At 36.8% G+C, this 72089-nt stretch overlaps 1 protein-coding gene across 1 annotated transcript; it reads right to left on the bottom strand.

Moving 5' to 3' along the window:
• Positions 1–4629: 4629 nt before the first annotated feature.
• MIS18BP1 (MIS18 binding protein 1) lies at positions 4630–57517 on the bottom strand (the record flags this gene model as incomplete). The annotated part of the gene is made up of 14 exons (XM_079700503.1): positions 4630–4733; positions 4918–4972; positions 9932–10019; positions 14778–14926; positions 16550–16707; positions 22494–22666; positions 32014–32878; positions 36372–36529; positions 38061–38148; positions 43642–43772; positions 45457–45530; positions 51828–52303; positions 52946–53056; positions 56977–57517. The coding sequence occupies 14 exons, from the start codon at positions 57515–57517 to the stop codon at positions 4630–4632; spliced, it is 3171 nt and encodes a 1056-aa protein (XP_079556629.1).
• Positions 57518–72089: the final 14572 nt, after the last annotated feature.

Consider the following 72089-nt stretch of genomic DNA (forward strand, 5'->3'; position numbering starts at 1 on the left):
ATACTTAACCCTTCGGCCATGCTACCATTATGAATTTTAGAGATAAGTAATATGGTCTTGGCCTTTAGGAATGAATTATCTAGGAATATAAACTCTCCCCTGCCTACTCACCTTTTTCTGTAGATTCCAATTTAAGACACTCATAAAGACAGTTCTTATTTTCTATTTGAGAATCACTTGAAATTTTTAGCGGTTGGGTTTCTCATTAGCATAATGTGGCACTGGTTTGCTTAATGATGTAGATCTTGGGATTTTAATAATAGATAGTATTAATGGTCCTACTTAATGTAACTTACTAAGGTTTGCATTTTCCTAAATGTAAAATATTTAGGAGACACATCCAGGATGTTTAGGAGAACAAAGAGCTATGACAGCCTGCTGACTACCCTAACTGGTGCTGGAATCCGAATTCTTTTCAGTTCCTGCCAAGAAGAAACTGCAGATTTGCTAAAGGAATTGTCTTTAGTGGAACAAAGAAAGAATGTTGGTATTCATGTTTCGACAGTAGTGAACAGTAATAAATGCGAGGCACTTCCATTTTATCTAAGTATTCCCAATATAAGTTATATAGCTGCACTGAATATGTGTCACCAGTTTTCATCTGTGAAAAAGATGACAAATAGGTATGTGTTTTAATATTTATTTGGTTGCGCAGGGTCTTAGTTATGGCAGGCGGGCTCCTTAGTTGCAGCACGTGGGCTCCTTAATTGTGGCATGCGAACCCTAGTTGTGGCATGTATGTGGGATCTAGTTCCCTGACCAGGGATCGAACCTGGGCCCCCTGCATTGGGAGCACGGAGTCCTATTCACTGCACCACCAGGAAAGTCCCTGATTTAATATTTTTAAATGGTTACTTTAAAATCATCCTTAAAGGCATTTCATGGGAATTTTAATATTTTTAAAAATAAAGAGGTATAGTGCCTGTTAGATTCTTTTATTCAGTAAAGACTTTGCTTGTCAACATGTTATCAGTCACTGCATTAAGCTGAGGACATTAATGGAAGGAAAAAAAAAAAACAAAACGTAGGCACTGTCTTTGAGTAGCTTAGAGCCCTGCGGGGAGGGAGACAGACAGCACTTAATTTGATCTTGCAGTCTCACATTTCTGGGCTGGTTAGTTCTGTAACTAGAAAAGTGTTCAAGTTGAAAATTTTAGTAGGCTCTAATGATTATATTGCTTGAAAATCAAACGCAGCCTTTAGAAAATAGGTTAAACTAAAGGCTCAAATAAGATGTTGAAATTATTGTTATAAATGATTTTAAATATAGGGAATAGGCTTTTGTTTTATTTAAACTAATGCTAAGACATAATCAACTGAATGTAGAAAACTTGGGAAAGAATGATTTTCTTAAAGGATTTTATGTTTGGTATTCTTTAAGCAAGAATATTGAATTTTATAAGTCAGAAGTTTTAGTAGAATGTTTTTGTTTATTTTTCAGCTCACCTCAGGAAATCTCCATGTATGCACAAGTAACTCATCAAAAAGCCGAGGAGATCTATAGATATATTCACTATATATTTGACATGCAAATGTTGCCAAAATGATCTTAACAAAGGTAGTTTTAAGTCTGATGCATGATCAGACTGCTCAGCGTGGGTTATCAAAGAACCCTCACAATACTAAATGCACTTCAATAATCATTGCTGTGGTTTGTGATTATCAGTTTAAAATATATAAATATTTCCATATCTGTTATTTTACACTATGTACATTTTTATTTATATAGAATATATAAATGATTTAAAAAGAAAACATCTGATGTTTAATAATCATTTTGGTTAGATAATGAAACTTTTTTATTTAACAAAAAGCTTATTGAAGGTACTATTAAGTAAAAGCTAGAGTGAAAGATATATTTTAGAATTTTCCCAAAGATTATAGTGCAATCATTGTCATTTGTTAGCATTATAGGTTGATGTGTCTGCTGCCAGCTTAATGGTCATAAACAATTTTTCTCATATATCAACTATATTGAATAGATGTGGGTCGTAGGTGTATTGTGAGATAATGCCCCAGTAACTAGGAAAGTAGAAAATTTAACTGAATCCTAGTAACAGTCTAATCCTAGTAGTATGAACTCTGATCTATACTACTTTTTTTTTTGGTTGAAGTACCATATTCAAAGAAGTGATATCTTGGAATTGGAAAATTTCAGTATAGATGAGCTATGGAATGTGGACTTTCATCGTGACCCATAACATTGTGTCTATTATGATACTAATTGTTGGGCAGTTGAACCAACCTCACAGCAGAGGGTTTCACTTAGACCCGGCATGGACTTCAAAGCTGATCTAATTCAAATTGCTTTTCTCTTTCCTTTCTTATCAGATGATAAACGTGAGGCCCAGAAACAAGTGACTTACTCAAGTTTAGACTGGGAAATCTAGAACAAGAACCCAGGAACTAGATACAGTTTTCTTTCACTAAAAAAGTTGCTCTGATTGTGAACTTAGCTCCTTTGGGATAGTATAAATTCTGAATTCTTCTAAAGCAGTTAATCTCTTATTTCTGCTGTTTAATAATTCCGTCAAAGCCAGAGAGAAAAGTTCTATAAATTATTGGCTCATGTGCAGTTCTCAGTTTGTTCCCTCTCAGGTTCAAATTCATCCTTCAGTATCTCGCTCCTTTATAATGGACTGGACTTTTGGAGCATTTCTCCCTAGTGAGCATGATTTAAGCTTTGTCAAATAGAAGGAGGAAAGGGGCTTCTTCTTCTGGTTCCAGTGTGCTGTTTTTTTGCTGCTACTCACTCCTGTTACATGGTGTCAGTGGTGCAGTGGGTAGGGACATCTGGCGGAGCTCTGTGCCCTGGCTGCACACCAGAAGCATGCAGTCCCTCAACAACCTCACATTGCCCTGGACTGATGACCTCCTTGCAGCACATCTCATGCAGACACCAATGTCCTCAGATTCTGTGTGTTCACCCAACAGACAAAATATTTCATAAATTGATATGGTTTGAGGGACATAACCTAGAGGATTTCATTTATTTATGCTTGCTGTGTAGATACCTCTATCCATATTTAAGCTGCAACAGCCTCTTTCTATACTCTTCACAGGTTGCACTTAACTATCAACCCTATCGTTTATTGATCCATCTTACTGTCTGTCTTGAGCCCTTCAAGGCTTTCTTTTCCACTTTTAAGTCTCCTTTGGAGGTTACCTTAAACCTTACTAGTTTATCTAATGACCCAATGGAAAGAAACGGGAATAACCAGGTACCTGGAAGGTGGGATACAACAGTTTTGATAGGACACATGGAATACGGGGAGTGGGGGTACGTTGTGGTTTGTGTCAAGTATATGCTATTTCAAAAATTATCTTTTTGTTTCGTATTACAGAATTTAACTACCTTCTAATTCTTTTTTTAAAAAATTTTTATTGGAGTATAGTTGATTTACAATGTTGTGAATACCTTCTGATTCTTAAAACACTATCCACTAACATCAAGCAGCATGGTATTACACCAAATCTTGGCAACTTAGAGTTCTACAACAGAATTTTTTAGAGCTACTCTAAAATAACCTTTTCATTTGTTTCATCCTTCATCTATCAAAAATCTGTGGCAGAAACTATCATGGTAGTTTACAGGAGAGTGATCTGTTTGCTTGCATTATTCTTCTTAAATTTTGTGTTTCTACAAATCCTATAGTTCTTTAGCTGCTGATTATTACTGACTAAATTCTTAAGAAACAAGAAAATGTACTTTTTCTAACAGTTCTGGTATTTTTCAAGGAAATGAACTGAACCATTAACAAACAAAATGCATTTTTTCTATGATCCAGTAATTAGAAAAACCAACTAAAACATGAATATTATAAAAGCAAATTTACTTTATTTGAACAACCTACCTGGAGAGAAAGTGGGTAAATATGTACTATAACCAGAGGGAAAAAAATTCTATGTCAAATTTTAAAGCATAATGGCATAATATGCTAAAAGAAGTTTATTTCTAAAGAAGCTGTCTGAAAGGAAAACAGTGTTTACTATGACATGACATAGTAACTTGACTCCTTACAATAGAAGAGCTATAACCTGAATGTTTGTCTAATCCAGTCTTTTAAATATTGAGACCAAATTTACACCATGTCTGCTTAAGAATACAACAAAATCTGTTCTCTTATTCTACCTAATAAAAATACTGAAAAAGCAGTAAATTAAATTTACATAGGTTTCATGGATGTGCCAATCACAAGTTTTAAGAAAAACAATCAGGAGAAAGCTTGTCAAATGGTTTAAACAACATGTACTGATAACTGAAACATTAGATCAACTCTGGCTTTTATACTAAGTGGTGACAACTGGTAACCTAAAGTTTTCATGAACTCAGTAGCTACCAATACAATCTATTTTTTAATTCTCCCCCACCTCTCCCCTTAAGGATAGCAACATTTTCTTGAATGCTTCTAAAAAACATCGGTATGGAACATGATTTTCTTAAAGTAAACAGACTAAGATGCTTATGAGAGACATCTATATATAACACATGAAACCTTTGAAAAAGAGTCTGCAATTTCATATGAAGCTACATTATAAAAAAAAAATACATCCTTCAAATGAAGATACAAATAAACATCCTGGAAATATTGCTTCTTGATAAACATCCTGGAAATATTCTCATTTTTACTATGCAGAATCAGAGTTCGAAAAATAAGAATCTTTCTCTTCTTCCTCTAAAGACTCCATAGCATTAGTGAACAGTTTTCCAATGCCAGAGTTTTCTGCTAATTCTGTAAAGAGAAGTTTAATAAAAAGATTAATATATTTCTAAAAACAATTTCAATGAAATTGAAAATAACAGGAAACCAATTGGTAGATCTGCCCACTTGTGAGCAATTAATTTTAATACTATGTTAATAAAGAGACTACCCTATAATAGAACAGAGCTACAAAAGAAAGATGTAAGTATATTACCTTTGTTAAATGGGGTTTTTCTTCTTGATGGTGGAGTTGAAAAATCACTTTCAATCTACAAGAGAGTTCATATTAGCTAAGTGATGCCTCCTCTGAAGCCTGCTTCATATGTAGACAAAATTCAGCATGCTTTATCCCAATAAAACATTACAAACTAATGCTACAGCGGTTAAAGGATAGCCTCTGAAAGTTGCCAAAATGTACTGAGTACTTATTCCATTACACTAGCAAAATTTGAATTCTCTGTACTTTAAATTCTTGGCTAAAATAGTAATTTATATGGCAAGTTTTAAGTATATAATGCATGCTTATATATACATCAGTACTTTTTAAACTACTGGCCATGGCTATCTTTAAAAAATGAAAATAGAATAGAAAAGAAAATATGACAGAGTATACCCACTGTACTAAGGATAAGTATTATTAAAGAAACTTTTGATATACAAATTCATGTTCATAGATTGCCATGGAAATGTATTTTTTCCTGTGAAATGAGTCAAAACACTATTACAACATCTAGCCCTCAAAAATCATTCAATGAGATAAACCAGTATCATCATGATCAAGAGGAGGAACCAAGATGGGGGAATAGAAGGACATGAAACTCACCTCTCCCCACAAATACATCAAAAATGCATCTACATGGGGAGCAGTTTTCTCAGGATAGCTTACTGAACACTGACAAAAGATATCAGACACCCAGAAGTGCAAGAAATATCTCCATATAACCCAGTAGGATGAAAGAAAAAACAAAGGAATTGGGATGAGACCTGCGGTGCTGGAAGGGAGCTGGAAAAGGGGAAACGTTCCCGCACCCTGGGAAACCCCTTAACTGGTGGGAAGATCAGCTGGGACAGAAAGGGAGCTTCATAGGCTTGGAAGAGAGCACAGCAGCCAGCTGGTGGCAGGCAGAACAGACAGAGACAAGCACAGAGGATCTGTGCTACCTCGCTGCAATCCCCAGCCTGAGATGGTCGCCTGTCGGTGTGGGGAGGGGGAGGGGGGGAAACAGTGGGATGACTGGGTGCTGAAACTTGGGCTTCAGAGGACACACCTGGGGAGAGTTCTGGGGTTGGCTGCACGGAGACAGCCTGAAGGGGCTGGAGAGTAGTTATGGGGCCTCAACCGAGGGTGTATGTGGAAGAAGCCCAGGCCGCCACAGAAGCAAAGCACTGTTGCTAAGGGGTGGGGTGCACGAAGGAAGAGAGGGGCGGGGCCTGCCATAGCAGCCTCTTTCTTGGGCTCTGGGAGCAGGACAATGGGTGCTCCTGTGGCTGGGATGGGACTAGCCTCGCAGCTGTAGGCTTTGTGTGTGACTGCACGCAGAGGCAGGGCTGGGGTCTGGGCTGCTTCCATAGCTCCCATGGTGGGTCCAGGTATGTGACTGCTGCGGTCCTGGTACCTAACTTTAGTGGATCTGCGCTGGCGGCTTTCTGAACAGTGTCTGAGGGACACCAGAGCCGACTACCTGCATTCCCACGGTGGAGGCGGGGCCAAGGGCAGTGCCAGTCACAGTGTACTTTGTGGGCTTGCAGACGTGACACACAGAGCGTACTCCCCAGTGGACAGCTTGAGCAATGGAATACTCAGCGGCTCTTCTCTCAGTGGGAGAGCTCTAGTTTCACCTACTTCACACTGCAGCTCAGAAACGGATCTAGGGGCTTCTACTCCAACAACTGGGGAGCAGATGCTGCCCCCAACAGGGCTGTGACAACCAGAGAGCAAAGAAGAGACCCTGCTCAATATCCAGTGCAGGCTCTAGTCACCACACGAGTCATACCCCCTATGAAAGGGACACCGGCCAGCACACACTGAAGGAAAATGCAGTAGGCATCCCTACTAGAAACAGCCCATGCACCAAAAATATTAGACTTATGCAGGCTACAAATGGATGCTCCCACATAAAAACAGCCCTTCAAGGCCACAGTAAATAATTATTTCTCCTAAGCTCACAGAGTCAGAGAAATAAAAGTAAAATGAAGAAGTAGTGGAACCACTCCCAATTAAAAGATCAAGAGAACTCTCCTGAAAGAACAAACAACAAAACAGACCTCTTCAGTCTAACAGACACTGAGTTCAGAAAGGAAATAATGAAAATACTGAAGGAATTAAGAAGGGCTATTGATAGAAATGAAGATTACTGTAAAAAGAAACTATAAACTATAAAGAGGAACTAAGAAGAACTGGAAAACTTATTTGCCGAGATGAAAGCCGAGCTAAAGGCAATGAATAACAGAATGAATAATGCAGAGGAACAAAGAAGTGATCTGAAAGAATAAGGGAAATCACCCAATTAGAAGAGCAGAGAGCCAAATGAAAAGAAAAATGAAACCAATAGAAGAGACCTATGGGATAATATAAAGCATGCCAATCTACACATAATAGGGATCCCAGAAGGAGAAGAAAGAAAAAAGGGGATTGAAAATGTATCTGAAGAAATTATGGTTGAAAACTCCCCAAACCTAAAGAAGGAAACAGATATCCAGGTACAGGAAGCACAGAGGGTCCCAAACAAGATGAACCCAAACAGACTTACACCAAGACATAATTAAAATGGCAAAAGTTAAAAAGAGGATTCTAAAGGCAGCAAGAGAAAAACAAAGATTTAATTATAAGGAAACCCTCGTAAGGCAATCAGCTGATTTCTCTACATAAACATTGCAGGCCAGAAGGGAATGGCAGGATATAAAGTCCTGAAAGGGAAAAACCTGCAACCTAGGATACTCTACCCAGCAAGATTATCATTTAGAATAGGAGAGATAAAGAATTGCTCAGACAAGCAAACACTAAGAGTACAGCAATACTAAACCTATCCTAAAGGAAATACTGAAAGGTCTTCTCTAAATAGAAAAGAAGCAAGAATCTATAGGAAAGAGAAAATCACAATTGGAAAGTAAATCAATCAAATAAGCCAGGACAGACTAAAAAAAAAAAAATCAAAAAATTTCTGTGAAAGTGATGATAACCACAATGAACAGCAAAAGGATTAACATGAAGATGTAAAAGAAGACATCAAAATAATAAAGATGTGGGGGAGGAGAGTAAGAAAATGTACATTTTTTTTCTATAATGTGTTTGAGCCTATATGACTACCAGTCTAAAGCAAGTAGATATAGGAAGGGGTTAACATACTTGAAAAACAGAGTAACAACAAATCAAAAACATACAATAGATGCACAAAAACCAAAAAGAACACAAGGATAAAGAAAACCATCAAACTGCAAAAGGTAAAACAAAAAGAAAAAGGGACAAAGAAGAAATATAAAATCAATGGGAAAATAAGGTTTAAACGGCAAGAAATTCATATCTATCAATAATTACCTTAAATGTCAATGCACCATATGCTCCAATAAAAAGACACAGAGTGGCAGATAGGATAAAAAAAAAAAAGAACCTACAATATGCTGCCTACAAAGAGACCCACTTTAGGGCAAAGAACACACATAGATTGAAAGCAAGGGAGTGGAAAAAGATATTTCATGGAAACGGGAATGAGAAGAAAGCAGGGGCCGCAATACTCATTATCAGACAAAACAGACTTTAAAACAAAGAAAGATAAAGAAAGACACTATAAAATGATAAAAGGATCAATATAAGAAGAGGATATTACACTTGTCAATATATATGCACCCAATATAGAAGCACCCAGAGACATAAAACAAATACTAACAGATATAAAGAGAGAAACTGATGGGAATACAATAACAGTAGGAGACTTTAACACCTCACTCACATCAATGGACATATCTTCGAGACAGAAAATCAATAAGGCAACAGAGATGCTAAATGATAAAATATCATCATGATCCCCACTTCATAACACATATGAATAAAATGAGATTAGAAAGCTCAAATAGCTTGCCTTGTCATAAAGCTGGTATGGAGTCAGACTTTGAAATCAGAAGTTTTAATACTAAATCCTTTGCTCTTTCTATCCTCACACACTCACTGGCTACAAATGAAACCAAAATTTCATTCTTGTAAGGAATGGACTGGAAAAAGAAAATCTGAGAAACACTGAGAGGGTATCTGCCCACACCTTCAATTATGGAGTAGAGGTTTCTTTTGAAGAATTTAGTCTCCAGGCTGATTTTAAACCAAGGTTGCCAGAGGTATCTACCATTTCCTGGGGACAAATAAAGCCTACAAAGATTAGGTCTGATTAGGTAATCCTAATGTTAAGTTTAGAGACTCTCTGAGAGGAATTATACTCTAGCAGGTGTGCAGTATAAATATTTCAGTGTGGGTGAGGGAGAAAGATGGCCATAACCTGGTCAGAAGGAATATACCCTCAGGGAATAAGGTAGTCTCCCATTTTACCTCCATCCAGAAATTATCATTCTCTAAGACTGGCTATTTACTTTGAGGAAATTTGAGGTGAATTGGCTTTTCCAGAATACTTATAGTTTTATCTGGATATAAATTATTCAGATTAAAATCAGAAATTAAAAATTTAAAAATCAATTCAAGAGGATTCTCCTAATCTTTTCTCAAAGGGATACAGATCACTGTAAGGCAATTTTGAGTTAAAATTTTTTCTGTAATTAGATTTTGAGTTAAAATTTTTTCTGTTATTGACATACACACCATATAAAATCAAGTAGCTGAATCTGAAAAAATCTGAAACCATTTTGAATCTGCAGAGGATTTAATGAAATTTCTTATTCTATGACAATCACAACTCAATTAGTGTGGATTATTCCCCAATCATTGAATAGATATGCTTTTATTTTGTGTGAAATGCCTCTAACCTATATGTGTTCTTTCCACCCTGCCAGATTCCTCAAATGAAAATTCTCACCTTGCTCAAATGCTTCAGTCTATGAGCTGCCATCCATAATCCTACAGCACTTACGTACTTACCTCACTCATAGCCTCATAATTTACTTGTATTAGGCTGTAAGCAACTTGAAGGCAGGGACTGTTATATAACATAACTACAACAATTTGCCATATATTATAGTTGTTCAATAGTTATGTGTTGAATAAATGAATGGTGAATAAAAATACTTACTGTTTTTTTCTTGATATTGCCCCAGACAGTGCCACCTTTACTTTTATGGGTTTTTTGCATATGAAAAACATATTTATCACAGTCAGCCCTGTTTAAATATAAAATAACAAGTCAACATTAACTACCATACTTTTATCCACAGGTTGAACAGCAACTGACAACATGAATTCAAAATGTTTCAATATTTTAAAAGTACATTTTCTTTTCCATTTTTAAAAAGGCAATCATGTACCAATGATCTAAGACTGTTTTGGAAAATGATGGTTTTACCCATTGTCTTTTGTCCCATTTGTGCTCTTTCCAATCTCTATCTTGCTGCCTGTCTTTTCTAAAACTCACAGAGACTTCTTGTCCCTTGATTCGCTTTTGTTACACCTTTCACTCCTTTCTCTTATTCATGTCTTCCTTCCCTCTCCAGATTGAATCTTAAAAGTTGATCATTTTAAGGATAAGTCTGGTGATGAAAGCCCTCAATTAATTTATGGCTTCCAACTGTGTTTAGTCTTCAGTTCAGCTCATAAGCCTTTTATTTCTACATAGTTACATCTTTCTTATATCCCCCATACCAACTAAGACTTTTCTTTCATTTCTTTTTACCTTATCTCTCTCCCTTCTCATTCTTTGCAAATAAGTTTGACTCATAATTTACAGATGAAAACTGAAGCCACATGTAATGTTGTTCTCAATTTCCCCAACAATTACTTATGACAGTAAATACAGCTGAACACCAATTCTAATACTCTCTTTTGGCTTCAAGATCCTATATGATTGACTATCCTTTCCTTTATGACTATTTGGGAGCAACCTTAAAGGTGTGACGTGTAGAAATGTGTAAATGTGTGACATATTAAGATGTTAATGTGAACCACAAACTCTGCTGCATAGCAAGTGAATAAGCCTAGCCAGTGGTTCAGGATCAGCACCTCATGGGTCTGTTGTCCTGAACAAACCAGAGACTTCGGGATTAATGAAAAAAAACTGTTTTGTTACTTAATATTGTTATGAGAAGGAAACTAACTGCTAGAGTTTGTGAAGTCAAGAGATTGAAGAGGTCTAGGAAACTCATATTTTAAAAATAAAAAAGTTTTAGGAAATATATTCTTGATATAAATGAGCCCATCATATGCTCTATAAGAAAAAAAGCCATTTTCCTTAATTGTAAAAGTGATACATATAAAAAAGTAATGTCACAACCTGTATCAGTGTAATTCTATAATATAGAGATAATGGCTGGTGATATTTTTGGTCAGGAAATTTCCTTTCTCTTATGAATACATGTTATGTAAACTGGGATCATACTGTATGTAGTTTTATTTCTTAGCTTTTAAAAATTATCCACTGAACATTATGTCATTTAAAATTCTTGAAGGCATCATTTTAAATTGTTATATATTATTCTATTATATGGACATCCTAATTTCTTCTTTATTTTTAAAATTTATTTTATTTTTTATTTTTGGCTGCGTTGGGTCTTTGTTGCTGCATGCGGGCTTTCTCTAGTTGTGGTGAGTGGGGGCTACTTTTCATAGGGGTGCGCGGGCTTCTTATTGCAGTGGCTTCTCCTGTTGCGGAGCAGGGGCTCTAGGCACGCCGGCTTCAGTAGTTGCGGCTCGCGGACTCTAGAGCGTGGGCTCAGTAGTTGTGGCACACAGGCTTAGTTGCTCCACGGCACGTGGGATCTTCCCAGATCAGGGCTCAAACCCGTGTCCCCTGCATTGGCAGGCAGATTCTTAACCACTGCGCCACCAGGGAAGTCTGACAAATCCTAATTTCTTGACTTTCCTTATTGTTGGACATTTAGGTCATTTCCAAATTTTCAGTATTGATTTGTGGTGAACATCTTTGTTCATACAAATGTGCATACATACATACAACCTCACATTTCCTCAGAAATAAAATTCAAGGGCCAAAGGGATGACTATTTTAAAGCTAATGATTTGGCCAAAGTGCTTACCAAAAACTGTGTCCAAAATTATATGCTCCCCAGAAATAAACCCACACACCTCTGGGTCAATTAATCTTCAACAAAGGAGGCAAGAATATACAATGGAAAAAAGTCTCTTCAGCTAGTGGTGTTGAGAAAGTTGGACAGCTACATGTAAATCAATGAAGTTAGAACACACCCTCACACCATACACAAAAATAAACTCAATATGGCTTAAACTCTTAAATATAAGACATGACACCATAAAACTCCTAGAAGAGAACATAGGCAAAAACATTCTCTGACATAAATGATACCAATGTTTTCTTAATCAGTCTCCCAAAACAATAGAAATAAAAGCCAAAAATAAATAAATGGGACCTAATCAAACTTACAAGCTTTTGTAGAGCAAAGGGAACCATAAACAAAACAAAAAGACAGCCTACAGACTGGGAGAAAATATTTGCAAATGATGTGACCAACAAGGGCTTTATTTCCAAAATATACAAACAGCTCATACAACTCAACCACAAAAAAACAAACAACCCAATCGAAAAATGGGCAGAAGACCTAAATAGACATTTCTCCACAGAAGACATATAGATGGCCAACAAACACATGAAAAGATGCTCAACATCACTAATTATTAGAGAAATGCAAATCAAAACTGCAATGAGGTATGACCTCACACCAGTCAGAATGGCCATCATCAAAAAATCTACAAACAATAAATGCTGGAGAGGGTTTGGAGAAAAGGGAACCCTCTTGCACTGTTGGTGGGAACGTAAACTGGTGCAGCCACTATGGAGAACAGTATGGAGGTTCCTCAAGAAACTAAAAATAGAGTTGCCATATGATCCAGCAATCCCACTCCTGGGCATATATCCAGTCAAAACTATATTCAAAAAGATAACATGCACCCCTGTGTTCATAGCAGCATTATTCACAATAGCCAAGACATGGAAGTAATCTAAATGTCCATCGACAGATGAATGATAAAGAAGATATGGTACATATACACAATGGAACACTGCTCAGCCATGAAAAAGAATGAAATAATGCCATTTGCAGCAATATGGATGGACCTAGAGACTGTCATACAGAGTGAAGTCAGAAAGAGAAAGACAAATACCATATGATATCACTTATATGTGGAATCTAAAATATGACACAAATGAACCTATCTACCAAACAGAAACAGACTCACAGACATAGAAAGCAGGTTTGTGGTTGCCAAAGGGGAGAGGGGGTGCGGGAGGGATGGATTGGGAGTTTGCGATTATCAGATGCAAACTATTATATATAGAATGGATAAACAACAAAGTCCTACTGTATAGCACTGGGAACTATATTCAATATCCTGTGATAAACTATAATGGAAAAGAATGTGAAAAAGAATATATATATGTATAACTGAATCACTTTGCTGTACAGCAGAAATTAACATTGTAAATCAACTATACTTTAATAAAATAAATTTTAAAAAAATTAAAAATTATATGCTCAATATACTTTCACCTGCACTAAATACTAAAAGTAAAAAATAATTTGTGGATTGCTAGGGAAAAATTATGTTTTTGCTGAGTAAATGCAAATTAAAATTTCACTAAGCTTCATGAGAGTACTAAGTGCTTTTTTTTTTCAGTCATGATCACCTGGCTTCTATCTCTCACACCCCATGGAAATTGCTCTTAACAAGATCAGCACTGGCCTGCTTAATTGCCAAATGAATAGCCTATTTTCAGGCCTCATTTTTACCATTTTCCATTTTTTTCTCTGTGTTATATGACTGTTGGCCACCCATATGTTTTCTTAATTTTATTTATTTATATTTCAAAATAATGCTTATGTTCAAATCATGTGAAATTCAAAAGTCTTCCTCTTATTTGTCCCAAGCTTTCTTAGTTCTTCTCCCTAAGGATCACCAATGTTTTCAGTTGCTTATGTATCCCTTCAGAGATATTTAATCACATAAATGTAATTATGTGATTTTAATCACATAAAAGCAATATATTTAAATCACATAAAAGCAATTGTTTTATATTTAATCACATAAAAGCAATCACAAGTATACACACACACACAGTCCTGACTTATACAAATGGTAACACATAATTAACCACATCTAACTTTTTGCATTTAATATACCTTGGACATTTTACCATAAGTACATAAAGAATTTCTTCATTAATTTCTATGGCTGCATAATGTATCAGAATTTATTTGATTAGCCCCTAATTGATGGACATTTGTTTCCAGTCTTTTGTCATTATAAACAATACTGCAATGAATTAGTGGTACACTCACAATTCTTAAAGTAGGATTGCTAAGTCAAAGAGCATATGCATTTATAATTTTGATAGATATCAACAAATTACTGCCTGCAGAGACTGAACTAATTTATCTTCTCACTAGTAATGCATGAGAATGGCTTTCCTTTTCTTGTTTATTTGTAGGAGTGTTATAACGGGGAAATTAGCCTTTTTCCTGTGATGAGTTCCACAGATTCTTTTCTCAGATTGTCATTTGTCTTTTGATTGTTTATGGTGGTTGGTACCAGGTAAAATGTTTTATTTTCTATATGGTTGACTTTATCATACTTTTTGTTAGTGGCTTCTGGTTCTTCTGAGGTTATAAAAAAATTCTCTAAGGTGTTTTTAAGGTATATTTTATAGTTTAATTCTTTACAGGCAAAACTTTGACCCATTTGGAATCTAATGTAAAGTGTCACTTGTGTACTGACACTATTGAATAACACCCCTCCTTGTGGAAACTGTCCATCCTTGAATTCTAGGAACTATTCTTGCATGATTTTTTTAAAATAATGATGACACCTTTCATTACTGACATCTAGTCTCTTCAACTCATGGAATGTTAAAAGTTGATGCAGAGAATTACAGTATCATATGCACAAATACTTACCTATTTATGGAGGCTAGCATGCCAGGACTGACATGCTGACACTGAGGAGTTTTTGCCAGTGGAAAGATAACCGATGATGGAGTTGTTGGATTTCTGTCCATATTTGGCAGAATATCATCCTCTTCTTGACTGTCCCGGAAACTTGGTAACTAGAAAGCAAATATATATTACTGACAGGCACTCCTAAAAACGGAATTCCTCATTATCACGAATTGTTTTTTTGGGGGGATGATAAGTTGTTTTCTGTCTTATAATTTCACAACTGAGTAACTAATTCAATCAAGCAATTCAATCCTTAATTAAGATTTTACTTACCTTTATATTAAAACCTTAGAAAAAGTGGACTTCTGCCACAGAAAATGAACTAATTCACTGCTATTTCTATTGCTTTTAAAATGTTGCTACTGTTGCATTTAGGCCAAAACATACATAGAACCTGAAATGATGGGGGAATAATATAAAGGGTACAATGCCTAAAGGACCATGGTTTTTGTGCAGAGAACATAGTAAGAGTCTCAGATGGCTCCCTTAAAATACCTCCCTTCATAACCTGTGCAGGCAAAAAGAGAGCCCAGATAATGATGTTATTACTAAATTCTTAAATCACTGTGTAGCCTTTTAAAATTGGAGATGATTTAACAACATTGTGAAATGGGCAGAAGAAAAAAATTACCCTTAAGTGTAGCTCACTAAACAAATCTCAGTTTTTATGCTTAATAGTCCAGTTGTCTATATCCATCCATTTTTGCATTACTTTAATCTTAATATTCTTAACGTTTTATATTTAGAGTCTAGAAAGTCTCAGATTTGCACTTAATATTTGCACTATATTTAACTGTGTTTATGAAGTACCTCCTTACTGGGTATATAGATTGTTTCCAGCTTTTTTGCTGTGAAGATAAATGTACAAGGAGTACCTTTGTGAAGATTTTTGCCTTCTTTTGAATTTCTTAGGATAAACTCCCATGAATAGATATAATCTTTATGGCTCTCATATATTGCCATAATGCTTTCCAAAAGGTAAGATTCAATTATGTATACACTGACATATGACTATATCAACATGCCTACTGCTTTTTATTAGTGAATATTTTAACTTATTTTTTTAAAAGATTCTGTAATTTAGAAGGTATATTTATAATTTACTTTGTTTTCCTTTGATAGCTAGTTAAAATGCCCCTAAGTGTTCATTCAGCCTTTTGAATTTCTTCTTGCCTGCTTTTTTCCTGAGATTGATACTTTTTATTATTCCAGTAACATCTGAATGAGTTTTTCATATTATCCATATTATTGTCTTTATCTGTTGCAAATATTTTATCCCAGTCACTGAAGTTTTTAGTTTTGTGATTTTTCATACTACAAAAATTCTTGTATACATTCAAATCTGTCAATCTCATGCTGTCACTTAATCCCTCCTCCCAATTTACTATGCAGTAGGTAATAATCTTTTCTTATCACCCCCCCCTTTTTAAGTTTGCCTCACTGCATATGAATTTTAAATATATATGTTTGGTCTATCTCTGGGTTTTCTATTTGGTTCTACAACCATTACTTCTGAACCCCACTGAAGGGGAGACTCTAGCCACTGATGAGAATGGCATCAGACTGCTTCTTATACTATACTATACTTTACTATACTATACTTTGGCATATCAGTGAGGGCTATCAATCCTTGGCCTAAATATTAGGGATGAACACTAACCATACATAAAATGAAAGATACAAAAGTCAGTATAAAGAAAACAATGATTTCATACATTTAAGATGCTTACCAGTACTCTATGATGCTGCAAAGGTGTACTGAAAAAATCATCATGGTCATCTTTTGGCAACTGTTCCAGAAAATCCCTCATCTGCTGCTTCCTTTTAAGAGTTCCCACTTTGGCAGTTATCTTAATAGTTTGCTTCTTATCAGAATCACTGATCTTGCCTTAAGAGTCAGAAAAACATTTTGATAAGGATTTAGTCATTTATACTAACTGCTCTATAAAGTGAACAGCCTTTGTAAATTCTGAATTATGTATTCACATTAAATAAACTCAGTCTCTGTTGTTAATATTTCCAAGCCTCTGATATAACAAATGATTCTTTCTACACTGGGATCTGCGCAATGTGATTAGATTACAAGACTACTCAGGAAGAAATTACATTAGGATTAGGTAGTGTGAGGTTGAAAAGGTTCTTTACCTGTGAGAAAGGTTGCCTCTCACACTTCTCACTGACTACCTAACTTATTGATTTTGCTAAAATATAAACCTTATTGAATTAGGACAGGTATACTGAATATTCCCTAAAGCCTGTTATAGGACTTCTCTGGCAGAAACTCTGGCCAGGAGTGTGTACTCCTGGGGACTATAAAAACTAAATTTATTCTGAGTTTTATTATGAATTATTAGGGGGCCCTACCCAAGTGGCCTCAAATAAACTTAGACCCTTAGAACAATAATCCAGTTATTGAAATCTCCGGATCCAACTGCAGATTTCCTAGAACAAACTCAAAGCACAAGGCTGCTAAGGCTACTATTGATGTAAGTAGCTAGGTCAGACTGAAAAATTAAACAGATGATCCTTGGAGTTCTTCCTAGCTTTAAAATTTTAAAAACAACAAAAAATACCTATAATAAAACACATGGATAAATAGAAAATACATCTAATGAGTGATCAGAAATTGATACTGATCAGGAAACTTGCACAAGCCTTTTAGATAGCCTCATCCGCCAGAGGGCAGACAGGAGAAGCAAGAAGAACTACAATTCTGCAGCCTGTGGAACAAAAACTACATTCACAGATAGACAAGATGAAAAGGCAGAGGGTTATATACTAGAAGAAGGAATAAGATAAAACATTAGAAAAACAACTAAATGAAGTGGAGATAGGCAACCTTCCAGAAAAAGAATTCAGAAATATGATAGTGAAGATGATCCAGGACCTCGGAAAAAGAATGGAGGCAAAGATGTAGAAGATGCAAGAAATGTTTAACAAAGATCTAGAAGCATTACAAAACAAACAAACAGAGATGAACAACACAATAACTGAAATGAAAAATACACTACAAGGAATCAATAGCAGAATAACTGAGGCAGAAGAACGGATAAGTGACCTGGCAGACAGAATGGTGGAATTCACTGCTGTGGAACAGAATAAAGAAAAAAGAATGAGGAAAAATGAAGACAGCCTAAAAGACCTCTGGGACAACATTAAATGCAACAACATTTGCACTATAGGGGTCCCAGAAGAAGAAGAGAGAAAGGACCCGAGAAAATACTTGAGATTATAATCAAAAACTTCCCTAACATGGGAAAGGAAATAGCCACCCAAGTCCAGGAAGGGCAGAGAGTCCCATATAGGATAAACCCAAGGAGAAACACGCCAAGACACACAGTAATCAAATTGGCAAAAATTAAAGACAAAGAAGAATTGAATGCAGCCAAGGGAAAAACTACAAATAACATACAAGGGAACTCCCATAAGGTTAACAGCTGATTTCTCAGCAGAAACTCTACAAGCCAGAAGGGAGTGGCATGATATACTTAAAGTGATGAAAGGGAAGAACCTACAACCAAGATTACTCTACCTGGCAAGGATCTCATTCAGATTTGATGGAGAAATCAAAAGCTTCACAGACAAGTAAAAGCTAAGAGAATTCAGCACCACCAGACCAGCTCTACAACAAATGCTAAAGGAACTTCTCTAAGTGGGAAACACAAGAGAAGAAAAGGACCTACAAAAACAAACCCAAAACAATTAAGAAAATGGTAAAAGGAACATACATATCAATAATTACCTTAAACGTGAATGGATTAAATGCTCCAACCAAAAGACACAGGCTTGCTGAATGGATACAAAAACAAGACCCATATATATGCTGTCTACAAGAGACCCACTTCAGACCAAGGGACACATTCAGACTGAAAGTGAGGAGATGGAAAAAGATATTCCATGCAAATGGAAATCAAAAGAAAGCTGGAGTAGCAATACTTATATCAGATAAAACAGACTTTAAAATAAAGAATGTTACAAGAGACAAGGAAGTACACTACATAATGATCAAGGGATCAATCCAAAAAAAAGATATAATAATTATAAATACATACGCACCCAACACAGGAGCACCTCAATACATAAGGCAACAGGTAACAGCTTTCAAAGAGGAAATCAAGAGTAACACAATAATAGTGGGGGACGTTAACATCTCACTTACACCAACGGACAGATCATCCAAACAGAAAATTAATAAGGAAATACAAACTTTAAAACACAATAGACCAGACAGATTTAATTGATATTTATAGGACATTCCATCCAAAAACAGGTTATACTTTCTTCTCAAGTGCGCACGGAACATTCTCCAGGATAGATCACATTTTGGGTTCCAAATCAAGCCTCAGTAAATTTAAGAAAATTGAACTCATATCAAGCATCTTTTCTGACCACAATGCTACGAGATTAGAAATCACTTACAGGGAAAATAATGTAAAAAACACAAACACATATAGGCTAAACAATACGTTACTAAATAACGAAGAGATCACTGAAGAAATCAAAGAGGAAATCAAAAAATACCTAGAGACAAATGATAATGAAAACACGATGATCCAAAACCTATGGGAAGCAGCAAAGCAGTTCTAAGAGGGAAGTTTATAGCTATACAAGCCTATCTGAAGAAACAAGAAAAATCTCAAATAAACAATCTAACCTTACACCTAAAGCAACTAGAGAAAGAAGAACAAACAAAACCCAAAGTTAGCAGAAGGAAAGAAATCATAAAGATCAGAGCAGAAATAAATGAAATAGAAACGAAGAAAACAACAAAGATCAATAAAACTAAAAGCTGGTTCTTTGAGAAGATAAACAAAATTGATAAACCATTAGCCAGACTCGTCAAGAAAAAGGAGAGGACTCACATCAATAAAATTGGAAATGAAAAAGAAGTTACAACAAATTCTTAGAAAGGTATAACCTTCTAAAACTAAACCAGGAAGAAACAGAAAATAGGAACAGACCAATCACAAGTAATGAAATTTGAAACTGTGATTAAAAATCTTCCAACAAACAAAAGTCCAGGACCAGATGGCTTCACAGGTGAATTCTATCAAACATTTAGAGAAGAGCTAACACCCATCCTTCTCAAACTCTTCCAAAAAATTGCAGAGGGAGGAACACCCCCAAACTCATTCTATGAGGCCACCATCACCCTGATACCAAAACCAGACAAAGATAGTACAAAATAAGAAAATTACAGACCAATATCACCGATGAATATAAATGCAAAAGTCCTCAACAAAACACTAGCAAACAGAATCCAACAACACATTAAAAGGATCATACACCATGATGAAGTGGGATTTATCCCAGGGATGTGAGGATTCTTCAATATATGCAAATCAATGTGATATACCATATTAACAAATTGAAGAATAAAAACCATATGATCATCTCAATAGATGCAGAAAAAAAGCTTTTGACAAAATCCAACACCCATTTGTGATAAAAACTCTCCAGAAAGTGGGCATAGAGGGAACCTACCTCAACATAATAAAGGCCATATATGACAAACCCACAGCAAACATCATTCTCAATGGTGAAAAACTGAAAGCATTTCCTCTAAGATCAGGAAAAAGACAAGGATGTCCACTCTCGCCACTATTATTCAACATAGTTTTGGAAGTCCTAGCCACAGCATTCAGAGAACAAAAAGAAATAAAAGGAATACAAATTGGAAAGGAAGTAAAACTGTCACTGTTTGATACTATACATGATACCATACATACATAATCCTAAAGATGCCACCTGAAAACTACTAGAGCTAATCAATGAATTTGGTAAAGTTGCAGGATACAAAATTAATACACAGAAATCCCTTGCATCCCCATACATTAATGATGAAAAATCTGAAAGAGCAATTAAGGTAACACTCCCATTTACCACTGCAACAAAAAGAATAAAATACTGAGGAATGAACCTAGTTAGGGAGAAAAAAGACCTGTATGCAGAAAAGTATAAGACACTGATGAAAGAAATTAAAGATGATACAAACAGATGGAGAGATATACCATGTTTTTGGATTGGAAGAATCAATATTGTGAAAATGGCTATACTACCCAAAGCAATCTACAGATTCAGTGCAATGCCTATCAAATTACCAATGACATTTTTCATAGAACTACAACAAAAAATCTTAAAATTTGTATGGAGGCACAAAAGACCGCCAATAGCCAAAGCAGTCTTGAGGGAAAAAAACGGAGCTGGAGGAATCAGACTCCCTGACTTCAGACTACACTACAAAGCTACAGTAATCAAGACAATATGGTAGGGGTACAAACACAGAAATATAGATCAATGGAACAGGATAGAAAGCACAGAGATAAACCCATGCACCTATGGTCAACTAATCTATGAGAAAGGAGGCAAAGGATATACAATGGAGAAAAGACAGCCTCTTCAATAAGTGGTGCTGGGAAAACTGGACAGCTACATGCAAAAGAATGAAATTAGAACACTCCCTAACACCATACACAAAAATAAACTCAAAATAGATTAGAGACCTAAATGTAAGACTAGACAGTATAAATCTCTTAGAGGAACACATAGGAAGAACACTCTTTGACATAAATCACAGCAAGATCTTTTTTGATCCACCTCCTAGAATAATGGAAATAAAAACAAAAATAAACAAATGGGACCTAATGAAACAAAAGCTTTTGCAAAGTAAAGGAAACTACAAACAAGATGAAAATAGAACCCTAAGAATGGGAAATATATTTGCAAATGAATCAACGGACAAAGGATTAATCACCAAAATATATAAACAGCTCATGCATCTCAATATTAAAGAAACAAACAACCCAATCCAAACATGGGCAGAAGACCTAAATAAACATTTCTCCAAAGACATACAGATGGCCAAGAAGCACATGAAAAGCTGCTCAACATCACTAATTATTAGAGAAATGCAAATCAAAACTACAATGAGTTATACCTCACACCAGTTAGAATGGGCATCATCAGAAAATCTACAAACAAATGCTGGAAAGGGTGTGGAGAAAAGGGAACCCTCTTGCACTGTTGGTGGGAATGTAAATTGACAGAGCCACTATGGAGAACAGTATGGAGGTTCCTTAAAAAACTAAAAATAGAATTACCACATGACCCAGCAATCCCACTACTGGGCATATACCCAGAGGAAACCATAATTCAAAAAGACACATGCACCCCAATGTTCACTGCAGCACTATTTACAATAGCCAGGTCATGGAAGCAACCTAAATGACCCTCGACAGACGAATGATTAAAGAAGATGTGGTACATATATACAATGGAATATTACTCAGCCATAAAAGGGAACAAAATTGGGTCATTTGTAGAGACGTGGATGAATCTAGAGACTGTCAAACAGAGTGAAGTAAGTCAGAAAGAGAAAAACAAATATCACATATTAACACATATATGTGGAACCTAGAAAAATGGTACAGATGAACCAGTTTGCAGGGCAGAAATTGAGACACAGATGTAGAGAACAAACGTATGGACACCAAGGGGGGAAAGCAGTGGCGGGTGGTGGTGGTGGTGTGATGAATTGGGCGATTGGGATTGACATGTATTCACTGATGTGTATAAAATGGATGACAAATAAGAACCTGCTGTATAAAAAAATAAATAAAATAAAATTCAAAAAAAGAAATCGATACTGAGAACTAGGAAAAAACTATTTCCTACAAAGGTTACCTTTGGGGTCGACTGGCTTTTTCTTTGTGACATGTTTCTGAGATCTTTTTCCTCGGGGATCTTCCATGTATTTCCTCTGGCATTCATCAGCAGATCGAGAACCTACAGCCATAGCCACCTCTGACCAGAAACCAGGTTTGTGCTTTGGAAGAGATGCAAAAGCACTATGGAAGACCAAAAAACAGTTAAAGAACAAGAAATTCAACTCAATAAAAAAATAGTCTTCTGAAGGCATACCACTAAATCAAGGAGAATTACTGAGCTGAAGGAATTTTATCAAAATCATTCTAGATAACTATTTAGGAAGAAGACAGTATTGTCTCCACTTAATAACCTACTCTAATGCTTAAAACACAAAGATGTAAGTGTACATATCTAATAGATACCTTCTATTTTGTTGTAGTCTATTAAACCTGAAAAACCATGCCCAATCTTTCAATATTTTTTTCCTAAGTCCAACTAATCAGTGATTAGATCTTTGGGGGGACTCTAGCATGACTAACTTTTGTACACTGCTGCACAAATCTTACTGGTGCTAACTATATTGGAAGACAAGCTCCTAGTTTCTATATATTCCATGTTACAAACTCTTATTAAAAAGTGTTACGCTTGCTTTCATTCTATTATAATTTATAGAACACAATATTTTAGATATAATACTTAAGGGAAATGAAAATTGAAATAGAAAAAAACTAAGTCAATATAAGGTAGTTCCCCAATTTAACAAATGAGTTACATTCTAAAATCTCATTGCAAATGATTACAGTAAGTCCCCTACATATGAATGAATTTCGTTCCGAGATTGCATTTTTAAGTCCAATTTGTTGGTAAGTCCAACAAAGTTAGCCTAGGTATCCAACTAACACAATTGGCTATATAGTACTATACTGTAATACGCTTATATTACTTTTCACACAAATAATACATAAAAAACAAACACAGAAAATAAAGAAAACATTTTTACTCTTACACTAAAGTACCTTGAAAAGTACAGTAGTACCAGCTACATCACCACTGCTTTTACATTTGCTTCCGGACATCCTGGGCTTGAAATAAACATACTGTACTACTGTACTCGATACAGTATTATACAGTAAAGCACACAAAAGCACAACTTGTAAAGGATGCACACACGTGACAGTATACACCAGACATGTGAAGTAACTTATGTGACTGGACATGTGAACACATGTTCGCATCTTTGAAAGTTCACAACTTGAAGGTTCGGATGTAGGGGACTTACTGTATTTAGAACCTGGTATACATATTACTGCCCTCCCCCTCCAAGAGATTTTATATATTGTGGTTAGGCTGATAGTTCTGCCAGAAAAGATCTACAGATGGCCTGACTTCAGACTACACTACACCAATTAACCTATGCAGTGTTATGCTGGTAAATTTTTAACAACTAGTTCTCTAGGGTTAAAAAGCCCCAATTTGTAGTGTTTGTCAATTTCCGTATTGTAAATACTCCTATTGTGGCTGATTTCAAGTTACCAACATGGAGTAAGAAATGTGCAACAGCACACAATTATATAGAATTTCCACTATACAGATATGACAGATGTAAAGAACCTCAAGGGCACAGATAATAAAATATAGTAAAATAATCAGGAAGTGATAAGTTCATAGAGTTTTAGTTTGTTTCTAATAAATTTATTTAACCTTTAGTTTATATAATTTAATTTTTAATAATGATTCTGAAACATTTAATTTGTAAAATTCCTGAAAACTTAAGAATCAACTTTTGTGAACAGATATGATCTAACTACAGAATACCACTCACTCGATGCATAAAAGGAGAACAAATACTTATGGGCATTGAACACTTAAAAAATGTTCTACTCTTGCATAACTAATCATTCCACATGTGTTCTAAAGTGGAGAACTATAGGGAGGGGGCTCAAGCTTCCCTATCTGTGTACATAGCTAACATTCAAGTCTAGGATTGCCTAAAAGGACTATTTTGTCATAATAAAAATACTTAATGCACTTAATAAGAAATTAGTCTGTAATGAACACATCTCCTCTAGTTAATCCCAGATAATTTAAAAAGGCAAATGTAATCATATCACTCCAGTCCTACTTAAAAATCACTTCATCATTTTTAAGCATAAAAACTGAAATATGACCTATGTTCTTCCTTGCCTGTCTATTCTCATCCTCTACAGCTCTTCCCTCACTTTCTGTATGCCAGTCATTTTGGCCTTAAGTATTTTTAAATATGCTCTCTTACTTTCTACTTTTACATACACTGTCTTAATTTAAAACATAATTATCATGAATCTTTGGCTTAAATACTTATTTAATCTTCAAATCTTAGTTCTAGTATCTGCCTAAACTAAGTCAGATTTCCCTGATAAACACTGTCATAAACTTCTTACAGGGATTATTTGCTAAGTATCTGTCTACCCTACTAGGTTATAAGCATGATGGGGGGTACAAAACAGTGGGCTGCAACCAAGAATCACTTAAGGAGCTTATAGCAAAATGCAAGCAAGCAAGTAAAATAAGCAAACAGATTCATAGACTCTATCCCTGAAGATTTCAATACAGTAGGTCTGGGGCGGCAATCCTTTGCATTTTCCAAAAGCTCCTCATGTGATTATTTTGCTTTGAAGTCAGCATTAGAATTGCTTTATGTTGTTTGTAAGAAAGAGGCATTATATCTAACTGAGTGGAAAGTAGGAATAGGTGATAACAAGGAAATGTTACAGGGAGGAGGTGACATGTGAGATAAAATTTGAAGGATGGATAAAAATATTACAGGTGAAAATGAGGCCACAATATTGGCAAAGAAATGAAGACAAGAAAGAACTACATATGGTTAGGGGATGATAAATAGGTCATATTTATAGTACAGTAAATTTCAAAGAAATAGCTGAAGGTCAAAGCTGTAAAAAACTAGAGAAGCATAACCCAAACCCAAACCTGCCATATCTGAATATTTTAATAGTATGCAGTCTAGGCACTTTTTAAACATTTTAAGTAAAATTGTCTTTTTGGGTATGGTTCTATGAATCTTAACAGATATATAACAGAACAGATGGAACAGTTCCATCAGACTGAAAAAAACTCCCAGTGCTACCCCTCTGTGGTCTACCACTATAACCACTGGAAATCCCTGATCCATTTTCTTTCTTTTTAGTTTTGTCTTCTCCAGAACATAACATAAATGGAATCATATAGTATGTAACCTTTTGGGCTGGCACTTTTCACTCAGCATAATACCTCTGAAATTCATTCAAGTGGTTACAAGTATCAATAGTTCTTCCTTTTTATTACTCAGTAGTCCACTCACTATAAGATCATACCACAACTTCACTTATGAAAAAAGTATCATGAAAATCAGGCAGAGAAATGAGCTACGTAAAACCAAACTGTAACATTGTTTATGAACTTCTGGGCTCACACTGCAAATTTTGATATATTTTCTTTGTTGTTCAGTTCAGAATGTTTTCCCTTGAGACTTCCTCTTTGACCCATGGATTATTTATAGGTGTGTTATTTATTTTTCAACCACTTGGAATTTTTTTGTTTTCTTTTACTGACTTGTAGTTTAATTCAATTATGGCCAGAGAACACCCTTTATATAACTTGTTATATTCAATTCGTTAAGATTTGTTTTATGACCTAGTAAATGTTCTTAGTGAATGATCCACCTATCCTTAGAAATAATGTGTTTTTTCCCTGTTGGGCACACTATTCCAAAATGTCAGCTAGCACAGCTGGTTGATGGTGTTGTTCAGTTCTTGTATACCCTAATTATCTGTCTACTACTGCCATCAATTACCAAGAGAAGAACACTGAAGTCTCCAACTATAATTGTGGATTTGACTCTTTTCAGTTCAGTATTTTCCTTTTAGTTCTGTCAGATTTTGATTCATGTATTTTGAGGTTTTGTTCTCAGGTGCATACACATTTAGGATCGTTAAGTCTTCCTGGTGAAATGGCACTTCTATCGTTTTGTAATGTCCTTCTTTATCCTCGATATTTTCTTCATACTAAATCTTTGATTCGTATTAGTATAACCACTCCAGCTATCTATTGAATTTGCAAGAACTCAAGAGAAGTCTACTGTATTTACCCAGAGTTGCCATCTGTCTTCCTATTCCTCCATTCCTGATACTGACTGCCTCTTTCCTCTCTCATCTCATCTCATTCTGCTGTTGAGCCTATCCAATGAGTTTTTAATTTTGATTATCTTATTTTTCAGTTCTAAAATTTCCATTTGATCCTTATTTACATTTTCTATTTCTTGCTGAGACATTATAAATTTCTGTTCAAGCATGTTTGCTTTTAGTTCCTGAAGCATTTTTATATACCTGCTTCAGAATCTTGTCAGATAATTCCAACATCTGTGTCAATCCCAGCATTCGCATCTGTTGATTATTTTTTCCATAAGAGTTGAAATTTTCCTGGTTCTTTGTACGCTAAGTAATTTTGGATTATTTCCTAGGCATTTTGAATGACAAAACTCTGGGTCTTATATATATTTTATAGAGAATATTAATATTTTTGTTTTAGCAGGCAACCAACCTGGCTGTAACCTGAGCTATAAATTCCAGTCAGTCTTCTGTGGTTGCAGTTTCAGTGTCAGTTCCATTTTTAAAGCTTTGCAGTGCTATTAGGATATACTGCATGTTGGACACTGGGTGGCTGGCCTGGAAACTACGTGGTGGTCTACCATTTAGTTCAGTTCTCAGTCTTGGGTATGCTGTTTAGGGTCAGATCCACAAATGGGCAACTCAAGGGTGAGCTTAAAAGTTCATAAACAACTTTATAGGGTTGCTTTCTCTAGGTCCTCCCTCTCTGCAATCTTTGGTTCCCTAGGGTTCCCATTTTTGATTCTCTGGCAGAAACTTGCGGTTTTAGTTACCCAGCTCTGCTGCACACTTTATACAATTGTATCTTTCTCCAGGGCCAAGCAGAGGACAGAAACAGAAAATTGCAAAATGGTTTGCCCCACCCTTTTGAGACCTCTACTCGAACTGGAGAGGAAGGTTCCGCACTTTCAGAGTTTTAGGTATGTGTGGGCCCCAACTGATGCTGTGATGCTTGCTCCTGCTGGATTGTATGGGTACTGTGTTATAAGAGAAAGGAGATAAGAAAAAGAAACAACTGAGAGATTTCCTCTACTGTTTCTGAGTGTTAGTAATCCCCCTTCCTGTTCAAGCCATAACTGAAGGGCTTCTCTTTGAACTCTCTTTGTCTTGCATCAATGCCCCCCCACCTTCCTGGTTTTAGGTGGCTTTGAGTTTAGCTTGGGGGAATATCTAGAGGAAAAACTGGAAATTCACTTCCAGTTTGGTGGTTCTTAAAATTCTAGTCTCCCCCTATCAACTTGTTATTATTTATCTTCCTGAGTCAACAAAAAGCTGTTCCAAGAATTCTGTCCAGGTGTTACAGCTGCATAGAAGAAACAGAGTGGAGTGTGCTTACTCATCTTACTGGGAACTGGCATTTCTGTAGTCTAGGCACTTAAAAATTTCCTTGCATGATCTGAACATACAGCAAAGGTTGACAACCTTTATTAAAGGAAATAATGGGGGATAAGCTGGAAAGGAAAACTGAGGTCAACTATTACTCTCAATGCAAGGCAGAAGAAATCTTTATATAATTTGAATTTGAGCAAGAATGCAAGTGAAGGTTTTTGATGTGTCAGAACCACAACTATATATTAAGACTAATCTGGAGTTGTAGAAAACAGATTACTCAGATGAACAGAATAAAATACAAACACAAGGCTACTTCCACAGTTCAGGCAAAAGGCATTAAAGGTCTGAAAAAAAGAGTATGTTAAGAAAAAGGCTGTACAGGCATATCTCGTTTTATTGCCCTTTGCTTTACTGTGTTTTTTACAAACTGAAGGTTTGTGGCAACCCTGTGTCAAGAAAGACTATTGGTGCCATATTTCCAACAGCGTTTGCTCACTTCATGACTCTGTCACACACTTTTTCATTATTATTATATTTGTTATGTGATCTGTGATGCTACTCTTGTATTGTTTGGGGTGCCATGAACTGCGCGAATATAAGACAGTGAATTTAATTGATAAATGTTGTGTGTGTTCTGACTGCTCCACTCACCCGCCATTCCCATCTCTCTCTCTCCTTGAGCCTCCTTATTCTCCGAGGACGCAAGAGTGTTGAAATTGGGCCAATTAATAAGCCTACAATGGCCTCTAAATGTTCAAGTGAAAGGAAGAGTTGCAAGTCTCTCACTCTAAATCAAAAGCTAGAAATGATGAAACTTAATGAGGAAGGCATGTCAAGAGCTGACACAGGCTGAAAGCTAGGCCTCTTGTGCCAAACAGTCAGCAAAGTTGTGAATGCAAAGGAAAAAGTACTTGAAGGAAATTAAAAGTGCTACTCTAGTGAACACACAAATGATAACAAATAGCCTTATTGCTGATATGGAGAAAGTTTAGCGATCTGGATAGAAGATCAAACCAGTCACAAGATTCTTTTAAGCTAAAGTCTAATCTAGAGCAAGGTCCTAATTTTCTTTAATTCTATGAAGGGTGAGAGAGGTGAGGAAGCTGCAGATGAAAAGTCTGAAGCTTAGCAGAGGTTGGCTCATGAGGTTTAATGAAAGAAGTGTCTCCATAAAAGTACAAAGTGAAGCAGCAAGTGCTAATGTAAAAGCTGCAGCAAGTTATTCAGAAGCTCTAGCTAAGGTCATCAATGAAGGTGGCTACACTACACAACAGATTTTCAATGCAGACAAAACAGTCTTCTATTGAAAGAAGATGCCATCTATGACTTTTATAGCTAAGGAGGAAAAGTCAAATGACAGGCTGACTCTCTTGATACAGGCTCATGTAGCAGGGGACTTGAAGTTGAAGCCAATGCTTATTTACCATTCTGAAAACTCTAGGGTCCTTAGGTAGATTATGCTAAATCTCCTCTACCTGTGCTCTATAAATGGAACAAAGCCTGGAGGTCAGCACATCTATTTACAACAAGGTTTACTGAATCATTTTAAGCCCACTGTGTAGAGCTACTGTTCAGAAAGATTCTTTTCAAAATATTACTGCTCATTTACAGTGTACCTGGTCACCCAAGAGCTCTGATGGAGATGTACAAGATTTATGTTGTTTTCAGCCTGCTAACATAACATCCATTCTGCAGCTTATGAATCAAGTAGTAATTTTGATTTTCAAGTCTTATTATTTAAGAAATATATTTCCTAAGGCTACAGATGCCATAGATAGTGATTCCTCTGATGGATCAAAGTAAATTGAAAACCTTCTGGAAAGGATTCACCATTAAGATGCCATTAAGAATATTCGTGATTCATGGGAAGAGGTCTATTAAAATATCAACATTCACAGGAGTTTGGAAGGAAGTTGATTCCAACCCTCATGAATGACTTGGAGGAGTTAAAGACTTCAGTGGATGAAGTCACTGCAGATGTAGTGGAAATAGTGAGAGAACTAGAATTAGAAGTGGAGTCTAAAGATGTGGCTGAATTGCTACAATCTCATGATAAAACTTGAACTTATGAGGAACTGCTTCTTATGGATGAGCAAAGAAAGTGATTTCATGAGATGAAATCTACTCCTGGTGAAGATGCTGTGAAGACTGTTGAAATGACAAAAAAGGATTTAGAATATTACATAAACTTAGTTGATAAAGCAGCAGCAGGGTTTGAGGACTGACTCCAATTTTGAAAGAAGTTCTACTGTGGGTGAAATGCTATCAAGGCAAGACCCTCCAACAGCAAAAGGATTACAACTTGCTGAGGGCTCAAATGATTAGCATTTTTAAGCAATAAATTATTTTTTAACTAAGGTATATACACTGGTGTTTTTGACATAATGCTATTGCACACTTAAGAGACTACAGTATAGTGTAAACATAATTTTCATATGCGCCAGGAAACCAAAAAAATTAATGTGACTTTCTTTGTTGAGATATTCACCTTCTTCCAGTAGTCCAGAATTGAACCCACAATATTGCCTAAGTATAGCTGGCAGCTTCTTAATTTTTTAAAAAATTAGATTTAAAAAATTAGATTAAAAATCAATAATAATAAAGAGTTTAAACCTAGTTGACTAGAAGAATTACATATTCAGAAACAGGAATGTCAGGCAAAGTGGACAGGCAGGGGAAAATAAGTTTGGTTTTTGATATATTAAGTTAGCTGTAGGTGAGATTTATGTAGAGATGTCCAGCAGGCAAAGGGAAAAACAAACCTAAGTACAAGAATTCAAGACCAGAGGCACAGATTTGGGAGTCCCTGTGCAAAAAGGAAAAGTAGAACTTTGGAATGAAAAGATCACTGAGGAATACACTATTGCTAGAAAGCAAGCAGCCAAAACCAAGAAGTCTGAAGAATAAGAAAACCTTCTCTGCCTGAAAATAAGATAGAGAAGGAAAATTTAGGAAATCGAGAAAGGAAGAGTACAGTGGCACAAAGATGCCTTAGGAAGAGAAGGTAGATTTGAAAATGAATTCCAAATGTTATAAAGTTGGGGGTACACAAGAGAATGGAACACTGAACATGGCGTGTTTCTATGTTATCCTTCCCTCTTTCATCAATCATATCTTCCTTTCTTTCTATTAGATCATTTCCAAGAACATACCATTATACCCTGGCATGAGTCACCTTACAAACAAGAAAGCAACTAAACATACATGTTCCCTTATCTTCACACTGTCTTCTATGACTATGCATTCTTCTGTTCCCTATCATTACCAAATTTCTTGTGTTGTCCATCTAGGTTGTCTTTACTGTCTCATTCACTCTTCACCTCTCAACTATGATCTGGCTTCCAATACTAACTACCACACTACTGAAACTGCTTTTCAAGTCTATGTAGCTAAATCCAATTCTCATCATACCTGATTTATCAAGCAGCACTAATTAAGAAACCTTGGACAAATCACTGAATTTTTGAGACTAATTTCTCTTCTATAAATGAGGGGGAAAAGACTGTATTAAATAATCTACAAATTTGGGTTCAAATTTAAGGTTTTATAATAGTAAATTTACTTATAAAATATTCTTTAAAATGTGACGCTAAGTGAGAGAGCTGCATTTGTCTGTGTTGAAATTGTTTACCCCTGCTTTACTGAGGTATAATTGACAAAAAAAACTATATATTTAAAGTGTACATGTGATCATTTGACATACATATACATTGTGAAATGATTACCACAATCAAATTAATGAACACATCTGTCCCCTCACATAGTTACCCTTTTTTAGGGGGGAGGAGGAGGGGACTGTCTTGAAATATTAAATGGGAATGAAAAGAAAAGAGGGTCACTTTCGCTTTCCTCACATGTAGGCTATATAGATGGCCACAAAGAACCTAGTTAGAAGTTATCTGTACTCTCCCTCTACTCTCTATATCAATTTTAATTTCTCTCCATGTGTTTTTGGAGGACATCTTCCATATTAACAAATAGAAGTCATTAAATCAGCCCGTTATTGGAGTTTTTATGTTGTAAACTGTTTTGTGGCCACTCTAGATATTTCAGAGTCAAATCTGACTACTTACCAATGAAGTTTCTGTAATTCTTTCTTATTCCATTCCTCATCCTGAATTAAGCCAGGTAGACATGCTAAGGAATACCTATTCATCTTGCCAGATCCCATTGTCTCAATAACTGGAAGCTCATTGCTAGTATCAGATTTCTGAAGATTTTCTTTAGCAGAACATCTAGCTTTCTTTTGTTTCATATGAAGTTCATTTTCACTCTCTTCAGTTTCAGATTCAGACATCACTGGGATTGTCCTTGTTTTTCTTGTGCTTTTTCTCAAGTGAACCACTGTTTCTTTGGTATTTCTTGCTCTGGTTTTCTTAACAACCCCAGCTTTCCTTCTAAATTCCTTTCCTTTTTCACTCTCTTCATCAGACAAATCTGATGAGGACTGATGCTTATAGAATGACACAGTTACTTGATTTTCAGTTTTCTTCAATTTTGATAACCTTGTATTTTTCTTAAAGTCAGAGGTGACTGTTTGTTCCTTTTTAGGACTAGGTATTTTTATTTTCTGGTTGACAGTGAGTAAGTCACATTCACTACAATCTTCCTTGTTTTTACTTTTATGACCCACACTATACTCAAATGTACTTTCTAAAGTCTTTGTGGGCTTGCTGATTGGACTTGTAGGTTCACTTAAGTTTGATTTACTTTCTTTTTCATGCTTTTGCACTGCAAAATCTGTTACTGCTTTAATGGTGCCAAGGGACAGATTATAATTCATGCATTTTTGCTCTATAATTTTTTTAGATTTGAGTGGTGTTACTAAAATATAAGGTTTCTTCTGATTAACAGCCATATATTTTCTTTCTTCGTCTGAGAAAAACTGTTCCCTTGATGTTAGAATATCAACGGATACTTTGGATTCTTCAGTTCTCTCTTTAATTTCATAAGACAAAACCAAAGATCAAAATTTCAAATTAGCTACAAACAAGATATAGAAAAAATATTTCCGAAATATACTGTTTCTTTCCCCACAAACTCCATTTTAAACACTACCGCCAAATTAATCTTCCTGAAGCACTGGTCTGTTCAGATCACTGCCCCTTCAATTGTAAACATTTACTAATTTTTATACCAATCTGTCCATGACGTCTCACAGTCTACTTAGCGTACACAGTTCCTCTGCCTGGTCTTCAATATAGTTCTAATCACTCAATGTACCCAAATCTGAATGATATTCTACGTCTGTTAATCCACTGCTTCTCAACTTTCATTAATGTCATTCACTCTACTTGGAAAGTTTCCTTCACTTACCACCTGCTTCAATTCTGTTCTATAACCTGCTTTATTTCTGTTTTCTAACCCACCTATCCACAAACTTTGTCTTGATTCCCTCAACTGAATGAAAGCTCTCCTTCAAATTTCCAGAATACTTTCAAATAATATGTTTGACAATGTGCCCTGAATTATAATTAACATACTTTTCTTATCTTTCAACTGAAAAAAATTCTTAATGGTAAGAATTTTGTCTTCGTTTTTTTTTTTTTTGCTGGAGTTAGTACAGTCTTTCACATATATAGCAGATGCTAAATATTTGTTAAATTTGGAAGTAAGATATTAAGAAGACATAAGGAAAACCACTAGGGTTGCTAAAACCTTACTAGGTATGTAATATATGGAACAGAAGCTATCATAGTTAAGGAGAGTTAGGAAAACATGGAACTCCATCTGCATGGCCCCATAGGCATCCCCAGCGGTGGTCACAGAGATACATTTTTGCTGAATCCCCCAAAACTCCATGAAGCATCATGGGCTAACAACCAAAGCAGAACTTGGGAATCTTTATTATACTGTGTCACTGGTTAAAGAAAGCAAATTAAAATGAGAGAAACTCTCCAATTTGAAACTTAGGAAACCAGAAGCCAAACTAATTTAATTTCTAACTTTAAATTATACAATTATAAATATATACAAATTGTAAATCATCACACCAATCATCATAGTGAAGTACTCCAACAACCTACACATATTATGTGACATTTTACAAGATGAATGACAAAATGAAAGACTGATGGGTAATACTGAATGCTGGGGAAAAAAGAAGCCTCTAAATTATAGTTCATGGAGAAGTGGCACTAGACAAAAGTAATCAAGAAAGTTTCTACATGATTTCTCAATAGAATTATGTATCTTCATATGATGAAGGAAGAGTTTTCTTCTAATTCCTCATATAAACATGATTCAAATGTTCAATTGGAAATGTGAAAATTTTGAACTTTCTAATTTTGAACAAAACCTTTTTATTCTGAATATTTTTATTCGTTTTATTAAATAATTTGAATAAAGATTCAGACCATTCTGGATACTTCAACCTAAGCTGTATGAAGTTAGTAGTGTTAGTATTATTTCCTCTCTACTTCTTTAAACACTTATAAATGTTCCTCACTTTCATTTCTTTTCACCTAGAAGAAATAAGATAGAAAAAAATGCTATTAAGCTGATGGATTTAACTCAATATGAAATTTTAAACTTGCAAATGTGTAGAGAAAAGATTCTTTAAATTCTGGTAGGCAGGATTTCAATGAAATTACTCTGAAAATCCACACTTACACAAAACTAAATTATGGTATTAAGTTCACAGAAGTCTGTACTTGAAGATGCACAACGGATGGTCCTCCTTGCTCTTGAGATTATTACAGTATGGTGAGGAAGGCTGATATTATAATCATTTACAATATACTGTTAAGTATAATAACAGAGATAAATAAAGTACTTTAAGAGCAATACTATAATATATAGATTACAGCACTAAATATACAAAACAAAACTTTAGGTAAATCATTAAAATACACACACACAATTATATCATCTTAAATTATCATTGGTTGGCACCTTTGCATAACCTCAGTTGTTTAATGTTAGATGTGGTTTTTTTAATATTTCAGTGGTTTTCCCATGGAAAGTGTAATGATAATGATAATAATACAAACAATAACAGCATAAAATACCACCATTCAAAATAATGTATGTGAAAGAAGACACTCACTGTCTTAATATTTTCATAAAACAATGATCTAATGAATCACACTGGAAAAATGATACATCCAAAACAGAATACAGTAATATCTTCCCCTAAACTGAGCTTCCCAAGGAGAAGCATCTCATTTTATTCATCTCTAAGTTCCTAACAGCTAACATAGATCAAGGTTCATGAAAGATGCTTTAAAAATGTTTGTTGAACGATTTTCCTATGGACACAGCTGGCATGTAAATTACCAAACTTTAGTCTTTTACATTTGTATTCTCAAATACTTTACCAATAATATTCACAATTTGACTCAAATTCCTGAAAAACAGTACTATAGGTGAAAGGAAGGAGTCGGGGTAGGGAAATGATAAGACCTAAGACTAAAGAAGACTAATAAATAATTCAAAGTTAGATATACTTTTAGGGATCTTTTAAATTTCAGAGTAAAAAAGTATATAACAGGTGCTATAGCCCCAGGACTCCAGAATACTGAAGAGGTCTAGCAATGACAACAAGCAGTATGCCTAATTCACGAGAAATAGGATGACTTTTGATAAAATGAAGGATTGAGAAGGAACTGGAACAACAGTTAAGGAATGAAGTTTTGCTAGCTGTATGCAAGCAGTCATCCACATATTTATTCCTTTCTCTATACTACAAAGGATGAGCATAGTTTCAATGGGGGTGGGGGACAGGGAAATAGGGTATGGTGGGGTGGGGAGTGACATAAAGGTACATTTATATCCAGTATGGTGCTGTTTTTGGCAGAAGCAGTCCTGAACTCCTGAAGTTCTGTAAAACTCTTCATTGTAAGATCAAGGTAGAATTGGCATAAATTTATACAACAGAGTCTAGGAATTTTACTCATTATATTATCTAGAAAGGACTGTAAATACTTTTTCTCAGCTTGGGGTTGAGTGGATGTGAGGCAGATTGTAGTTTTGGTAGAGTTGACACAGAACAGTTCTGCCAGCTACCTTCATAGCAACGGTCATTCAAAAAGACATGCCATTACCTCCATGAAAGCAAACTGGTTTTGTCTATTAACAGGAATAATATTTAGTACAAAAATATAGGTATCTGTAATATAGGTCTGAGGTAAGCTGGCAGCCTAAATACTTTGCATCTAGAAAACTGAAAGAACAATCATTTTTCATTGTTATGTTGATCAGTGTTCTTGGTATTCTGATTAATTAAAAGGTATAATTTAATGAAGTAAGCTGAATGCTGACTACAGGCAGTCTACACTGCAGTTTCTCCTCTTAAGCAGTGAAAAAAACCCAGGAATTTTAGGGCAGTATAAACCAAGAACTCAATACTAGATTCATTGTAAACAATTAAACAGTGTGGAGCTCAGGTAAAAATTTACCACTATACCAGAGAAGAAAAGAGCAAACATACCCAAATGATCACAATCAACGTCATAAGTGGCAGTGGCTCTTAGGAGGACATCTGTTTTTTTTTCCCCTGCATCATTTTTCATTGATTTTTGAATGTCAGGAACAACTCTTTCAGTTTTCTGTTTTCGTCTGGCCTTTCCTTCTTTCTTTTCACAAGACCTAAAAACAAGTATAGTATTTTTCCTCTAATATTGGTTCTCAAAAAACAAAAACGAAACCCATAAATAAATAAATGAAACTCCCTCAGATAAAGCTTTTTTCCCCAGCAGATTACCTTTAATCTTACATTATTTAAGCTTTCATAGCTTCTACCCTTTTCCTCCCACAAACAACTTAAGTATAACATCTTAATGACCTCTTAAGTTCTTCTTATCTATGCTCTTGTATTTCCCACTTAAGCTGATATTGTAAGAAAATTACAGGACAAATTCTGCCAGTTGTCTGTTCTTGTAAAGTTTATTGAAACAGCCACATTCATTCTTTTCAGTACTATCTATGTTGCTTTTCCACTACAAAGGCAGAGTCGAGTAGCTGTGATAGAGGCAGCATACCCATGAAAATACTATCTGCCCCTTTACAGAAAAAAATTGCCAGCCCCTGTTGTACCTTATTACATTGTGACACGATTAGTCAACTTACACAACCTATCCCCTATGAGTTTTTAAGGGCAAGAATTAATCAAATTCAGACTTCCCTCATGGTCCAATGGTTAAGAATCCACCTGCCAAGGCAAGGGACACAGGGTCGATCCCTGGTCTGGGAAGCTCCCACATGCTGTGGAGCAACTAAGTCCATACACCACAAGTACTGAGCCCGCAAGCTGCAACTACTGAGCCTGCGGGCCACAACTACTGAAGCCCGTGCACTCTAGGGCCCGCATGCCACAACTACTGAGCCCACGTGCTGCAACTACTGAAGCCCACGTGCCTAGAGCCCATGCTCCGCAACTAGAGAAGCCACCACGAAGAGAAGCCCGCATACCTCAACAAAGAGCAGCCCCCGCTCCCTGCAACTAGAGGAAGCCCGCGCGCAGCGACGAAGACCCAGAGCAGCCAAAAAAAAAAAAAAAAAAGAGTACAAAGAAAAAAAATAATAAACCAAGCTTTAAAAAAAAAATTAATCAAATTCTTATTTGTTTGCCCAAGGCTGATACAGTGTCTGATAAGCAAATGACACTTAGTAACTACTGAGGGAATGAATGAATTAAAAAAGGACCAGACTTCCCTGGAGGTCCAGTGGTTATGACTCCACGCTCCAATGCAGGGTACATGGGTTCGATCCCTGGTCAGGGAACTAAGATACCACACGCCATGTGGTGTGGCCAAATAAAATAATTAAAAAAAAAAAAAGATCAAGAACTTCAGACTCATGTTTAACAGCTACATGCCTCTTAAAGGGTAAGTGATTGTGGATGACTCCTTGAAATACATCAAAGGTTTTATTTTCCTTTTAGATTTATTCCATATGACTGAAGTTCTAGTAAAGTGTTACTGCCTTCTGAAAGTCTATGATCAAAGACAGCTTCAAAACTGGCATTTCCAAAAATACAAATTAAAACCACTTTACATTGGTTACATGAGTATATACAGTTGTAAAAGCTCATCAAATTTTATTCCTAAAAGATACAGTTTATCAAATGTAAATTATACATCAATAAAGTTGTTTTTTAAAAAGTTAAAAGGTACTTTACCTTAACTGTTCTAAAAAATTATCAATGTACTCTTTCCATTTTTCTGGAAATCCAAACATAAATTTCCTTATGAGATAATTTGGGTAACCTATTTAATGATAAACAAACAAAAATTACCTGAAAGTCTAGATTTTAAAGTGATGTCATTAATTCATTAAATAATTTAAAATTATATACTTATTGCTTACTATGTGCCAGGCACTGTCATAGATACTGAGGATTCAGCAGTTAACAAAACAAACAAAAATCCCTGCCTTCATGAAAACTGGCTTCTAAACAGAAAGTAAACCAATAAGTAAAACATCTCGTTTGTTAGATGGTCATCGATGCTATGGAGAAAATTATGCAGTTAAGGGGAATAGGGATACCAGTGTGTTCATTCTAGAGAAGGAGAAAGGGGGCAGGCAGCTTTTCAAAAAAGGACAGAGACATTCTCACAGAAATAGCATCATTTGAGTAAAGCCCTGAAGGACATGAATGAGCGAGCAATGTGGCAACAAAGTGAAAGGGTATGAAGCGAGAGTGTGCCTGGCTTGTTTGTAGAATGACAAAGAAATCAGTGTAGTTGAAGTGGAGTGAAGAGAGGCTACTCAGATAGGTAACACGAGGTAGTTGGGGGAGATTATAAAGCCTTGAGGTCATTTTATAAACTGAGTGTTTCACTTTGGGTGAGATGGGAAGCTACAGAAAAATTCTGAGTGGAGGAGTCACAGAATTTGACTTACTTTAACAGGACTGAATTAGCTGCTATTTTGAGAACAATCTGTGGAAGTACATAGGGAGAAACAATGACACCAGTTAGGAGGTTACAGCAATGATTCAGACAAAAGATGAGGAAAGTCCAGACCACAGCGGTGCAACAGAGGCCTGGGTTCTGGATATATCATGGAGATAATGCCAATAGGATGTACTGACGTACTAGATGTGAGTGTGAGAGAAACTGAGGATTTAAGGGTGTCTCCTAGGAGTCTGGCTAGCCACTGGAACTATGGAAAGAGGGGAAGACTGTAGCCTATACAGATTTAAGGGAGAAGACCAGGTTTTAGACATATTAACTCTGAGACACCTGTAGACATCCTAGTGGAGATGTCAAATAAGCAGACAGAAAATGAGTTGAGCGGCTCAGGGACTATATTCTTCGTTACAGATAAAATTTGGCATTTGTCAAAATATGAATGAGATTTAAGCCTAAAAGAAATCAGCACAGCACTGAGTATAGAAAGAGCCATAGTCTGTCCCATCATTTAGAGACAAAGAAGAAAGAGGAAAATAAGCAAAGAAACTCAGAAGGAACAGGGAATGAGGTAGCATGAAAATATGGTATTCCAGAAGCCAAGTAAAGAAAGTGTTTCAAGAAGGTAGGTGTGATTAACTGTGTCAAGTGTACACTGGATTTAGCAATGTGGGGGCCATCAGTGACTTAAAGGGCTGTTTTGGTGAAGAACTGAGGATTAATGCGTAATTAAAGAGAATTCAAGAAAAAATGAGAAAGAATTCAAGAGGAATTAGATCTAAGTATAACAAATCGTCTGAGCTGTTTTGCTGTAAATGAGAGCAACAGTGGCTGAAAGAAGTGTGGTTAAAAGAGGCCCCCCTCCCAGTTTTATTGAGAAATAATTGACATACATTACAGTATAAACTTAAGGTGTACAGTATGATGGTTTGATTTACACATATTGTCAAATGATTACCACAATAGGTTTAGTTAACATCTAACATCTCATATAGATACAATAAAAAAAAGCAATTTTAAAATTTATAAATGTTATGAGATGAAGATTTAGCATCTGTGCCTCTCCTTCCTCACCCTCTCCCCACATTTTTTACAATAATTTTAATTATATCAAAGATTGTTTGCATCATTATAACAATGTGAATATTGTTCACTGCAGAACCTATTAGAATACTGTGACTATATGTCCTTTCCCCATGCTGTACATTTCATCACTGTGACTCATTTTGTAACTGAAAGTTTGTATCTTTTAACCTCCCTTACCTATTTCACTCATTCCCTGACCTCCCTCCCTTCTGGCAAGCATCTGTTCTCTTTATCTGTGAGTCTGTTTCTGTTTCAGTTTGTTCATTTATTTTTTAGATTACACATACAAGTGAAATCATATGTTATTTGTCTTTCTCTGATTTATTTCACTTAAAATTTAATACTTTCTAGGTCCAGCCATGTTGTCACAATAGCAAGACTTTATACATTTTTATGGCTGAACAATATTTTGTGTATATATATATATACATATATATATATACACCCCACATCTTTTTTTTTTAATGAATTTATTTATTTATTTTTGGCTGCATTGGGTCTTCACTGCTGCACACAGGCTTTCTCTAGTTGCGGCGAGCGGGGGCTACTCTTTGTTGTGGCAGGTGGGCTTTTCATTTCAGTGGCTTCTCTTGTTGCAGAGCATGGGCTCTAGGCACGTGGGCTTCAGTAGTTGTGGCACGTGGGCTCAGTAGTTGTGGCTCGCAGGCTCTAGAGCGTAGGCTCAATAGCTGTGGTGCACAGGCTCAGTTGCTCCGCAGCATGTGGGATCTTCCTGGACCAGGGCTCGAACCTGTGTCCCCTGCACTGGCAGGCGGATTCTTAGCCACTGCGCCACCAGGGAAGTCCCACCGCATCTTCTTTATCCACTCATCCATCTATGGACACTTAAGCTGTTTCTGTATCTTGGCTATTGTAAATAATGCTGCAATGAACATTGGGGTGCATTTGTCTTTTCAACTAGCACTTTTGTTTTCTTTGGAAAAATACCCAGAACTGGATTGCTGGATCATATGGTAGTCATACTTTTAATTTTTTGAGGAACTCCCATACTGTTTTTCCTAGTGGCTGTAAGGAATTTACTTTCCCACCAACACTGCATAAGGGTTCCCTTTTCTCCACATCCTCACCAACGCATGTTATTTTTTGTCTTTTGGATAATAGCCATTCTAACAGGCATGAGGTGATATCGCATTACGGTTTTGATTAGCATTTCCCTGATGATTAGTGATGTTAAGCATCTTTTCATATCTGTTGGCCATCTGTATGTCTTTTTTGGGAAAATATTTATTCTCTGCCCATTTTTTAATAGGGCTGTTTCTTTTTGTGATATTGAGCTGTATAAGTTCTTTGTATATTTTGGGTATTAATCCCTTATCAGTAAAGTAGTTTGCAAATATCTCCTCCTATTCAGTAGGCTGCCTTATTTTGTTGAGTTTCTTTTGCTGTACAGAAGTTTTTTAGTTTGATGTAGTCCCATTTGTTTATTTTTTGCTTTTGTTGCCCTTGCCTGAGGAGACATCCAGAAAAATACTAAGGCATATGTCAACGAGTGAACTGCCTGTGTTTTCTTCTAGGAGTTTTATGGTTTCAGGTCTTACATTTAAGTCTTTAATCCATTTTGGGTTTATTTTTGTACATGGTATGAGAAAGTAGTCTAGTTTGATTCATTTGCATGTAGCTATCTAGTTTTCCCAACATTTATTGAAGAGGCTGTCATTTCTCCATTGTATTCTTACCTCCTTTGTTATAAATTAATTGACCAAATAAGCATGGGTTCATTTCTGGGGCCTCTAATCTGTTTAGTTCATCTATGTGGCTGTTTTGGTGCCAGTATCATACTGTCTTGATTACTGTAGCTTAGTAGTATAGCTTGAAGTCAGGGAGTGTGGTGCCTCTAGCTTTGTTCTTTATGTATTTAGGTGTTCCTATGTTGGGTCCATATATATTTACAATTGTTATATCTTTTTTTTGGATTGCTCCCTTTACCATTATGTAATGTCCTTTTTTGTGTTGTTACAATCTTTGTTTTGAATTGTTTTGTCTGATATAAGTATCGCTAACTTGGCTTTCTTTTCATTTCCATTTGCATGGAATACCTTTTTCCATCCCCTTACTTTCTATCTGCATGTGTCTTTAGATCTGAAGTGAGTCTCTTGTAGGCAGCATATATATGGGTCTTGTGTTTCTATCCATTCAGCCACTCTATGTCTTTTGATTGGGACCATTTAGTCCATTTGCACTTAAAATGACACTTAAAGTAGTTACTGCCATTTTGTTAATTGTTTTCTGGTTGTGTTAGCAGTTTTTCTGGTTGTGTTTATAGTTTTTTGTTCCCTTCTTTTGATGGCTATCTTTAGTGTTATATTTGGATTCCTTTCTCTTTTTTTGTGTATCTATTACAGATTTTTGGTTTGTGGTTACCATGAGGTTTATATATAGCATGTGTGTATATATATATATATATTACATAGTGTATATATATATATAATATATATATAATTATTTTAAGTTGATGATCTCTTAAATACAAATGCATTCTAACAACCCTGATTTCTTACTCAAAAGAGGGTTTTTTGTTTTTCTTTCTTTTTTTTTTCTTTGTTTTTGCGGTATGCGGGCCTCTCACTCTTGTGGCCTCTCCCGTTGCGGAGCACAGGCTCCGGAAGCGCAGGCTCAGCGGCCATGGCTCACGGGCCCAGCCACTCCGCGGCATGTGGGATCTTCCCGGACCGGGGCACAAACCTGTGTCCCCTGCATCGGCAGGCGGACTCTCAACCACTGTGCCACCAGGGAAGCCCCTTTCTTTTTTTTTTGAGAGGAGAAGAGAGAATTACTGGAGTAATATCCTTGAGTACAAGAGGATAGGAGCTGAAGCATAAATAGGTGGACACAGACAGGAACATGGAAAGTTTGTCCACAATAAAAGCAGGTACAGATACAAGCAGGTGAGCAAATGTGACAGAGAAGTTTTCTTTTTTTTTTTGCGGTATGTGGGCCTCTCACTGTTGTGGCCTCTCCCGTTGCGGAGCACAGGCTCCGGACACGCAGGCTCAATGGCCATGGCTCATGGGCCAAGCCGCTCCGCGGCATGTGGGATCCTCCCAGACCGGGGCACGAACCCGTGTCCCCTGCATCGGCAGGCGGACTCTCAACCACTGCGCCACCAGGGAAGCCCCGAGAAGTTTTCTTTTGATTGTTCCTATTGCTCAAGTCCTCTTCTTGCTCCCCTACCCACCCAGATGACAGAGGGAGGTAGGAGACGTGTGAAAATATGAAACAGTTATCAAGGATGATGGGAGAGTGAATGGATTAGGGAGCTGTGGTAGGATACCAAGGGGCACTAAGTGACCACAACTTGTTGCTGGTAATCATAAATTTAAAGTGGACTACTCAGATGTGTTTTTCTTCAGTCACTTTAGCTGTGTACAAGGCATAGGCAGAAAATTAGACTGCATCAGGACTGGGGTTGTGCCGGGCAGGTTCAACAAAGAGAGGAATTGGGGAACTAAATTATATTCTTATAATTTATTCTTACAATTGCTCACAAACAAGGAACATTTCACTTGAATGTTTTTTAAATCATGGGACTTAAACTGTCAATAAGAGTGATTAAACCAGAGGAAAGGATCAGCATACATAACAGTTTTACATAATGTGGGCAATTTTATTTTTAATTTTTAGTTTTGATATATAATTTTAAAACACCTAGTAAGAAGCAAAAAAATGTATATCACTGTTACATATATGGTTAATTGTTTCACTTAGTAAACTAATTCATCAATTAGTAATGACAGTTTTTACCTGCTTCTTTCATGGAAATCTGGTCTATCATTCCTTTTAATATATAAATGTTGCCTGATAAAGTCCTAAGTTTGTTGTGCTTAATCCGTTCTATAATTGCATTACTGTGCCAATATATGTTAGTGATGTCTCTAGGAGAAAAAATAGCTTAGTTAAAACCAAAACATTCACATTTTACAAAGAGTCACAATGTACATATATAAGCATGTAAATTTATAACATAAAGTAATAAATTTTCCCTCCAGCTACAATACTATTAATCTAATTACAAAACATTTGAGGGCCGAACATTGCAACAGAACTCAACCTCTTGGCTAATGCGATCCTCAGAGTACCAAGCAACTGTATTGTGGCCAAACCATACCCCTAGTATAAAATATATCATTAGCAAGAAAGCAGAGCCTTCTCCATCTGGTGCTAACAACTGATGCTCAGCTTCCAAAGGATGATTTCGCTGTCCCTCTCCACAGGGGCTATACTGTGTTAGCTTTCACTCAGTTATATGGTTTGGATTATTCTAATCTTGTGTTTTTTCCCCTCACTACATAGCCAAATGTCTTTACCTTCCTCTTTGGAAAGTACCAAAAAGAGGTTCAAATTGGGAAAAAACAAACTGCAGTATCAAATCACTGACCCACAAATCTACTCTTCATACTTCCTTACGTGAAGCTAAGAATAAATAGAAAATAGAAAAAAAGAAAGTATGAAGATGTATTAGATAAATGTTGAACACTCTTTGATTCATTAGATAACTAATAAGAAACATTCTAAATATAAATTTAATAAATAAGAAAGTTAAGTTCTTTAGTTTGGTCAAATGGAATTAAATTCATATATTATACTTTAACACAATATTCTCATCTTCTGTTCTTTCTATATTTATTTTATTTAACAAATATTTAAATAGTACTTTAAAAGTACTGTTCTCAAAGTCTTATAAATATTAACTCATTTAATCCTCAAAACAACTCAAAAGGTAGGTTATACTATTATTGTCCTCATGCAAATGAAGAAAATGAGACTGAAAGAGGATAAGTAATTTGCCCAACTCATATAGCCAGTAAAGAGCAGTAATGGGATTCCAACAAAGGCAATCAATGCTTCCTCTGGATATTAAGGAAATGGGTGCAAGGCAGGCAGAAATAAAGTGAGCAAGACAGATTTTATACACTTAACTTATAAACTTGCAGGTAAGTATCTTGAACAGTGATACACTGTATTGTTTTATTACAACCTTTTATTACAATTTTTTTTAACTACTAAGAAAATTGGTTTTGAAGAATAGGAAATTGTGCTAATAGAGTAGCAGAACTAGGCAAAGCCCACTTACCAGATGATGCTTTCACTTTAGGGAGAACCAGAAAGTGCCAATGATTACTTAATATGTAGCTGTATGGCAAAGTGTTATATATTTTGATTTCTTTTGTGGATCAGTAATTTATATCTGGTTGTCCCAATTTAGATGTGAGAATCTGGACTGAAATGCATGTAGTAAATATTAACTAATCATATATAATTAAGCAGATAATACCAGTTCACTTATTAGAACCTCTGAAAAAAATAAAGCACTGTGTATACAAATTTGAGCTGTCACTATTTTAAAAATAATTTGAGTTAACAGACAAAAGCAAGAAAGCTGGTTACAATCACAATGGTCATACTCATTTTACTTTACTGCCATCAGTTTGTAACCTCATTGGAAAGTCTTTGTTTTGTACCAAGATGCAATTTGTCACGCATCTCCTTTTAAGCTCTTACACACAAGTATATCTTATCACAAATTTTATTAAAAGAATACTGAAAAGTTACACTTACATCAATTTTCCTTCTACACATATAGCAGTGTTATCATTGATGACTTTAATCATCCATTCCTGTAGCTGGACTACCTAATTAAGTATAAAAATGAAGTATGTTATTTTTTGTATTATTTGTAGCATATGCATTAAAAAATCAATTTACATTAAATTAAAAGAAAAAACTTATACGAGTAATCCAAAAGAGTCCTTAGTGTTCATCTACGTAAGAATCACATTCTATTTTAAATAGCAATAAGGTAAAAACTCTTATACATAATTGAACAAAAGATGAATGGAGGACTTCCCTGGTGGCACAGTGGTTAACAATCTGCCTGCCAGTGTGGGGACATGGGTTCAAGCCCTGGTCTGGAAGATCCCACATGCCACGGAGCAACTAAGCCACAACTACTGAGCCTGTGTTCTAGAGCCCGCGAGCCACAACTACTGAGCCTGCGTGCCACAACTACTGAAGGCCGCACACCTAGAGCCTGTGCTCCGCAACAAGAAGCCAGACACCACAATGAGAAGCCTGTGCACTGCAGCAAAGAGTAGCCCCTGCTCTCCACAAGTAGAGGAAGCCCGTGCACAGCAACGAAGACACAATGCAGCCAAAAACAAAATATAAATAAATAAATTTTTAAAAAAAGATGAATGGAGACTGAACTGAGGTTGTACTGCAGAGTTTGCTCTACAATCCAGAATCAATTATACATTAAATATTCTTATGTCAAATACTCTTAACCACTAGGGGAAAAAAACACACCTAAAATCCTAAGGTATCCATTAAAATACCAAAACTCACTAAAGACTCAATAACTTGGAGAAAAAAACAGTTGTGTAATACACATTTCACCATCACTCTTACCCTTATATAATTAGAGCTTTTTTTTTTTGCAAAGTTGATTTGGAGTTGCATTCAATTTCCTATAAAGGTGACTGCTAGTAATCTATATTTAGTATTCTATTCCAAAGCAAACATCTGAACAGCTCAGAGAATTCTTTATTTTAGGACAAGTAAAATCCTACATTACTATAAAGGAAGATTTCTGTGAACAACTGTGTTAAGAAATTATTGCTTCTATTGTGTAACAATCTAATAATGAACTATTTCTAATGAGAAATACATCCATAAAAGTCATACTTTGAGTCGCCATTTTATATATAAAATTATAAACTTACATATAAAGACAAATTATTCTGTGGTAGTTTTATGCTGAGTCAGGCAACTAAAATGGAAGGGTATTCATTTTAAAAATTACAGGTAGGACTTGGGAAAGAGGCAATAAAATTTCTTTTTTTTTTTCCTACTTCTGCATTTGGAACTATAAGATATATCAAAGAATCTATCAGGTGGAGATGGTGTTAACAATAAAAGCTAACAGTAGGCAGTGTTCCAAGCATTTAAGATACATTGACTCATGTTATTCTCATAACACTAGGAGGCAGGTACAATTATCTTCATTTCATAGATAAAGAAACTCTGTAAAGTCTAGTTCAATAACTTGCCCGTATCACACAGAGCTAGTTAGTAGCACAGATGGGTTACAAATCTAGGAATTTTGGCTCCATGATCCTGTATCATACTGCTTACATAAAATACCAAGGGACTTCCCTAGTGGTCCAGTGAGTAAGACTCTGTGCTCCCAGTGCAGGGGGCCAGGGTTCTATCCCTGGTTGGGGAACTAGATCCCTCCCGCATGCATGCTGCAACTAAGAGTCTGCATGCCGCAACTAAGAAGTCCTCACGCAGCAACTAAAGATCCGACATGCTGCAACTAAGACCCCGCACAGCCAAAATAAAACAAAAAACAAAACAAAACAAACTATGTTGTTAAAAAAAAAAAAGAAAAACTCGGAACTTCCCTGGTGTCGCAGCGGTTAAGAATCTGCCTGCCAATGCAGGGGACATGGGTTTGATACCTTGTCCAGGAAAATCCCACATGCTGTGAAGCAACTAAGCCCGGGCACCACAACTACTGAGCCTGTGCTCTAGAGCCCGGGAACCACAACTACTGTAGCCTGCATGCCTAGAGCCTGTGCTCCGCAACAAGAGAAGCCACTGCAATGAGAAGCCCGTGCACCGCAATGAAGAATAACCTCCACTCACTGCAACTAGAGAACTCCCGTGCACAGCAAAACGAAGACGCAATGCAGTCAAAAATTAATTAATTATTTAAGAAAAAAAATCAAATATTCATTCTGCAAACATTTGTTGAGCTATACTATGCTCCAGGCACTGGTTTAGGCTTGGGATTCATCCAGAAACAGAATAAAAAGGCCACCCTCTTTAGAGCCAACATTCGTGTTGTATGTGTGGTGGTGGTGAGGGTTGGTGAGGGGGCTGGAAGCAAGCAGAGTGGTGGTGGTGATATTCAAATAAATGGACAAAAAAATAATAAAATGTCAGGCAGTGATAATATTAAAAATAAGTATAAATGGAGGATTTTTGTTTTTTAGACAGGATAGTCAGGGAAGGTCTTGGAACAGAGAACTGAATGAAGTAAGGGATGAGCCATATGGATATCTGGGAGTAATTCTTCCAGGCAGAGGGAACAAGTACAAAGGCCCTAAGTAGGTAGCAAGGAGGGCACAGTAGCTTGAAAAGAGTAAGCAAGAGAGATGAGATGAGGCTGGATATCTCCAGGATTGAATTACGTAGAGTCCTACAAGCTATGGTAAAGGTTTAGTGTTTTCTCTCTCTCTCTTTTTTTGGCTACCACGCGGCATGTGGGATCTTAGTTCCCCAACTAGGGATCGAACCCGTGCGCCCCGTCATCCCTCACTCACAGCCAATGAAAGTGCTGTGGAGTCTTAACCACTGGACCACCAGGGAAGTCCCAGTGATTTCTCTTGAGGTGAGAAGTTACTAGAGGATTTTGAGCAGAGGAGTGATATAATTTAATATTCTATTAATGGGCTGCTGGGTAGAAATTGGCCTATATATAAAGATTCTGGCCTCTATTCAGAAAACAGACTGAAGGGGAGAGGCAATAGTGGAAACAGGGAGACTATAAGGCTACTGTAGTAATCCAAAGATTACTGTGCCTTGGACTAGGAAGTAGTGGTTGAGCAATAAGGAGTGGTCATATTCAGGACAGTAGAGACAACAGGATTTCTTCATGGTATAGATGTGTAGTATGAGAGAGAGAGACAGAGACAGAGAGACAGAGAAAGAGAGAGATAGAAAAAAAAGCCCAAAATGAACCTAAAATTTTTACCTAAGTATTTGGTGAAATGGTATTACTATGTACCAATATGGGATACAATGTTAAATTTGAGATGCCTATTAGGTACCAATAGAGAAGCTGTACAGATAATCGCATATGTGAGTAGGGTTTACAAGAATGTTCTGGGCTGGAGATATATATTTGGGAGCTATCAGCAGAGAAATGGAATTTAAAGCTATGGCACTGGATAATAATAGTCTAGAGAGTATGTGTAGAGAGAATCAGTTTCTAGGACTGATTCTAGGGAATCCAACCAACATTTACAGGTTGTTACAGGAGAAAGCAGCAAAGGGGAGTGAGAATGCCCAGTGAGGTAGCAGAAAATTAGGAGACAGTCCCTAGAACCTAAGCAAAAAAGCAATACAACATTTTGAGAAGGATGTTCTGATTCACTGTGTTAACCTCCCCCATGAGTGACAGAATAAGGAATAAGATAATCATTGGATTTAATGATATGGAAATCACTGGTGAACCTGAAAAAAGCAATTTTCATGGAGTAGTGAATATGAATGTACAAAGTGGAACTTGTTCAATAGGGAATGAGATAAGAAGAAATGATCACTGTGAATACATAGACCTCATTCAAGGTGTTTTGCTGTAACAAACAAACAAAAAAAGGCGTGGTAGCTGGAGTGGGATATGGAGTAAAAGGAAGGTAGACTTTTTCTTCATATTTTTTAAAAAACACAGGTCATGTTTCAGCATGCTTATATACTAATGGGAATGATGCAGAAGAGAGGAAAAAATTGAGGGGAGAAGGACAAAGTCCTTTAGGTGGTAGGAGGAAATGAACTGGCCTTGAAAAGGAACACAAACTGTTCATCCATTTTAACAGAAGGAAACACAGAATATGTGGATATAGCAGCAAACAGACTGATAGATTTGGTGATGGGAATATGAGGTTCTCAATGAACTGAGAATGAGGAGGAAAGAGAAGGTTTGGAGGTTTTAAGAGAGAATAAGAGTGGCATACTCCTCTAGGAAAGTCAGAGTGTGGGGTGGATCGACAAGTGAAATCTAGCAGGACTGATGGGCAATACTGAGAGCCCATTTAAGGTTTGTTGTCAAATTTAAAATGAGACTAGTCAACATTGTGGTGCATTTTGTTCCAGTCATCTTCTACTTCTCAGATACAGGTATATAGCAAAAAAAAAAAAAAAAGAGTAAAATTTAACCAGGGTTACAATTTTGCCAGAGGAAGACAGAAGGAAAAGCAATAAACAGAACTGAGTTTAGTCAAGGGGATGATTATAATGATGGACCATGGACTCTATGTAAGGTAAGAGAAATGAGGACAGAAAAGATTTGATGAACTGAAGGTTGTCTTAGTGGGGTGGAGTATTGATGGTGGGGATGGGGGAAAAGTACTAGAGGTAGAATGATCTGAGCACACAGGATTTAATAGTGAGAGTGGGATGCTTGAAAGCGAGAAGCTGGTGCATGGACTGGCAAAGACAAGGGATAGGTATGACTAGAGTTGAGGGTATTGGTAGGGAGAAGGTCTCTGAAAATCAAGAATTCAAGGAGGCTGGATAGATTATCTACATGGATATTGATGTCACAAGAGTTGACGACAGAAGGAGTAGCAGAGGAAAAAGTAACAGGTGTCAAAACACTTCAACAGGATGCAAGCTCATGACTAGGAGGTTGCACTATAGATGACTACAGAAGGACAGAGGGAGTGGTAAAGCCTTATGGCACACGTTTCAAAAGTTAGGGAGGGGGAAGGAGTGGTTTTAGAGAGAAGGAAGGAAAAATGACCTGAAACAAGAATGAGGAACAAGAGGAACGCACATTATATCATCTCTAGGTCCAACAGAATATGGGATATGGGAGAAAAAAGAGCCACCATTTAAGAGAAACAGCCATAATTTTAGTTAGAGCAAAGTTAAGAAATGTTCATAGAAGACTGAGAATATAACATTTTGCTAATGCTGTAACTCGAGTTCAAGAGAGCAATGTAATGTTGGGAGAGTTAGAGATGAGTGAGAGACTGGGTCAGACTAAGGCAGAACTGTATAGAGATAAGAGACCTGGGAGGCTTGGACTTTGTGTAGTAGCTGAGGTAAACAGTACTATAGAGATGATGGAATTAATACTGTAGGGTCTCTTAGAACAGATGTCTTTAAATCTTTTACTTAACCCACCTCATATTTTTAAGACAACATCTAAAACTTTTCCTCTTAAGTCTAAACATTTGCAAATAATGCAATTTCCAATAAATACACTGAGATACGAAACTGTAACTGTTATATCGCTCTTTAAAATTTAGACAGGGACTTCCCTGGTGGCACAGTGGTTAAGAATCTGCCTGCCAATGCAGGGGACACAGGTTAGAGCCCTGGTCTGGGAAGATCCCACATGGCGTGGAGAAACTAAGCCCATGCACCACAACTACTGAGCCTGTGCTCTAGAGCCCGCAAGCCACAACTACTGAGCCTGTGTGCCACAACTACTGAAGCCTGCACACCTAGAGCCTGTGCTCTGCAACAAGAGAAGCCACCACAATGAGAAGCACGTGCACCGCAAAGAAGAGTAGCTCCCGCTCACCGCAACTAGAGAAAGCCCTCGCACAGCAATGAAGACCCAACGTAGCCGAAAATAAAATAAATTTAAAAACAATTTAGACAGAATTCAAATATCATCTCAGTCTGCTACCTACAATCATCCTTTTAAAAATAAAGGCTCAAACCTTTACCCATTGGAAAGTTTACATTGTATCTTTCTCCTTGAACTTGCATTTCTATTACACTTCCTTCAGAGAACTTATCCTAATATAACATAGTTTGATGGTCTAAAGTCTTTCATTGATCCCTCTGTATTACAACAGAAAAACTTCTCAAATCTTCAGATGCTGTAACTCTTCTTTCAATTGCTCTGTTAACAGAAGCCCAAGAATCAGGGGAAAAAAAATTTAAGAATACCTCACTGTTCATCCCCAAAGGGAGTTGAAGACTGTACTAGTAATAGAGCAAAGTAAGAGTTAATGCCTAGGTCTTACTTTTAATCCATTGTTCTTTTCACTAGGCCACACTGCCTCTACACGAAATAATAACAAAACCCCAAAATGAAGATACTGTTAATGAGAAAGCAAAAGAGCTCATGCTCTTGAAGAATGGGGATAAAAACAAATATACATCTGCCTTAAAAGTTTTCCTACCTTATTTTTTTTAACTCCATTAGTAATAGTTTGGCATGTACTTGGAGAAAGCTTCCAGGCATTGCTCTTTGATCTCTGAGGTATTCCTGTATGAAACCTTGGAGTTGCAAGCACAATTTTACATGTATCATTCATGGAACCTGGAAGATCAGTCTCTCTGGGCGTTGTTTTCTCATTTCCTTCCTTAATTTCCTGTTTTGAAGTGCCTTCTGTTGTAATCTTACTATCATCAGAAACCATTAATTGACTGCCGTTTTTAAAAGAAACACAGAGAGTCTCAATGGTGGTATTTGGGGATTTTTCACAGGTAGAATCAGTGCCTTCTAAAACAAATGTGTCCTTTTTGGACTTAGTGGTTGCAACTGTATTCTCCTTTGAGCGAAGAACTTGTCTAGCCAACTGAGCTCTAGTTAATGCCTTGTTTGAGACTCCTGCAGCTAAATCATTTTCATGTTCTTGGTTCAGAATTGGAAGCTCTGCAAAAAAACACAAAACCAAACAAAATTTATAGAAGGATAATATGAAATTAAAAGAGAGCAACAGAACAGTTGAAAACTTTTAATATTTTTTCCTTTTTAAAACTGAAGTATAATTGACTTAAATATTAGCTTCAGGGTATATAACATAAGGATTCAGTATTTTTACACATTACAAATAACGCACAACATAGGATCACCACAATAACTAGTTACCATCTGTCACCATGCAAAGTTATTAAAGTATGATTGGCCACATTCCCTATGTTGTACATGAAATCCCCGTGACTTATTTATTGTATAACTGGAAGCCTGTATTACTGATCTCCCTCATCTATTTCACTCATTTCCCCCTCCCCAGGCAACTACCAGTTTGTTCTGTATATCTATAGGTCTGTTTCTGTTTTGTTATGTTTGTTCATTTGTTTTGTAAAACTGTTTATATTAAAAAGTCTTCAGGTTAGAAATGTTCCACCCTCCTGCCCAGTCTTTCTCTGAGTGCCCCTGGCTTTTACACCTCAATCTTTTATCCACAGTCAATGCTTGTTGCCTACATAGGGGAAATAATTTTATCTAGAATATTTAGCCATACATTGAAATAACAAACTAAAAACAAACAAAACAAAACAAAAAGCACTTTACCATAAGTTAAATTGCACAGAGGTGCCTTCTTTTCCTGCTGATATTGAATCTTTTGCTTGACTGACAGGAAAATATTATTTGATGATTCTGAAGGAACTTCTTGGACTGAGGCTGTGTTGTTTTTTTTTTTTTAAAAGAAAGAAGTTGAGTTGTATTAGTCACTGAGAAGAAAAAAATGCCTTTAAAAAAATCTTGGAATAGACTTAGGTTCAGTAATGATCCGACCAATAGTGTATACTTATGGAATATATGACAGTTACATTAAGTTTTGTCCCTTTATTATTGTCTCATGCCTTCAACATATTCCCTATACCTACATTATGCTGAGAAAGAATTTTTTTAAAACTTTTCCACATTACTTGCCAACTAAAGTATACTATTGAACTTAGAAGCCTATACATCTGGAATAACATTGTTTCTGCCACAAATCAGTGTTAAGGTTATATATGAAGTGCCATCCAGCCTTGAAAATTCTGATTTTGCTTCTGGTTGCTGGAAATTTCTAAAATGTGGAAGAACAGTTGAAAAGTTGTAACTTATACTTTAGAAATCAAAATGTTGAGATTCAGTAGCAGACTAAACCATAATTTATACTTCTTTGATATCTCTTTAGCAGGTCTTCAAAGGCACAAATCTGGTAGGCTTATCAACTAGAAAAACAGGAACTATTAGTTCCTATAGTTACTTACATTTTATTCTGCTTTACGTCCTAGATGGTTAGTTTTGTTTCTTGAATACAGAAATGAATTTCTTTCACACAAAAAGGGGAAGGTAATCGACTTAATTTGTACCAGAGAAGGAAAAACTTAATTATTTTATATGTTTAATTTTAAATATTATACTTGAAAAAATTGGTAGTGATTATACTTTAGTAAGTATGCCACTTTGGCCTTAGAAACCTTAATATAAAGATTTTATTATAATGATGTGTCATAAAAGAAGGATAAGTTTCTATTTCTTTAATTCATTCTACTAGAAATGACAAGGCAATGTAGTAAAGATGAGTAGGTAATTCAATCAAATATAACATGCTATATAGAAATTGGACCATTTATTTGAGAGTCCAAGGATCCATGCAGAGACTCTCCAAAAGATCTCTGAAATTATATACAAAATCTGTGTTTGTATATATGTGTATTTTCTGGGGAAAGATTCATCAGATTCTCAAAGTAGTCAGTTACTTCTTCTCTCTAGTTCCACTTTACATATAAAACATGCTTTAATATACATTATTTCATTTGCTTCTCCCTTTTCTCCTAGACTGTATGAGATTATTTTGTATACTCCCCCACCTCTATCCTAAACTCCCTTAGAAAACTCTGCTTTTTGTGTCAAAATATATCACTGTCTTTGAAATGCAACAATATACCCACAATCTATTGTATAGTAGTTAAGAGCATGGGCTTTCTAATAGATACCTGTATTTAGTTCTCAGCCTATCACTTATTACCTGTGAGATACAGAGCAGATGTGACATATTTAAAAGCTCCATCTCCAAGACTATTAAATAAGCATATAACCATAGTGTTTGCTAAAGAATCAAAAGAAATAATGCATGTAAAGTATCTTTATCAATTATTACAACTCATTAAAATCTCAATTTCAAGTGTCCCAATTTCTGATCACCTTATATCTTTCCAGATCATTCTCTCAAATTCACTGACTATCCCAACAAGACATACACTTCTTGCCACTTCTTCACCTCCTTCAGGTCTTCTTTTCTCTGTCTAACCAACTTAAATTTCACGGCCAATTGTGACCACCCCCTTGCACACACACCCCAACTCCTTTGTCCTTTTTTCACATCATCCTACAGGCACACCTCGGAAATATTGTGGGTTGAGTTCCAGACCACTGCAATAAAGTGAGTATCACAATAAAGTGAGTCATGTGAATTTTATTTCCCAATGTATATAAAAGTTATATTTATATTATATTGTAGTCTATTAAGAGTGCAACAGTCTTATGTCTAAGAAAAAATGTACATACCTTAATTTAAAAAATTATTGCTAAAAACACAATTTTTTATAGCAACTTTACTGTTAAAAAATAGTAACCTTTATCTGACAACACAGGATTGCCACAAACCTTCAATTTTTAAAAACTGCAATATCTGTGAAGAGCAATAAAGTGAACTGCAATAAAATGAGGATGACTGTATTTGGCAAAATTACAGTCCTGATAAAATCCAACCCCCTTCCTATTCCCCACCAGCACCTATGCAGCTAGAGGAAAACTCACAACCATAGTGATTGGTCTTAAATTCATGTCCACAAATCTCAAGTAAGTCCTTAACATTGCCCAGGAAATCAGGCCTAGGCCATTTACTCTTATGCTCTCCTACACTATTCAAACCTCCTCAAACTTCAATACCTGCTTCCCATTCTTGCTCTCAACTGATGACTTGACTTCCTATTTCAGGTTATTTCTGAAGTCACTTAACACTGCCTACCTTCTTGTTTGATGTTCTGTTTATGTTCCTAGCGAAGGCCAAACATCCACTTTTAGATTCTATTCCCTCTCAACTACTCAAGAATATCATACTACAAATCTCAGTTTTTCCTTCCCTAGTGGATCATTCCCAAAAGAACACCAAGATGATGTTATTTCACCAATCATTAAAAACAACAAGATCTTCTTAAACCATACTTCCCATATTTCTCTGCTCCCCTCAAAAAGAACTGTCTACGTTCACCATCATCAATTTCTCTCCTCACACTCTCTTGAACCCTCCTGAATCACGTTTTTGCTCCTATCACTCCACCAAAACTGCCCACATCAGTCATCAATGATTTCCACGTTGCTAAATCCAATAGTCAAATCCCAGCCTTCATCTTTCTTGACTGATTAGCAGCATTAGACACAGCTAATGACAACTTCCTCAAAAGCATTTTTTCTTGGGTTTTTCTTCTTCCTCATCTTCTCAGTGGCCTTCAGTACTTCCTACTCTTTCTTCTAACTTCTAACTTTCAGGGTGCCCCAGGACTCATCCTTGAATGTTTTTTCTGTGTACACTTACTCCCTGATGATCCCATCTAATCTCATAGCTTTAAATACCATTTAGGTGCTAATGACTCTCAAATGTATTTTTCACACCTGGACCACTTCCCTAAATTCCAACTAATTTTTTCAAAAGCCTAATTCACAACTACGCTTCAATTTTTAACAGACATATCAAAATTGACATGACAAAAAACATAATTGCTGAGCCCCCAACCCCACTCCACCTGTCTGCCCCACCTCAGTTAAATCGTTCCCGTTGCTCCAGCAAAAAAACAACAACAAAACAAAACAAACAAATCACCCTTTATAGCTCTTATATTCCACATCCAATCTCTAAGCTAAGGCTACTGGCTCTTCCTTCAAAATATATCTGGAATTCAGCCACTCCTTATTATCTTCACTGCTACCACCTGACCAAGCCAACACCCTCTCTCAACTAAATTACTTCATTAACTATTTCAAATTTTAAAAGGTAAGTCAGATCGTGTCATTCCTCTGCTCAAAGCTCTCCAGTGGCTCCTTAATTTGTTCACAATAAAAGCCCAAACTCTAACATTCACCTATAAGGCCCTGCATTATCTGACCCTCTATTTATCCGCTCCTTCCCAGCTCTGTCCGCTCACTCCATGACAATCTCACAGCTAGTCCACATGCTTCTATTTCAGGGCATTTATACCAGCTGAAGGATCATCCTTCCCCATTCAGTCCCCAAGATATCTGTATCTAGTGCCTCCTTCAATTTTTGGCTCAAATGCCACCTTATTGAAACATTGACCACCCCATTGAAAACTACAACCTCCTTCAACTCTCCCCATCATGCTTACTCTTTTTCTTTCCAGAGCATTTTTCTTCTATTATACCCTAAAAAATACTTATTTGGTGATCTGTCTCCCAGCAACTGAATGTAAGCTGGCTTCATGAGGGCAGAGATTTTTGTTCATTTTGTTCACTGCTGTATCCCGCCCGAGTGCCTAAAACAGTATCAGACACAATAAACACTTTTTAAACCAACACGTAATAAAACTAACCTCTTAGTGAACTGTCTTCTGGCTGGAACGATTTGTTGTTTTCCTTTTCTTCACAGAGGTAGGTATGCTGTAATACTCCTTCCTCAGCTCCGTTAGGAGTGAAAATTTTATTACTTTCATTTTTTGGTGGTTCCAACAAACTGTTTCTTGATGCTTGTTCTTGCTTGTTACGTAGTACTTTTTCTTTCATTCTTTGAAATATTTTCCCTGGTGATTCATAGACTGCTTTATTTTTTAATCCATCCTTGTTGGGCTTTATAGCACTGATATCAAGAGAACTGTTAGAGGTAGTAGCCTCTGCTAGCATGGTAGATTGAAATATATTTTTATTATTAAAAACTGTTATTTCTAGGAACTGACTCTTTTTATGGTCATTCCCTTTTAAAGAGGACTTCTGATATTTCACCAAATCTTTTACCGGAGTAAGTGTGCCTGAAGGAATGCTGTCAAAAAAGACTGCATGCATGGGCATATTTCTCCTCTGAGAAGATGTCTCTGAAGACAAGTGAATTCCTGGATGTTTCAAAGGTGTTGCAATCATCTTGATAAACAGTAGCAACAAATTTCCTCTAACAGAATATTCACTTAAACACAATTTTCAGGATAGACCTTCAGCAGGGGGCCAGAAGAACCTGTAGTTCAATGTGAAATCAACCTTTACCATGCTTTGGTACAGAAAAAGTTAAGTTTATTTGCTTTCCATAACAACATTATACTAATTAAAAGGTTTAATCGGTTCATAACAACACTGGATAATCTATAGCTCACAAATCAGACTAAGATTTTATATTTTTGTTAAAGCCTCATTTTACTATTTTTCAATGATAAACAGTTTGGCTTTTAAATGTACTTCTCTAAGAAAAAGCAGCTTTCACCAAGTCTTCTACTTAATCGCTCTAGGGGCTGAATTTTGAATATCTGTTTTTGAAATTTATTTGAACCTCAAGTCCTGGAAGTTCCAATCTAATATTTTCATCAAAAACCATTAACCGACATTTGCATATGGCACTACATTAAGTTATAAAAGATTAAATTTCACCAATATGGTTTTTCCTTTTAGGCGCTTAAATTTTAAGGCAGCAGCTACAATGATATATCCTAATGAAGGCTAAAAATCCATTCAATTTTTAAGTTAAATAATCTCCAATCCTGATTTTGTTATGCTGCAGAACATTTTAATTGTGAGGTTTTTGTTTTAAAAAATCCTCAAATCATAAGTAAATTATATACATTCTAATTTTCTAAACATTTACTGCTACTTAGAATTTTTAGAGGAAATCATGCACTTGGGCATACATGGTCTTAGACTTGTTTTAGCTTGCTTCTTACATATAAATTTTATTTCCCACACCTAGAAATTAAGATTCTAGGTGATGAACCATACAGTTACATTCTGTAATACCTGGTAAATTAACAAAATATTTCAACCTGAGGAGCTCAGAACTTGAAAATCTAGATTTATAGCATCTCTGATCACTGAATTTATAACTACTCCAATCAGTCTTTGACATCGTATAAACATAAAAAGCCTATTTCAGAAAATACAAATGCAATCAGACCAAAGACATCAAGTATCTTTATCTACAGTAACTTCTGTGAGAAACAAATATGCAAGTTAAAAATTCATATACGAATTACCATTTTATCCGATAGTTTATAAGAGAAAAAAACAAGGAAATATTCCTCAATAACAAAAGCTGACAAAAAAAGGGTTATCCTGGGAATGACACAAAAACCACTGAATTCAGCAAATATGTATTAATGTATATATTTATGCATTTGGCAATGTGCTTGTGACAGGAACGCTGTGCTGAGAGTTGTAATACTCACTAGCCATTCTCTTTAAGCTCTCAAAACAAAAATGAATAAACTGGGACAATTGCATGGAAAGAAGGCAAAGTATGTGCAGGTTTACACAATCTCAATTCCTTAGAACCTAATGAAATGCTCAGCAGGAAGTATAAACTGCAAATAAACTAGCAGAACTAAGAACAGGCCCAATCTGTAGCACAACAGTCCTTCCCCCCACCCCACTTCTCCCAGGGGTGGATACATTATAAGACCCCCAGTGGATGCCTGAACCTGTGGATAGTGCCAAGCCCCATATACATACACTATGTTTTTTCCTTTACGTACATACGTATGATAAAGTTTAATTTGTAAATTAGGCACAGTATAAAATAAAACAATTATAACAATATACTGTAATAGGGACTTCCCTGGCAGTCCAGTGGTTAAGACTCCGCACTTCCAATGCCGCAGGGCGCGGAGTCGATCTTGGTTGGGGAGCTAGGATCCCACAGGCCACGCGGCACAGCAAAAATAAATAAAAAATAATAAAAAGTAATAAAAGTTATGTGAATGCCATCTCTCTCACTCAAAATATCTTATCGCACAAATTTAATGCCTTTCCAACTTAACTAAGCATTTATCATGCACTGTGGCTGTAAACTTTTGCAGTTTGGGGTGCAATCGCAAAACCTGCATGCATTTCTTTTTCCTTCTTCACAGTTTTACAAATAGAAGATTCGGTTTTAACCCAGACCTTAACAACCTCAGCATACAATTTTTTTCCCTCATTAAGTCAGGAGCTTTCAACTTTTCACTTAAAGGAAGCACTTTACAGCTTCTCTTTGGCATATCCAAATTGCCAGCACCACTACTCTGGTGCTTTGGGGCAATTATTAAGTAAAATTAGGGTTACTTGAACACAAGCACTATGATACCTCGACAGTCCAAGAGGGCTGCTAAGTGACTGATGGGTAGGATATGCTGGACAAAGGGATGATTAACATCCCTAGCAGGACAGTGTGAGATTTCATCATGCTACTAAGAAAAGCATGCAATTTAAAACTTATGAATTGTTTGTTTTTGGAATTTTTCATTTAATATATTCAGACTGCAGTTGACTGAAGGTAACTGAAACTGTGGGCCGAGGAAAGTGAAACTGCGGGTAATGGGTCGGGGTGGGGACTACTGTACACACACAGAACTGTTTTCATCTAAAGGCAGATAATTACAGTCACAGTGAAAGTCTCCAAGAACCAGCACACAACTCCTCTCTTTCATGTTGCCCAACTTTTTCCTTCTCAATTCAAACATGTAGTAGGATTGAGAGGTGTGTAGTCAAGATTCTGAAAATCCTCAAATTCCACTCACCCTCCCCAAAAGATGCAGCAAGTTCCTCTTTAAATAAGAAAGAGAAGCACCTCTTTCTTATTTATGTGATAAAGAGCAACTCAATAGAAGCGAAAAGAGTTGCCAATAGTTGCCAGGTTTCAGTGTGGTTGGTGGAAAAGAGAAGGGTATAGAGAAAAAAAAATCACCCAGGATTTTCTCTGACCATAGAGGCTTTGCAGAATAGATAAAGAAGAAAAACAAAAAGCCACTGGGTAGAGGCCACTCAATAAACACCTGAAGCCCCATTCTCTTCCTAGTTAACAGAAAAGCAAAACAAAGAAAATAAATCATGATGCTCAGACTCTAGGACTGAAGAAGAGAAGGTGAATTCTAAAATGGTATGCTTGTGCCTTCATTAACTGCTTAAAACTATTGGAAAATCTAATACTTATAATTTATTCTGAAAACTGACAAATGCTGATGTACTAGGAAAAAATGGCTATTTATTCAAAATAAATACTCAGGTGTGGGAAAACCATTATACAAAAAAGCTAGCTATGAGCATTTATAGTATGTAAAAGGCAGGCTAAACAACTGTTATTATGGATATGATACTGAAAGTAATTTTTACTCTTCTTCCTAAGAAGACATGAAAAGTTCTAGGAATTTACTGTTGTGGTAGTATTAATAATAATTATAATGGAATGGATCAAATCTCCCAAGGCACACTAACCAAAACTGGGAGATAGAGTTCAGAAAAAAATGAGAGGAACAGTAAGTTAACTGGCAAATGATACCTTTGGGGGGAAAAATGCAGCACATGACACACTGAGGGCCAGTATAAATAACATTCAAAGAAACCAAATGAATCAATTTAAAGAAATGATCAACACAAAAAAATGGCCAAAGGACATTTATGGCAATTAATGGAATACAAAAGGCCAATAAATGAGTCAAAAGTACACTCCATTTTACTAATAAATGAAGAGATGCAAATTAAAACAGTGAGACTTCTTATGCTTATCAGATTGGTAAACATTAATTTCAAAATACAGGTGTGCATGCCAATGGTCAAGAAATTCTAGAAACATCTACATAAGAATGCAAATATATATGTGGTAATAACAGTCAACATCTACTGTATATACATCAGATACTACTTAATCTTACAGCAATTCTTAAGAGTTAAATACTGTCATTATTCCCATTTTGAAGATGAGGAACCTAAGGCATTGAGTGGTTAAATAACCAGTCCAAGGTCCCACTTACAATGATTAAGAGCAGGACCTCAGTCTATCTGATTTCAAAGCCCAAGTTCTTAAACAGGCCCTATACAAGGATGTTCACTGAAGTACTGAGCTAATTAGAAAGAATCTAGATGTCTACCAAGATGGGACAAAATTCTACTGTTCACTGAAGTACCAGGCTAACTAAAAACAACCTAGATGTCTATAAATATGGGACAAAATTCTGCTACATTCATACAACTGAATTCTATGTATTCAATAAAAGGATACACACTCACACGCATATACTGATATAGAAAGTAGCTAGGATACACTAAATTTAAAAAGCAGAACAGGACTTACAATTGAATTTCTGTAAAAAAAAAAAAAGTCAAAAATAAACAAACACATCCAGGAGCATAAGCATAGGGCAAAAAATCTGTAAGTGAGTATACCAAATTGTGAACAGCGTTTATCTTTGATGAAGGGGCCTCCCACTACCTAAATAATTTTACTTACATCTGAAAGTATTTGCAACTAATATGTAATTTAATCAGAAGAAAACAGAAGCTGGATGGATCAATTGTTTCTTTAGCTCTGTGGATGCTGGGTTCCAAGGTGAAGAATCGGGCAGTGACGCACACAATTCTCCTACTTGGTAATATTCTAAAAAAAATTTTTTTTTTTCTATTAGTGATTTTAGAAGAAAAGCCTGGAGCGCTCACCATCGAAACGAATCTGAAGGAAAGCAGTCTACTCTCTTGATAACTACAGTAGACACGCAACAAATACACACCGAATGAATGAGTAGTTGTGATACTACAGCCAAAGCCAGAAACGTACAAAAATCCGCGAGAGCCCGGAATGCTGAAGTGCTGAGACTCGCGGCGCCAGAAAGGACCGGAGGCAAGAAGCGAGGGAAGAGGGGCGGGGTGGCCGTACCTTGGGCGAAGGGCCTGGCATGGTAAGGCGGCTGCAGTCTGGGCTCGGCTTCGTGCTGGGGAGAGGGGGACCTGGGCGCCCCAAGACTCGCGCCTCTGGCCCAAGTCGGCCCCAGCTCGCAGCGGTCTAGTCCTAGGTGACGCTCACTTTCTCGGTGAGTTTCCCTAACACCTAAACAGCTTGGGAATTCAAATTTGAAGAGCCCGCCCTCCCAGCCAGCCCGGGATTGGCGCGCCCAGGAACTGCGTCACCGTGCGTCTCACTGGGACTCAGGAAAACTGGGGGTGGTCCCCGCTCCGCGTGAGCAATGCTGTTTCCGTAAAAACTGGGCAACCCCAAGCTGCCGCGGGTACTGGGCACGCACCTATAGTCGTTCTCAGACTTCGTTTCTTCTTCAGAGGGGCTCCAGCCCTACGTTCCGCCGCTCCTCCCGAAATGCTCTGCGGCAGGAGGGCCTACGTCAGACGTCGCCTGCGCGCTCCCGCGCTACTGCAGTTTAAGAAGTTTGGCCCTTCCCGGCTACCCTCCTGCTCTATGTGCGAAAGCTTACAGTTTTTGGTTAGGGCTTCCTTCCTAGTGTGAGGAAACGGCTTGCTGAATACGTTTGAGAGAGATTTTAGTTTTCTCAGACCGTGAGATATTTGAGGCCGAGAAGGAACGTTTTGTTCTTAGGGGATAATGGACTGAATGCAAAGTTATACTTGCAATGGGATGTTTAGTTTGAGCTATTCCCCCCAGGAAGTGTGATTTTTTTTTTTTTTTTATACCTGATCATCTCGAATACTACTCTGGGTTGCGATGCAGTTCGTGACAGTCGCGTTTAGACTTATCCCTGCCTTAGGTTACTCCCAGTGATGCTCTGCTCTGCCTAACCACCGCGGAGTACTGTGTATCTTTCGCCTCAGCGCCCCGGCACGACGCGGTTGCTGGCTGGAAGCATTGTGTAGGGTACCTTGTTTCAGTCTTGGCGGAGGAGGAGCCAGAGGAGTAACTAGTGTTTTCAGCCTTAAATCCCTTCCAGCTCCAATCCTGCATCTTCTGTTCATGGACTCCGCCCCCCTCCCCCACCAAGTCAGCATTTAGGACAGGAGAGTTTATTTTTTGCCTCATCCAAGAAAATTCTCAACATCCTAGAGTCATGTATCGCATTTGTCCGTGAAGACTGGACTGAAATGGTTATAATGGATTAATTTTTTAAAAGTGACTTTTGCGATTCCCTCTTCTAAATCTTGTATCCACTAAGTCTTGTGCTCACCGAATATTCAGAATCTAAAATATAAATTTAAAACATCAAATGAATGCAAGTAAGGAAAAGAAACCAGTTGGGGGTAGAAGGTGGGAAGCAAATCATAGATCAAGTGAAGTTTCTGTCTGTGCAGCATAATGAGAAAATGGCCAGACATGGATTTGCACCAAATTTATGGGGAAAACCAGACTTAAAATATATGTGGTGTCGTCTATGAAATACACTTTGTGGGATAGAAGGACTTTGAAAAGACAGGCATTCATACTTCAAAGTATCTGAAGTAGAGGTATGAAAGGTTTCTGTTCCTGATGATGGAGATAGCCATGGCTCACACATTCAGCCAAAACAGGAACCTTGAAATATTAACGACAGACCCTCAGAATTACAGACTTTAATTTTTTTAATTAGCCACTTCTCATGTGAGAAATAACTAGGATCTAGCATGCTTCAGGGTGAACAGCAACAGGAATTTACATAAAGGTGACTAACAATTTTCCAAGGAAAACTGGATAACAGTTTGTGGATAAAAAGTGCAATGAGAAGGCATACAGGGCAAGCGACAATGTTCATCTGTCCAAAGGGACATCAACATGCTGCCCTGGATGGACCCTCTAAGTTTGTGTCTGCCAGGAGACAAGCAGACAAGCTTCTTATCGTCACATCCAGGCACCTGGGATAAACTGTCCTAAAGCTGTAACTCCTGGGAACACATACAGACTCACTTAGGGTCCAGAAGACAGACATAGGAGGAGAAGACTGGAATCCTCATGTTGTGTGGGAGTTGCTGCCAAGAGATCTGGGTCTGCTTAGCCTGGAAGAATATTCCTAGGACAATGGTAAGTTCCCACAGGGGTACTAATTGACCATATAGCGTTTTGAGGAGAATTATAAAAAAGATGCTCTTTCCTCAAGGTCAGTGGTTCTCAACCAGGGATCATTTTGCACCCCAGGGGACATTTGGCAATGTCTGGAAATATAAATGTCACAACTGAGAAGGGTGCCACTGCCAGCTGGTGAGTAGAGGACAGGAATGCTATGAAACATCCTATAATGAACAGCACAGCTCTTCCACTACAAAGAATTATCAAATCTAAAATGTCAGTAATGCCAAGGTTGAGAAATCCTACGTTTGGAAAATGTAGCCCTGAATTAGGATTTTAGTCGCCTCTCACTCTCTCAGCTGTGTTCCCAATGTAAGGCACAACTGTGCAACCACTACGTCCTCTCTGGACTTAGAGGAGGGATGAGGATGGAGTCAACAGTGACGTTATCGAGGCTTTTTATTTATTTATTTATTTATTTATTTTTGCGGTATGCAGGCCTCTCACTGTTGTGGCCTCTCCCGTTGCGGAGCACAGGCTCCGGACGCTCAGGCTCAGCGGCCATGGCTCACGGGCCCAGCCGCTCTGCGGCATATGGGATCCTCCCGGACCGGGGCACGAACCCGTATCCCCTGCATCGGCAGGCGGACTCTCAACCACTGCGCCACCAGGGAGGCCCTACCGAGGCTTTTTAGAGGAGGACCCTTCAGTAGAAAAACCTGCCAACGAGATTATTTTGTGATAGAGACAGTATACAAACACACAAATATATATAAACATACCGTTACAAATTGTAATAAGTGCTATGAAGATGTATCAGTTTGGGTCCTGCAGGAAGCTGATGGTGAGATGCAGTTAGGAGTATAAGAGATTTATTGGGAGATAAGGCCTGTGAAAGTTTAAAGGGGTGGAAAAAGAATTGGGCCTGGTAAATCTTCAGGCTTTGATGCAAATCAGACATTTGTGAAAGAAAAAGGGAGAAGGAAGCAGAATTGGGCAGAGGGAGCCAAAGATTGCAATACAGATTGACAGAGTGTTGGCTAATGCAGTAGGGAGTTTTGGGGTGCCCCATCAGAGGACTCCCGCAGTGGGCAGAAGTAGGCAGGCCCTGAAATCCATCATGCTGGAGATGGGAAGAACATGCCTTGGCTCAAAGGCTTAAAAATTTTTTTTAGCTGAGATATAATTGACATATAACATTATATTAGTTTCAAGTATACAACAAAATGATTTGAATATATATGTATTGTGAAATGATCACCACACTATGTCTAGTTAATATCCATTACTACACATAGATACAATTTTGTTTTTCTTGTGATGAGAACTTGTAAGATCTACACTTTTAGCAACTTTTTTTTAGTTAATTTTTTTCTAAGATCTACCCCTTTAGCAACTTTCAAATATACAGTTCAATATTTTTAACGGTAGTCATAATGTTGTAAATTATACCCACAAGACTTCTTTATTTTATAACAGAAAGTTTATACGTTTTGACCAACTTCTTCCACCTCTCCAACGCCAGCCCACACCTCTGGCAACCACCAATCTGTTCTTTGAGTTCTCAATCAATCTATGAGTTTAGTTGTTGTTCTTTAATTTCACTATTAATTGTGAGATCATACAGTACTTGTCTTTCTCTGTCTGACCTATTTCACTTAGCATAATGCTCTCCAGCTCCATCCATGTTGTTGCAAAGGCAAGATTTCCTTCTCTTTTACAGCTGAATAATATTCCATTTTATATATATATATATATATATATATATATACATATCACATTTTCTTTATCCATTCATTCATCAGTGGACACTTAGGTTCTTTCCATGTCTTGCTTTTTGTAAATAATGCTGCAGTGAACATGGGGGTACAAATATCTTAGTCTTTTTTTATTTGGTTAAATACCCAACAGTGGAATTGCTGGATTATATAGTAGTTCTATTGTTATTTAATTTTTGGAGGAATCTCCATACTGTTTTCTATAGTGGCTGCACCAATTTACATTCCCTCCAGGGGCGCACAAGGGTTGTCCTTTCTCCATATCCTTCTCAACACTTATCTCTGGTGTGCCGCTTGTGGGATCTTAATTCCCTGACCAGGGAACAAACCCGAGCCCCCTGCAGTGGAAGCTCAGAGTCTTAACCATCGGACCACCAGGGAAGTCCCATGACAACATTTCTAACAGGTGTGAGGTGGTAGCTCACTGTGGTTTCGATTTACATTTCCCTAAGGATTAGTGATGTTGGGCACCTTTTCCTATACCTATCGGCAATTTGTATGTCTTCTTTAGAAAAATGTCTATTCAGTTTCCCTGCCGATTTTAAAATCATATTTGTTTTGCTATTGAGCTATGAGTTCTTCATATATTTTGGATATTAACCCCTTATCAGGTTTATGATTTAGAAGTATTTTCTCCCATTCTGTAGGTTGCTTTTTCATTTTGTTGATTGTTTCCTTTGCTGTGCGAAAGCTTTTTAGTTTGATCTAGTTCCACTCATTTATTTTTCCTTTTGTTGCCTTTGCTTTTGGTGTCAAATCCAAAAAATCATTGTCAAGAACGATGTCAAGGAGCTTACTGCCTATGTTTTCTTTTAGATGTTTTATGGTTTCAGGTCTTATGTTCTTTAACCATTCTTTTCAGGTCTTTCACCATTTTGAGTTAATTTTTGTATATGGTGTAAGATAGTGGGTCCGATTTCATTTGTGTGTGTGTGTGTTAGTTTTAGGTGTATAGCAAAGTGATTCAGACATATATATACTTGTATATATATATATTTTTATATATTATATAAGATTATTCAGTTTCTTTTCCTTTATTGGTTATTACAAAATATTCGGTATAGTTCCCTGTGCTATACAGTAGGTCCTTGTTGGTTATCTACTTTATATATAGTAGTATGTATATGTTAATTCCAAACTCCTAATTTAGCCCTACCCCCCTTCCCCTTTGGTAACCATAAGTTTGTTTTCTATGTCTGTGGATCTATTTCTGTTTTATATATAAGCTCATTTATATCTTTTTTAAAATTCCACATATAAGCAATATCATATGATATATGTCTTTCTCTGACTTCACTTAGTGTGATAATCTCTTGGTCCATCCATGTTTCTGAAAATGGCATTATTTCATTCTTTTTTATGGCGGAGCAATATTTCATCGTATATATATGCCACATCTTCTTTATCCATTCATCTGTGAATGGACATTTTTGTTGCTTCCATGTCTTGGCTACTGTAAATAGTGCTGCAGTGAATATTGGGGTGCATGTACCTTTTCAGATTATGGTTTTCTCTGGATATATGCCCAGCAGTGGGATTGCAGGACCATATGCTAACTCTATTTTTAGTTTTTTAAGGAACCCCCATACTGTTCTCTATATTGACTGTACCAATTTACATTTCCTCCAACAATGTAGGAGAGTTCCCCTTTCTCCACACCCTCTCCAGCATTTATTGTTTGTAGACTTTTGGATGATGGCCATTCTAACTGGTGTGAGGTGATACCTCATTGTAGTTTTGATTTTCATTTCTCTAATAATTAGTGATGTTGAGCATCTTTTCATGTGTTTGTTGGCCATCCATATGTTTTCTTTGGAGTAGTGTCTATTTAGGTAAGTTGCTTCATTGGCAAATATTTTCTCCTGTTCTGAAGGTTGTCGTTTTGTCTCATTTATGGTTTCCTTTGCTGTGCAAAAGCTTTTAAGTTTCATTAGGTACCATTTGTTTATTTTTGTTTTTATTACTCTAGGAGCTGGGTCGAAAAAGATCCTGCTATGATTTATGTCACAGAGTGTTCTGCCTATATTTTCCTCTAAGAGTTTTATAGTATCTGGTCTTGCATTTAGGTCTTTAATCCATTTTGAGCTTATTTTTGTGTATGGTGTTAGGGAGTGTTCTAATTTCATTCTTTTACATGTAGCTGTCCAGTTTCACCAGCCCAACTTATTGAAGAGGCTGTCTTTTCTCCATTGTATATTTTTGCCTCCTTTGTCATAGATTAGGTGATCATAGGTGCATGGGTTTACCTCTGTGCTTTCTATCCTGTTCCATTGATCTATATTTCTGTTTTGTGTGCCAGTACCATACTGTCTTGATTACTGTAGTTTTCTAGTATAGTCTGAAGTCAGGAGCTTGATTCCTCCATCTCTATTTTTCTTTCTCAAGATTGCTTTGACTATTCGGGGTCTTTTGTGTTTCCATACAAATTGTAAAATTATTTGTTTTAGTTCTGTGAAGAATGCCATTGGTAATTTGATAGGGATTGCACTGAATCTGTAGATTGCTTTGGTTAATATAGTCATTTTCACAATATTGATTCTTGCAATCCAAGAACATGGTATATCCTCCATCTGTTTGTGTCATCTTTGATTTCTTTCATCAGTATCTTATAGTTTTCTGCATACAGGTCTTTTGCCTCCTTAGGTAAGTTTATTCCTAGGTATTTTATTCTTTTTGTTGCGATGGTGGATGAGATTGTTTTCTTAATTTCTCTTTCTGATATTTTGTTGTCAGTGTATAGAAATGCAACAGACTTCTGTGTATTAATTTTGTATTCTGCAACTTTACTGAATTCATCGATGAGCTCTAGTAGTTTCCTGGTAGCCTCTTTAGGAGTTCTGTGTGTAGTATCATGTTTCTGCAAACAGTGACAATTTTACTTCTTTTCTGATTTGGATTCCTTTTATTTCTTTTTCTTCTCTATTGCTGTGGCGAGGACTCCCAATTTCACTCTTTCGCATGTGGCTGTCCAGTTTTCTCAGCATCATTTATTGAAGTCAAAGGCTTTATTAGATCCTGAAGTCCATGCAGTTAAAGTCTGTCAGATAACCATACTCTTCATATAGCAGTGACACTCTTTCATGAAAGGAGATTAGAATTGCACAATTCCATGCCTATCATAGGAGGCTAATTAAAAGGTCATAACAGAAGTTTATTTTCTTTTTTTAAAAAAACATATTTATTTATTTATTTATTTAGCTGTGCCAGGTCTTAGTTGTAGCATGTGGGATCTCTTTTTTTGTTTTTTTTCTTTAACATCTTTATTGGAGTGTAACTGCTTTACAATCGTGTGTTAGTTTCTGCTTTATAACAATCAGCTATACGTATACATATATCCACATATCTCCTCCCTCTTACATCTCCCTCCCACCCTCCCTATCCCACCCCTCTAGGTGGTCACAAAGCACTGAGCTGATCTCCCTGTGCTATGCGGCTGCTTCCCACTAGCTATCTATTTTACATTTTGTGGTATTTATAAGTCAAGGCCACTGTCTCGCTATGTCCCAACTTACCCTTCCCCCTCCCCGTGTCCTCAAGTCCATTCTCTATGTCTGCATCTTTATTCCTGTCCTGCCCCTAGATTCTTCAGAACCTTTTTTTTTTCAGATTCCATATATATGTGTTAGCATATGGTATTTGTTTTTCTCTTTCTGACTTACTTCACTCTGTATGACAGACTCTAGGTCTATCCACCTCACTACAAATAACTCAATTTTGTTTCTTTTTATGGCTGAGTAATATTCCATTGTATATATGTGCCACATCTTCTTTATCCATTCATCTGTTGAAGGATACTTAGGTTGCTTCCACGTCCTGGCTACTGTAAATAGAGCTGCAATGAACATTGTGGTACATGACTCTTTTTGAATAATGGTTTTCTCAAGGTATATGCCCAGTAGTGGGATTGCTGGGTCGTATAGTAGTTCTATTTTTAGTTTTTTTTTTTTCTTTTTGCGGTACGAGGGCCCCTCACCACCACGGCCTCTCCCGTTGCGGAGCACAGGCTCCGATGCGCAGGCTCAATGACCATGGCTCACAGGCCCAGCCACTCCGCGGCATGTGGGACCCTCCTGGACCGGGACACAAACCTGTGGTCCCTACATCGGCAGGCAGACTGTCAACCACTGCGCCACCAGGGAAGCCCTATTGTTAGTTTTTTAAGGAACCTCCATACTGTTCTCCATAGTGGCTGTATCAATTTACATTCCCACCAACAGTGCAAGAGGGTTCCCTTTTCTCCAAACCCTCTCCAGCATTTATTGTTTGTACATATTTTTATGATACCCATTCTAACGGGCGTGAGGTGATACCTCACTGTAGTTTTGCTTTTCATTTCTCTAATGATTAGTGATGTTGAGCATTCTTTCATGTGTTTGTTGGAAATCTGTATATCTTCTTTGGAGAAATGTCTATTTAGGTCTTCTTGCCATTTTTGGATTGGGTTGTTTGTTTTCCAATATTGAGTTGCGTGAGCTGCTTGTAAATTTTGGAGATTAAATCTTAGTCAGTTGCTTCATTTGCAAATATTTTCTCCCATTCTGAGGGTTGTCTTTTGGTCTTGTTTATGGTTTCCTTTGCTGTGCAAAAGCTTTTAAGTTTCATTAGGTCCCATTTGTTTATTTTTATTTTTATTTCCATTTCTCTAGGAGGTGGGTCAAAAAGGATCTTGCTGTGATTTATGTCATAGAGTGTTCTGCCTACGTTTTCCTCTAAGAGTTTGATAGTTTCTGGCCTTACATTTAGGTCTTTAATCCATTTTGAGTTTATTTTTGTGTGTGGTGTTAGGGAGTGTTCTAATTTCATTCTTTTACATGTAGCTGTCCTTTTTCCCAGCACCACTTATTGAAGAGATTGTCTTTTCTCCATTGTATATTCTTGCCTACTTTATCAAAAATAAGGTGACCGGGGCTTCCCTGGTGGCGCAGTGGTTGGGAGTCCGCCTGCCGATGAAGGGGACACGGGTTCGTGCCCCGGTCCGGGAGGATCCCACATGCCGCGGAGCGGCTGGGCCTGTGAGCCATGGCCGCTGAGCCTGCGCGTCCGGAGCCTGTGTTCCGCAACGGGAGAGGCCACAACAGTGAGAGGCCCGCATACAGAAATAAAAAAAAAGAAGCAGGAAAGGAGTCTGGACACTGGACAGTGAGACATTGCTCCACCTGAAAAAAAAAAAAAAAAAAAAAAAAAGGTGACCATACATGCGTGGGTCTATCTCTGGGCTTTCTATCCTGTTCCATTGATCTATATTACTGTTTTTGTGCCAGTACCATACTGTCTTGATTACTGTAGCTTTGTAGTATAGTCTGAAGCTGGGAGCCTGATTCCTCCAGCTCCATTTTTCTTTCTCAAGATTGCTTTGGCTATTCGGGGTGTTTTGTGTTTCCATAGAAATTGTGAAAGTTTTTGTTCTACTTCTGCGAAAAATGCCAGTGGTAGTTTGATAGAGATTGCGCTGAATCTGTAGACTGCTTTGAGTGGTATAGTCATTTTCACAATGTTGATTCTTCCAATCCAAGAGCATGGTGTATCTCTCCATCTGTTTGTATCATCTTTAATTTCTCTCTTCAGTTTCTTTTAGTTTTCTGCATACAGTTCTTTTGTCTCCTTAGGTAGGTTTATTTCTAGGTATTTTATTCTTCTTGTTGCAATGGTAAATGGGAGTGTTTCCTTAATTTCTCTTTCAGATTTTTCATCATTTGTATATAGGAATGCAACACATTTCTGTGCATTTTGTTTCCTGCTACTTTACCAAATTCGTTGATTAGCTCTAGTAGCTTTCTAGTAGCATCTTTAGGATTCTCTGTGTATAATGTCATGTCATCTGTATACAGTGACAGTTTTACTTCTTTTTTTCCGATTTGAATTCCTTTTATTTCTGGTTCTTCTCTGATTGCTGTGGCTAAAACTTCCAAAACTATGTGGAATAATAGTGGTGAGAGTGGAAAACCTTGTCTTGTTCCTGATCTTAGTGGGAGTGGTTTCA

This window comes from Hyperoodon ampullatus (assembly GCF_949752795.1).
Source record: "Hyperoodon ampullatus genome assembly, chromosome: 3".
NCBI lineage: Eukaryota > Metazoa > Chordata > Mammalia > Artiodactyla > Ziphiidae > Hyperoodon > Hyperoodon ampullatus.